The sequence below is a fragment of the Cajanus cajan genome, chromosome 1 (assembly GCF_000230855.2).
Source record: "Cajanus cajan strain Asha chromosome 1, NIPB_CcT2T_4, whole genome shotgun sequence".
Classification (NCBI taxonomy): domain Eukaryota; kingdom Viridiplantae; phylum Streptophyta; class Magnoliopsida; order Fabales; family Fabaceae; genus Cajanus; species Cajanus cajan.
The window spans coordinates 61456722-61528810 of NC_138517.1; the positions used below are offsets into that span (position 1 = coordinate 61456722).

At 38.4% G+C, this 72089-nt stretch overlaps 1 protein-coding gene and 1 long non-coding RNA gene across 6 annotated transcripts; one reads left to right on the forward strand and one right to left on the reverse strand.

Moving 5' to 3' along the window:
- Positions 1 to 18976: 18976 nt before the first annotated feature.
- On the reverse strand, positions 18977 to 26535 carry LOC145950282 (uncharacterized). Of its 5 annotated transcripts, none has more exons than XR_014428347.1 (3): positions 25421 to 25825; positions 25175 to 25336; positions 18977 to 19494 (listed from the first exon to the last, which is right to left on the reverse strand). It is a non-coding gene; the product is annotated as an uncharacterized LOC145950282 (long non-coding RNA). The 5 variants fall into 5 exon arrangements; XR_014428346.1 differs by lacking the exon at positions 18977 to 19494 and adding an exon at positions 19568 to 19705; XR_014428345.1 differs by lacking the exon at positions 18977 to 19494 and adding an exon at positions 19570 to 19708.
- Positions 19516 to 23141, forward strand: LOC145950278 (uncharacterized). Its single transcript, XM_083061361.1, has 9 exons — positions 19516 to 19735; positions 20047 to 20251; positions 20901 to 20991; positions 21069 to 21214; positions 21381 to 21624; positions 21703 to 21807; positions 21908 to 22090; positions 22260 to 22464; positions 22654 to 23141. The coding sequence occupies exons 1-9, from the start codon at positions 19516 to 19518 to the stop codon at positions 23139 to 23141; spliced, it is 1887 nt and encodes a 628-aa protein (XP_082917487.1).
- Positions 26536 to 72089: the final 45554 nt, after the last annotated feature.

Here is a 72089-nt window from a genome sequence, read left to right on the forward strand (position 1 = left end):
TATGACTTGGAGTTGGCAGCTGTTATTTTTGCCTTGAAGATATGGAGACATTATCTGTATGGTGCTCGGTTCAGCGTCTTCAGTGATCATAAGAGTCTGAAGTACCTATTTGATCAGAAGGATCTGAACATGAGGCAGAGGCGGTAGATGGAGTTTTTGAAGGATTATCACTTCCAATTGATGTATCATCCTGGGAAGGCCAATGTTGTGGCAGATGCGCTGAGTAGGAAATCCATCCACATGTCTGGTATGATGGTGAAAGAGCTGGAGCTGGTGGAGAAGTTCAGAGATTTGAATCTCTGTGTGGAGTTAGCTCAGGATCACATTAGTTGTGGGATGATTACCATAACTAGTGAGTTCTTGAGGCAGGTTGGACTTAAGCAGTTGCAAGATGTTGAGCTGGTGAAGCTTCTTGGTTTGTTGGGAACTGAGAAGGCTGTTGGTTTTGAGCTGGGCGAAGATGGAATCTTGAGGTTCAAGGGCAGAATTTGCCTACCTCAGGATGCTGAGCTGAAGAGAGTTGTGTTGGAGGAAGGCCACAAGAGCAGACTTAGCATACATCCTGGTATGACTAAGATGTTCCAAGACCTCAAGAAGACTTTCTGGTGGTCTGGTATGAAGAGGGAGATAGCTAAATATGTGGCGGCCTGTCTGACCTGTCAGAAGGCGAAGGTGGAGCATCATAAGCCGAGTGGGTTGATGCAGATGGAGATTCCGGAATGGAAGTGGGATAGTATCACTATGGACTTCATCGTCGGGTTGCCTAGGTCGGCTAGGAATAGTGATGTTATCTGGGTGATAGTTGATCGGTTGACCAAGTGTGCACATTTCTTGCCTGTCAACATCAAGTGGTCCTTGGAGAAGCTGACACAGTTGTATGTGAGGGAAATAGTACGGTTGCACGGGGTGCCTTCTAGTATTATTTCAGACAGAGATCCGAGGTTCACTTCCAGATTTTGGCAGAGTCTACATCAAGCCTTAGGCACGAAGCTAAAGCTTAGTTTTGCTTATCATCCGCAGACGGATGGTCAGTCAGAGAGGACAATCCAGTCCTTGGAAGATTTGTTGAGGGCTTGTGTGTTAGACCAGTTGGGAAGCTGGGAGGAGGTCCTACCGTTGGTTGAGTTCACGTACAATAATAACTTTCATGCTAGTATTGGGATGGCGCCGTTTGAAGCCTTGTATGGCAGAAGATGTAGGACTCCTCTATGCTGGTATCAAGTTGTGGGACCGGAGCTGATCCTACAGACTACTGAAAAGGTGAAGCTGATTCAGGAGAGGATGAAGACTGCTCAAAGTAGGCAGAAATCGTATGCTGATAAAAGGCAAAAGCCTTTGGAGTTTACTGGAGGGGAGCATGTGTTTTTGAAGGTGACCCCGACTTCTGGTGTTGGTAGAGCGCTGAATGCAAGGAAGTTGACACCGAGGTTTGTTGGTCCCTATCAGATCATACAACGTGTGGGTCTGGTTGCTTATCGGTTGGCCTTGCCACCGTCTCTTTCAAACCTACACGATGTATTTCATGTATCCCAGCTGAGGAAGTATGTTCATGACCCTGGTCATGTGGTGGAGTTGGATGATGTGCGGGTGAAGGAGAACTTGACTTTTGAGAAGTTGCCGATAGCTGTGGTTGATCATAAGCTGAAGGAGTTGAGGAGCAAGTCTATTGCTCTGGTGAAGGTGTTGTGGGATGCAGCTACGGGTGAGGCTACTTGGGAGGTGGAGCAGTAGTGCAGGGAGCGGTATCCGTGTTTATTCCCAAGTAAGTCTGTTTTCAGGGACGAAAACTCTTGTTGTTGGGGAGGTTGTGAGACCCCCTTTCCTTCTTTTCTCTCGCCGACTCTCTTTCACTCTCTTCTCTCACTCACTTTTCTGTCCACCTTATTCTCCCCACTTTTTCACTCTCATTTTGCCTAATTCTCTCCTTGTCTTTGGTCTTTTCGGGAACCATTAGGTGGAGGTGCTGAGTAGTAGTGTTGGAAGCTAGCTGAGCCGTGCGGAGATTCTCTTCAAGTCTCTTCTTCTCCATTTTCTTCTTCTCGGAGCCTGGAATTTCTCTTCACTGAGGTAAGGGAAGCTAGAAAACTTGAGATTTTGTTTTGCATGTTAGGTTGTTGAGTAAATAGAGGCTTGATTCTGGAAAATTGTAAATGGGGGGATGAATCCGAAGTGATTCTCATGTTGAACATTGGGGTTTTTGGTTTCTTGATGGAAGGTTGAACATTGATGATTTTTCTTGAGTTTTGGATGCATGCTTGATGAGGTTCCACCTAGTGAATCCTCATGAACACCTTCAAGTTCTCCTTGGATCCTTGGAAGAATGTCAAGGGCGGAAGCTCCAAGAAGAACCAATGTGACCTAGGAGTGCCTCTAGCTAAATCCGGAGAAGATTAGAGAATCCTAACTCTACAAAGAGAGGAGCTCAAGTAAGGTAGAGATTAGGAGAGGTGACTTTCGGAGGGAGTTTTCTAGAGAGAAGAAACTCATTCAATTATTTCCAAAAGTAACTACAAACTCTCGGCCATCTAAAATATATAGGGAAAATTAGGTTAAAGGATTACTTGGGTTAGCCTAAGGTTAAGTAAAACCATGGTATGGTTACTTAACCTTAGGCGCCCAAAATTTGAATTCAAATTCAAATTTTGGGAGCCAAGTCCGGAACCGCCCATGTGCTTGTCATTTGGCATGTGATTAGCTTCTCATTTAAATTGCATTTAGGTCACACCATGTGCATGTGTGCACATGGCCGAAATGCTAGTCAAATGCAAAGCTAATTACATGCTAATGACAACGAACATGCAACCTTAATTAACCCTAAATTCTAAAGACCTTTAAATGCACATCCTATGCTACAAGGTCGGAAATACAAGGCCAAACAAAATACAAGGCACTAAGGCTCAAATCCTATACTACTCTAAGCTACTTGGGCTTGAACTAAAGCCCAACAAAATAAAGTGATGGGCCTTTCTTGGGCTTGGGCCCACTCTTCATGCATCCTTCTTGCCATTGCCCTAGTAGTTGGGCCCTTAGCCCATGGGCCTCCTCCATCACTAGGACCCAAAGAGGAAAGGATTTCATCTTTGTGGTTGTGGACCTGTAGACCCCTAAAATTGTCCGGGTCGGAAATAAAGCTTGAAGACTCTTGAGGACTGAAGGAAAGTCAGCCAGAAGGACTCATGGAAGGCCCTAGGAGGATTCTCTGTAGGTCTAGAGGTCTTGTAATAGCTCAAAATAAGGAAGTGGAGGGAATGAAGCCCAATACGGCCTCCCAAAAGTTCAGTACGGCCGTATTGAACATTTTGAACTACAATACGGCCGCACTGAACTCAATACGGCCGTATTGAGGTTTCTTGAACTTCAATACGGCCGCACTGAACTCAATACGGCTGTATTGAGGTTTCTTGAACTTCAATACGGCCGTACTGAATTCAATACGGCCATATTGTAGTTCAAAAACTCAATACGGGCCGTATTGACTCCAGGGCCCGTATTGCGCCCGTTCCCTATAAATAAGACGTCATTTGGACGTCATTCTACACTTTTACACTGAGTTTTAACCCTCTTCTTGAGTATTCTGGGTTTTTTTGAGCAGTGCTCTGCCTAGAAATCACTCGGAGAGTTGATCCGACAAAGTTCTCGAGTTCTGAGCTTTTTGCTTGAGTCTCGAACTGAGTCGAAGGGAAATCCTCCGGATTTCCATAGTTAAAATTTTCTAGGAGGGACGAGCGGGCTTGTAGAGCGAGGGAACGCCAAAAAGCTTCCCAGTTTTACTTGAATATAAAAGCACGCTTCAAAGGTTTCTTCTTAAGACCTTCCTTTTACTGCTTTCTGTGTGTATATTTAACTGTCATCATGTAGATAGTTAAGTTATAATTGTTTAGAATAAATAGGGGTAATTTAGTAATTTCGCACTATTATTTTTAGAAATAATCTGTCATAGGGAACCCGAAAGGGGCGCTGTGGGGTGCTAACACCTTCCCCACGCGTAACCGACTCCCTTACCCGACTCTGGTTGTCATGGCCGAAGTCGATTTTTGAATCGATTGCCTTAAACTTCTTTTTCCAATGTTTTGAGTAAAACATTGGTGGCGACTCCATGAACCCTTCCTTTTTATGAAAACCGCTAATCCATGGAGGGTCCCGCTTGGGATTAACATGGATTGGTGAGCCTTTTAATAAAATTGCTCGTTTGACAAGGTCTCAGTTTGAGAATAAGTCATTCTAGCAATCCATATTTTTAAACAAATAAAAGAGTCCAACCATCCTTCGCGAATGCCGAAAGCCCGTTTCGGGCCGGTGGCGACAGATGGCGACTCCACTGGGGAAGCCTCGAGAGTCAGTCCCATTTAGTGACAGATTATTTTTAACAAATAATAGTTAAAATTACTTCATTACCCCTTGTTTGTATGATAACATGCTTTATTTATATGGCTTTAATAACTGTTGTATGTTTAGTTTCTGCAATTGTTTGAAATATAAATTGCACACAAACCTTTGCACACAACAGTTCCCTCTATACCCGGGGGCATGAGTGGTAAGCCATAGGGAGTGGATGTTAGTACGGCCGGTTGTCGAATGGGTCTATAGGTGCCCGTAGACCGTTGTCGGAAAGCATCACTCAAGGTGATAACCATGAACTCGAGTCCGATAGTGCGTTGGAGCTTTCCATCGACTTACGACGAGAGGAATTGGGTCCCTATAATGGGGGCACCTTGGGGGCCTTGGACTGGTGAGAACAGTTAGAACCACCTTGAATATGCACCTTTCTGCAGGATACCCCTACCTCGTGATTCGCTCGTGACTGTTCGTGGATGAGTGAATTGTTTGTGCATTTTTATGTGACATTGTATGAGCATACATTGCACCTTTTAAACATACAACATTCCTTTTTAAATAATAATAATAAATAGAAATAAAGATCTTCTAGTACATGGTGTTAACATCTACCTTCATTGCATTCATATAGGTAGTTTCCCTTTTCACCCAAAAAATACAAAAAAGATACAAAATATCCAAAAGAAAAAATATGTATTTATCCAAACCAAGCAATATCATGCATCATCTTAGGAAAATCCCAAAACATGATAATGCTTAGTTGAATAAACACTATGCATGCATATTCATCTCCATCATCTCATATCATGCATTGTATTGTAGAATATGGAGAGGTCTAAGGAGATGCATGGGCAGTTGAAGAAAGTAGACTTCTTGTTATACCGTGCTGAGAGGTTGGATCACCTCTGTACTTTGATGCCAAGAGAGGCTCGCGTCAAGTTTGAGAAATCATATGGACGAGTCCTCGACTTGATGAAGATCTGTGTGGATCCAGCATTTCTGAGAGCACTGGTTCACTTCTGGAGTATCGATTTGCACTGCTTCGAGTTCCCCCAGTTTGACCTAGTTCCTACTCTCGAGGAGTACGAACTCATGCTACGATGGCCCAAATCAGCCGGGGTCTATATCTTTCATGACAACCATGTGGCCGTGGAGAGAGTTGCCACTCAGGTCAAATTACCATCACGATCAGCTGCCTTAGTGGGGAACGGCAGTATTAAAGGTTGGAAGCTTGCTATGATTGAGGACCACCTTTCTTCCTTGGCTGGTGAGGGAGATTGGTTAGCTTTCAACAAGACTCTAGCGTTAGCTGTGTTTGGGATGATCCTATTCCCCTTTCACGCTAACACAGTGGACCATGCTGCGATGGACGCTTTCTTCGCTTGGGACGTACACATGAAGAGTCCCGTGCCTGCTATTCTTGCCGACACCTTGCTCTCTGTTCATCTGTCTCAACAGAAGCAAGGAAAAATCATCCGATGCTGCACCTCCTTGCTATATGTGTGGAGCATCACTCATTTCTATGCCTCTAGTCATATGGGGACCTTGCCCGACCCTTTGAGGAGTTTTTCGAAAATTCCCGTACGCCGCCGATATGCTTCTGAGTGGAAGGAAGAGATGGAACAGTGGAGTATCGAGCACTTCACGTGGGTTTGCCCTTGGTTCCGTCCAAGCCATGTATTGATGAGATGCGGTAGTTATCCAAGCATACCATTGATGGGCCTCAGAGGTTGCATAGCCTACTCACCTAGATTGGTTATGAGGCAACTGATGAGGACTCAGACCATTCCTACTATAGAGGAGCTTGGAGGGTTGTGTTTCTCCTTCGATTCCGAGCATCAGAAGGACATGCACGCTGTCATGAGAGCGTGGGAGAGACCAACCTATGAGGGAGATCTCGAGCTTGGAAAGCCTCGGGTATCCGTCTCCATTGATTATGAGGAATGGAGGAGCGAGAGGGGGGTGCCTCAACCATCCACTTCTTGTGCAACCTCAGCAACAAGGAAGGTGTTGCAAGAGCAAGTCGACGCCTTGACCAAGAAACTGGAAATCATGGGAGCTCAGATGAGAGTTCTTGAAGAGAAAAATGAAGAATCCAGTTTTACTATTGATGGTCTTCAAAGGCAATGCAAGAAGAAAGACCACGAGATAGAGCGGCTCAAGGATGAGTGTGCTAACCTCAATGAGGAGGCTACTCGGGCACCCAAAATGCCAAAGGTTGAACCGAGTAGTCAACTCCAAGAAGTCAACATGAAGATAGCACACCTTGAGGCCGAGTATTCAAGGCAGGCACAGTTGATCAAGGATATGCAAGACGATCTGCTTTTGACTCGATCCGATGCGCAACAATGGCGGGAAGTTGTTCAACGACAAGCCGCAAACCTTTCCGACTTCCGCAAAAAGGAAAGGGAAGGATTGGCACAAATGGCCAAACTCCAAGAGGAGAAGGATCGGGCCGAAGATGAGCTTAATGAGCTGCAGGCCATGATCAACTATCATATACAAAAAGCGAAAGATGCTCAGAAAATCAGTGATAATATGAGCCAAGCGGTCCATACTCAGATTGAAGCAATGGGCCGCCATGTGGAGGAAGCCGAAGATGAATGGCAAAGACATATGAACCCGCCTGTGGGTTTTTACCGGCTTTTCTCTTTTTGTAAAAAGTTGCTTCAAAGCATTGTATAAAAGTTGTACACTTTCTTCAATTAATAAAAATTGTATTTTTGAGATTTATTGCCTTTGCATCTCATTAGTCATTCATTTGCATACATCTCTCCAAGTAATTTAATAATAAACATTAATAAAAAGAAAGAATTAATCGATGCGTATAATCAAAGAGTGGATCACACGCCATTTGTTATCAAATGCAAACCAACAACTGCGCCAAGCGAGCACACGACAACTTCGTTGTTGGTAATCAAGACGAACAAAGGGGAAGGTCCGACACCGTTAAGGATCACTACTCCAAGGCCTTTTCCCTATGAATCAAATAAGGCTGTGCCATGGATATATGACATCCATTTTTCTGCCAACAGCGATTTCTCTAACATCGCTGGACTTGGGGGCATGACTAGGAGTGGCAGGATCTACACTCCCAATGATCTTCATGATAAAAGCTCCCAAGAATAAAGGAAAGGAAAATAAAGAATCCGAGGAGGAAAATCTAGAGACCGCCTTCCAAGCATTGGAAAGTGCCAATGTTGAAACGTTTCCCCGAGAAATGAAGACGGTAGCCTACATGCTCACCAAAAATGAATACTTGCCGGGACAAGGACTTGGCAAAGATTCCCAAGGACTCCAGAGCTACCCATTATCAAAGATAATCCGGGGAAACAAGGGTTAGGATACAACCCTAATAAAGATCAAAGGACGAAGAGGAACCAAGATCCTTCTCGACGTTCTTTAAGCCAGATCTTTAGGAAGGCCGGTTCACAAGCGTCAAGGCCGGTCGTCGTCATCAAATGTTCTTCTCCTTCCGATAGGGATGTATAGACCCGATGACTATTAGAGATTACTCCTCAGGGACAGCCCGACCCCCGAGCCTCGATAGGGCACATGTTTCCATTATGATTATAATAAAATCATTCTTTATTATTTCTTACTGCTTCTCTTCTTGCTTACAATAAATCTCTAAACCACATTATTTTTAACCCTGTTTGAATAAGCATGAATGAGGTTAAAATCATCTTAACAATAAACCCGCATCATTTTTATGTGGAAGTGTGTGTGACAACTTGGAGCACCTTCCCTTGGCCTCGACAAGTGCCATCATGGATAAAAAGAAATCTTTTAAAATAAAAGAAAGCTCGGCAGGAAACCCAAAAAGGGGGCTGCGCAAAAATAAGAGCAAAAGACCCGCTAGGAATCCCACGAAAGGGTGACCTAGGCAAAAGTTAGGGTTGCAAAAATGAACAAAAACAAAAGTCCGCTAAGACGCCACAAAAGGGTGTTTTAGGCAAAAATAAGGACAATCAAAAAACGAAAATAAATCCATGATGGTACCATGAACTGAATTCAAAAAGAAAGGTTCAAGGGAAGCTATCTAAGTTGTCAAATCACAACGTCAATAACAAGATTTGATTAACTTCATAAATGCTTAAACAAACAAGCCTAGACACAATAAGCCTATCTTGGCCAGCCATTCTTACAAAAACCATTTTTCAAAATGAAAATAAAAACCCCTCTAAAACACAAACTTTCAAAAAATATATACCTTTCCTTTCTTTTCTCTCTTGTCCCAAGCGATTTTAGGATAATCTAGTGGAAACATGGAGATATAGTGGTCAATAGGAGGGTTGACATGTCTTCTAAAGGAAGGGAAGAATCACTGGGTTGATGACGCCCATCTTGATATAACACGCATCATTCCTCGGTTATGTAAATCGGCAGCGCACAGCCCGTCTGGAGGAATGGCAAAACTCAAACAGAGAAACGCATCGGTTAATTCTTTTGAAAAATGAATCAAATAGAATTAGGTGCATCATACCGCATACATGCATACAGATGATAGGTGTACTGGAAGATCACTTATTCTCTGTTTATTGAAAAAACAAAACAAACAAACAAAAAAACAAAAAATATAAACTTTAGAAAAAAAACAATGCGCCTGTATCATGTTCAGTACACCCGTACTAAAATCAGGGTTATGAACAAATTTTCAACTCAATACGGGCGTACCGAAATGAATACGGCAGCATTAGCCATAACGTCCACGCCAATACGGGCATATTGAATTCAATACGGCCCGTATTGGTCCATTCTCATTCATCACAACATCTTCATTCCTCTGCATACTTCATCTGTGAGTGTGTTTGAGATCCCTCCAACAGAAAAAGCCGAAAAATCGACAAAAAAGGCAAAAATACAGAAAAAGCCAAAAATCAACAAAAAAGGAAAAATACAGAAAACCCAACAAACTCGTACAGAATAACTGAGCCTGGAGAGGCTTGCCGAAATAATACTCTCTCAGAATAATTGAGCCTGGAGAGGCTCGCCGAAATAATACTCTCTCATAATAATTGAGCCTGGAGAGGCTTGCTGAAATAATACTCCCCAATTGTACAGAATAAATGAGCCTGGAGAGGCTCACAGAAATAATACTCCCCAGAGAAACCTCAGCTTAAGCTCATGGAACAAATCCCCAGCGAGAGCTATCAAAGCAAGATCGTCAAAATCCCCAATGGAAGCGCGATCATCCAAGCAAAATATTCAGTCAAAGGACTTGAAACTTCCTCAGTGGAAGATAGCTCTCTGACTCAAGCGCTGAGTGAGGCTAAGCCTGTAGAGGCTTCCTAAATAATACTCTGGGATACATAAGATCCCCAAATCCCCAGTCGCCTACTCAAGAGGCACCCCTACAAAAGGAGAAAAATAAAAAAAATCAATAACCATTCCCCAAGCGGAATCCGGCACTCAGCCGAACACCAAACATCAAGATAATTCGCCTACTCAGAGGCACTCCTTCAAAAAGAGGAAAAATTGAAAGATCAATAATCATTCCCCAAGCGGAATTCGGCATTCAGCCAATCATTGAACGTCAAGATGATCCGCCTAACAGAAGAGGCTAATCAACATCCAGAATCCCCAGCGGATAACAGCCTACACAGAGGCAGCAAAAATCAGAAAATCCAAAAGAGATACCCGAATAAGGATAACCGGGATACTCCACCAACGTCAAAGGACGTCAGCCAAACATAAGGCATCGCTCAATTCAAGAAGAGCATCTGTGTCTACACCCCAAGGAGTCAGAAATTCCCCATGGGTACCAACTATGCAAATGCAAGTTGGGGCACAAGAACCTATGAATGACTGCACATCCCCTAGACGGATCCCTGCGTTATCCAGCCCTCAGTGGCACAAAATCAGAAAAACCATCGAAGCAGCATAGTGGACTGTGGAGACAAAAAATCATCTCAGATCCCTGGAGAGGGTAAACTCGCATTGCCGAAGTGATCAGAAGACACGGACGCAGACCTTGGAGAGGGCAAACTCAGTTGCCTAGGTCGTCAGAGACAACCGAAGCAAAGTCTGGAGAGACGGTACTCAGAGTCTGGAGAGACGGTACTCAGAGTCTGGAGAGACGGTACTCAGAGTCTGGAGAGACGGTACTCAGAGTCTGGAGAGACGGTACTCAAAGTCTGGAGAGACGGTACTCAAAGTCTGGAGAGACGGTACTCAAAGTCTGGAGAGACGGTACTCAAAGTCTGGAGAGACGGTACTCAAAGTCTGGAGAGACGGTACTCAAAGTCTGGAGAGACGGTACTCAAAGTCTGGAGAAACGGTACTCAAAGTCTGGAGAGACGGTACTCAAAGTCTGGAGAGACGGTACTCAAAGTCTGGAGAGACGGTACTCAAAGTCTGGAGAGACAGTACTCAAAGTCTGGAGAGACGGTACTCAAAGTCTGGAGAGACGGTACTCAAGGTCTGGAGAGACGGTACTCAAGGTCTGGAGAGACGGTACTCAAGGTCTGGAGAGACAGTACTCAACCATCAGCGTCGTCAGAGGCACGTTGGTGTTCAACTTCCGGCTCGGGCGTCGAGTGAAGTTGACCCTGGAGAGGGTAAACTTAGCTACCGAGGTTGTCAGAAGCGCCGAGGTATGCAACAACCTGGAGAGGCTACTCAACAATTTTCCACCGGAAGACGCTACAAGTCAGAAGGTTGGCACATCACCCGGACAATTGGGTCAACTCCTTTACTTGTCAGCCGGTACACCAAAAGGCCGTCCGACTAAGTAAAGGGGGGGCAGCTGTAGACCCCTAAAATTGTCCGGGTCGGAAATAAAGCTTGAAGACTCTTGAGGACTAAAGGAAAGTCAGCCAGAAGGACTCATGGAAGGCCCTAGGAGGATTCTCTGTAGGTCTAGAGGTCTTGTAATAGCTCAAAATAAGGAAGTGGAGGGAATGAAGCCCAATACGGCCTCCCAAAAGTTCAGTACGGCCGTATTGAACATTTTGAACTACAATACGGCCGCACTGAACTCAATACGGCCGTATTGAGGTTTCTTGAACTTCAATACGGCCGCACTGAACTCAATACGGCTGTATTGAGGTTTCTTGAACTTCAATACGGCCGTACTGAATTCAATACAGCCGTATTGTAGTTCAAAAGCTCAATACGGGCCGTATTGACTCCAGGGCCCGTATTGCGCCCGTTCCCTATAAATAAGACGTCATTTGGACGTCATTCTACACTTTTACACTGAGTTTTAACCCTCTTCTTGAGTATTCTGGGTTTTTTTGAGCAGTGCTCTGCCTAGAAATCACTCGGAGAGTTGATCCGACAAAGTTCTTGAGTTCTGAGCTTTTTGCTTGAGTCTCGAACTGAGTCGAAGGGAAATCCTCCGGATTTCCATAGTTAAAATTTTCTAGGAGGGAGCGAGCGGGCTTGTAGAGCGAGGGAACGCCAAAAAGCTTCCCAGTTTTACTTGAATATAAAAGCACGCTTCAAAGGTTTCTTCTTAAGACCTTCCTTTTACTGCTTTCTGTGTGTATATTTAACTGTCATCATGTAGATAGTTAAGTTATAATTGTTTAGAATAAATAGGGGTAATTTAGTAATTTCGCACTATTATTTTTAGAAATAATCTGTCATAGGGAACCCGAAAGGGGCGCTGTGGGGTGCTAACACCTTCCCCACGCGTAACCGACTCCCTTACCCGACTCTGGTTGTCATGGCCGAAGTCGATTTTTGAATCGATTGCCTTAAACTTCTTTTTCCAATGTTTTGAGTAAAACATTGGTGGCGACTCCATGAACCCTTCCTTTTTATGAAAACCGCTAATCCATGGAGGGTCCCGCTTGGGATTAACATGGATTGGTGAGCCTTTTAATAAAATTGCTCGTTTGACAAGGTCTCAGTTTGAGAATAAGTCATTCTAGCAATCCATATTTTTAAACAAATAAAAGAGTCCAACCATCCTTCGCGAATGCCGAAAGCCCGTTTCGGGCCGGTGGCGACAGGACCGTTTTAGGAAAATGGCACATTTTATTCCATGCCACAAGGTGGATGATGCAAGTCACATTGCTAAATTATTCTTTCAAGAAATTATGAGACTACATGGGTTACCCAAGACTATAGTCTCCGATAGAGATGTTAAGTTCCTTAGCCATTTTTGGAAAACTCTTTGGGCAAGGCTAGGAACTAAACTTCTATTTTCTACCACATGTCATCCCCAAACTGATGGGCAAACTAAGGTAGTCAATAGGTCTCTAGGGACTATGTTGAGGGCAATCCTCAAAAGCAATAAAAAGTCATGGGATGACTATCTCCCTCATGTGGAGTTTGCCTATAATAGAGTGGTTCACAAGACCACTAACATGTCTCCTTTTGAGATTGTCTATGGTTTCAATCCTCTTACTCCTATAGATCTCTTGCCCTTACTAGATGTTGCTTCCTTTATTCATAAAGAAGGCACCTCTAGGGCTGAGTTTGTTAAAAAATTACATGAGAGGGTTAGAGATCATATTCGATCCCAAACTGAAAAATATCAAAAATATAATAATAAGGGTAGGAAGGAAGTTGTCTTCAAGGAAGGTGACTGGGTTTGGCTACACCTTAGGAAGGATAGGTTTCCTTCCAAAAGAAAGTCAAAACTTAGTCCTAGAGGAGATGGACCCTTTCAAATCCTTAAGAAAATCAATAATAATGCCTATGTCCTAGATCTCCCTTCTGATTATGGTGTTAGTCCTAGTTTTAATGTTTCTGATCTATCTCTCTTTACAAGTTTGGCTACCCAAGAGGAGGATGCTTTGGATTTGAGGACAAATCCTCTTCAAGAGGGAGAGGATGATGGAGGAAGCCCATGGGCCAAGGGCCTAACTACTAGGGCTATGGCAAAGAGGATACATGAGGAGTGGGCCCAAGCCCAAGGAAAGCCCATCTCTTTGTTTAGTTGGGCTTTGTCTCAAGCCCAAGTAGATTAGGGTTAGTGTAGGATTGGGCCTGAGTGCCTTGTATTTCTTTTTGGGCCTTGTATTTCCGGCCATTAGAATAGGAATTTCATTTCATGGCCATTTAGATTTAGGGTTAATTTAGGTTAACATGTACACTTTCATTTTAATGTCATTATTATGTCATTTGAAGGTGCATTTCGGCCATGTGCACACATGCTCATGGTGTGACCGAAATGCAACTCAAATGGATACTAAATCACATCCAAATGAGTGCACATGGAGGGGGTGGCCGGTTGGCACCAAAATTTGAATTTTAGAATTCAAATTTTGGCGCCTAGAGTTAAGTAAACCATACCATGGTTCTACTTAACTCTAGGTAAACCCAACTTAAACCCTTAACCTAATTTCTCCTATAAATCTTCCTATGGCCGAGTATTGTAAACACTTTGGATATATTTGATGAGTTTTCTCTCTTTGAACTCACCTTCTCCGAAGTCATTACTCTTAGAATCTACCCTACTTGAGAGTTTCTCTTTGTAGAGCTAGGACCCCTCACTCTTCTTCAAACTTAGCTTTATGCAAGCCTAGGTCACATTGAAGCTTCATTGGAGTCTTGTGCCTTGAAGTTCTTCCAAGGATTTCCGAGAAGCTTGAAGGTTCATGAGAATTCCAAGTGGAATCCCATCAAGAATACTTGGGGAACCAGAAGTGGTTTAAGAATACTAGCGTTGGTGAGTGAAGCTAACGGGCCAGGAGTGGTCGAGAATACTTGGAGAACCAGAAGTGGTTTAAGAATACTAGCGTTAGTGAGTGAAGCTAACGGCCCAGGAGTGGTCGAGAATACTTGGGGAACCAGAATTGGTTTAAGAATACTAGCGTTGGTGAGTGAAGCTAACGGGCTAGGAGTGGTCGAGAATACTCAAGGCCAGGAGTGGCCGAGAATACTCAAGGCCAGGAGTGGCCGAGAATACTCAGGTCCAGGAGTGGACGAAAATACTCAATGTTCTTCATTTTGATATCTAGTGGAACTCTTCAATTGAAGGAGACTAGATGTAGCTCAGTTGAGCGAACTAGTATAAAATGATTGCATTACTTTTCCTGCTTAACTAGGAATAAATCTTCCTTACTGAGTGAATCCTTGTGAAAAAGTTCGTCCAATATTTACATACAGTTAAAACCAATTTTCAGATGAAGACGCAAGTTCGTTTAATAGATATATTACACTAAAAAGATTTATCTACTGCTTGTCCTTAAACGAAACTATCTTGAAAAGGAAAATGTAAGAACTTCAATATTTATCATTACGAAACATTTTCCTTAGTAGATGATAAACCCTTCAGACGCATTCATCTTAGGTTAAACAAAATCTGCCTAATAGTCTGACATTTAAAAGTGCATTGGACGAAGAACATTACTCTTGCGAAAATGATTTGAAAAATTCTTTCGTACACGCGCACACAAATATTCAACCACCCATTCTATGCGTTTTTCCACTAACTTCAATTGAAACTTCAATCCAATCAGTCAATTACTTTTAATATTCTCAAAGGACATTTATCTAACATCAATTTATATTAAATTAATCAATTGCATCAAACACCCAATCATTCAAACCCTAATCCTAGAAGGGATGACAAATAAGGATGAAAATAGGTCAGACCTTAAACAAGGGATCTATTGCTTGACCTCATTAAATCCTGGTTTGACCTGATGAAATTGTACTTACTCTAGTATATGATTTTAAGGTAGTTGTTGTGTCTTACAGTGTACGGTCCTTACATATTATATTGTAAAATGTGACACCCTCTACCCCACATACATAATACACAATAAATATAAAGTACATTCCTGAGTAAATAAAACTTTCTTAAAAATAAGGTTTCAAAACACATAGATAGAGAGTTCACATTCATATTTCGCAAATCGTAGTCCATTGTGGAAATGATAACAAAATAAAACATCAATATTTCCAAAACACAATAACAGTAATGAAACTCCAATGCTAAACCTAGCTAAGTCCCGATGTCACATATCCTATCAGAGCATGCCCAACTGAAGCCTAAGCCTCATCATCAACATCCTTATGCTGATGATCACCTGCAACACAATTTAAACTCATACAAAGAATAACAAGGGAGTGAGAAATATCTCACTCGGTTCCAGGAGCAGAAATAAAGGTTAGATAGTACACACACACACAACAAACATAAGTCACATGTAAACAATACACATACACAATCAATATCACATGCACACTCAGTTATCATGCAATGATGTCATGGACTCGACTCATAAATGCATGCATGTGGCGCCATATAGAAGTTTCACATTTCTCATCATTTCATCACATAGCTTGTTACATCACTGGTATGCGGCCTAAGCGGCACACTTGGAATATGTCATTTCATCACATAGCTTGTTACATCACTAGTGACCCTAAGGTACACCTTTTTAGCTTGTTACATCACTGGTATGCGGCCTAAGCGGCACACTTGGAATATGTCATTTCATCACATAGCTTGTTACATCACTAGTGACCCTAAGGTACACCTTTTTAGCTTGTTACATCACTGGTATGCGACCTAAGCGGCACACCTGGAATAGATCATATATGCACATGATGCATGTCACACATTCACTATTTCATTAACTCAACATTTCACATGTCATGGAATTTCATGTCTCATATCATCACATTTCACATTCTCAATCATAGCTTATCTCATTTCATCACATTTCACATTCTCATAATCATAGCTTATCTCATTTCATCACGTTTCACATTCTCATTCACATCATGTCTCATGTCATTTGTTCATATTTTACATAGTCATATTCATAATTGTTCCTCATAGGGTTTCGTACAGGTACCCACAGAGCACTCTAATTCATATCAAAACATATCTAATTTTGAAATCAAATACATATTTACACTCTACATCACACAAGGAACACAACAGAATAATCAGAAGGAAAAACAAAAAACATTCATATTTGGCCTGTTTCTCATAGGGTTTTCTCGGGAACCCATAGAGCACTCTAATTCATATCAAAACTTGTTTACTTTTAAAATTAATCATATATTCATACATCACATCCAACAAGGAACACAATAGAACAATCAGAAGACAAAACAGAAAACATTCATATTTTGTCTGTTCCTAGAAGCATGCATCAAGCAAGGGATTGGGGGCCAATCATACTACCCAACAATTATTCCCACACCCCCGAGCGAGGTTTCTCACTCCCCTTTACCTGGATAAGCAAAAGACAAAGCTAGAGTGGAATCTGGTTGATCTCCTTCTCTTGGTTCTCCTTGGTCTCCAGAGAGTGTGTCCAGAAACAGTGCTAGAGTGCTCTATTTATGGATTTCAGGAGTGGCCAGAACGGGCCGTTTCAGATTCGAAACGACCGGTTTTGGATCCTTTCATCATGTGGAAAATTCACATCTGAAACGGCCCGTTCTCAAACCAGAATAGCCCGTTCTGGAGATAAGTTTTAACTCACAACGTTCATATTTGGAATGACCCGTTCCCAACTAGGGTTATAGGCTATTTTGGTGGTTTGGAACGGCACGTTCCAGATTGGGAACGGCTCGTTCTAGGTTACCAAAAATAGGTTTTTTTTAGTAGTTTGGAACTACTCGTTCTGGGCTACTAAGTCACCCTTAATAAATTTTATGAAAATTACTAAATCACCCTTAATAAAAAGTATGAAAATCGGGGTGTTACATAAAATATATTAAATAATTAAAACAAATATTTAACAACCCTTACTACTAAAATAAAAATATCAAAATTATTAATAAAATACTTATATTATATTTTATAAAAAATGGGGTGTTACATGCCTAAATATATATTTTATGTTTCTAAAATTTATAAAATTCTATATACAAGTAAAATTTAATTTGAATATATATATTCTATTTAAAATTTGTATAAATAAATAATTTTAAATATATAAGTTATATTTTAGGTTTATGATAAATAATTTATATTGCAGTATAATTTTTAATTATTGATAATTTATTTTAAAAATATTAAAATATGATTCATAAATAAATTAGAAAAGATAAAAACGGAATTAGATAAAAAATTAATAAAAATTCTTCAAAATCCTCTAGTTGAGAAAAAAAATGATAAAAATACACTTGTACAAGATAAAAGTTTGTGCTTAATATATAAGGATTGATTTTAGCATATGTAATGCAAATGATAAATATTTATTTTATATAGTTATAATTTATAATAAATAAATATTTTTGCAATGTTAAATTATATTATAATTAAAATTTGAAATAAATAAATATTTTAAATTTATAAAATATAATTTAAATTTTTAATAAATAACTTATATTATAAGGCAATGTTATTTTAATTATTCATAATTTTTAAGAATAAAAAATAACAATATTATTTTAACTATTATTAATTTTAAAATGTTAAAATTTAATTTAAAATAAAAATATAAAACTTAAATTAAAAAACATAAAACGATAGAAAAAAATATCTAAAAATGATTGATAAAAATAAGCTAAAATTATTATCTATGATAATATAACCTTTTCTAATATTTTTGTATTGTTTACAGAAAATATATATTTTAAAGTATTCAACATATTTTTTTAAGAAAAAGATAAAATTATATTTCTGTATATTTGATTTTAATTCATGTTGAAACAAATCTTCATCCTTGAATAAAAGTTTGAAATTTTACTTTTCTCTCTCTCTCTATATATATATATATTTAAAATATAACTAATATCACTCTTATATATTAACATGAATAGATATCTTGCACTTTTAGGAGTTATTTTAGAACTTTTGTACTTTAATTTCTTATGATTTAATTAATTTATGAATTAAATAAATCTTTTGGTCATTTTTATATTAGAAATAAACGTACAAGAGTATTTTTAAGAGTTACGTTTTTACCAAAATTGTTTAACATTTTGTTAACATTTTATCTAATTCAACTTTTTTATTTATCATATTTATTTATAAATTAAATTTTAATATTTTAAAAATAATTTATCAATAATAAAAAATAATTTTGTTTCACAATATAAATTATCTTTTATAAATATAAAATATAATTTATATGTTTATTTATTAAAATTTTGAATATAATTTATATATTTATTTGTATAACTTATTATATATTTTAATTATTATAAATATATTACTTATAAAATATGCACACTAAAATAAATTATCGGATGTGAAATATACTAGCTAAAATATTAATTAAAATAATATTTACTGATGACGGATAAGTAGTCATGATAAAAAAAAAAAGTTTTATGATAATTAAGTTCGTTAGGAAAAGTGAAGAAACTTGATTAGAATAAGATTATTTTCTTTAAATATTAAATAATCAGATAAGATTATTTTCTTTAAGAGATAAATTATTAGATAAGATTTTTTTAAAATTAAATTGAATTTAATAATTTTTTAAGGGATAAAAAATACACAATATTAAGAAAACAATGTTATTTATTTATTTATTTTTATTTTGGCGTGAATATACATAAATCATATTGCAATATGTAATTTGTCCAAAATTGGCCACTCAAGTTGGTGATTACATTGAGAAAACATATATCAAAAGAGGTAAAATGCTCCCTTAAATAAAGTCTATGTATTTTAACATATTAGTCTCTAGCACTCGAGAGATAAAAAAATAATAATAAAAAAAAAAGATTAGTTATTAGTTACAGTTATGAAACTGAATCATATCTTTAAATAAATTTTATTTCAGATTTCGAAGTGATCAATCATTTCAACAAAACACCCACAATAATCAAACTGGAATTAAAAAAAGTTAAAAGATAAGATAAAATATACTTTTATCTCTTTATCCATGATTTCAAACGATACTGAAGTGGTAACATCCTGTTGAGTTTTCCCCTCTATATATTCATACACCCGTAGCACATGAAGGAGCACATACGCATTCTCTCTCTCATATCTCAGTAACATAGGTGAGAGTCTCATTCCTCTTATGTTCTAGAACCTTGGTGTAGTATGTATCTCTTTTCAGTTTTCACTGTCACTTGCATGTGGATCCATCTTCTTTTATTATTATAATTATTTTTTTCTTCTTCTGTTAAACAACATGAATGAATTTGACAATGTTGTTTTTTGTTGTTTGTTTACTGTTATTTTTGCCTTTTCTGATGTTGCTAAATGCTAATGATTGATTGTACTTGTATTTGTTGACAATATTGTACTGACTCTGTTTCTGATCTCTCATTGTGAAGCTGCATTGAGGAGAAGAAAAAATGGTCAAAATATGCATCCTTTTGGTGGGGCTTACGCTCCTGCAATGTTGGGTAGCCATGGCAGAATCAGAGCACTTCAAATATAAAGATCCAAAACAGCCACTCAATGTTCGAATCAAGGATCTTATGGACAGGATGACACTTGAGGAGAAAATTGGACAAATGGTGCAGATTGAGCGTTCGGTTGCTTCTGCTGAAGTCATGAAAAAGTATTATATTGGTAAGGTTTCTTTTTTGTTTTGTTTTTTGAATAATTATAATGACCATAATATAATTTAAGTCTCAGATTATGTATAAACTAGTTTAGATATAAACTTAGAAGTGTTTCTCCAGAAAAATACTTTTATTTTTTGTAAAAAAAAATGTTTGTAACCTATATCCAACCAGATTCTATATTATATTCAACCCCACTAGACTACACTTACTCTAGTGATTCATTGTGTGTTTTTCTCAACAGATAGTGGGTGATTGGAATTTATGCAAGTTTTTATTTATTTATTTCAAGTAATTTACTTTTTCATTTTTTCATAGGGAGTGTGCTAAGTGGGGGTGGCAGTGTTCCAAAGGCAAAGGCTTCAGCAGAGGATTGGGTTCACATGGTGAATGATTTCCAGAAGGGTGCTTTATCAACTAGATTGGGAATTCCAATGATATATGGGATTGATGCTGTTCATGGCCATAATAATGTCTATAATGCAACAATTTTTCCTCACAACGTTGGACTAGGAGCTACCAGGTAAATTACCTGTCTCATTATATAATTCATAATTGATATGACAATTTTAGTTTCAACAATCATCACTTACGAAATGACCGATTGACAAAATCGTTGGTTTGAGATAGAACCAGAAATTGACATGATTTTTATTTTGTCACGTTGTTAACCACATCGATATTGATTTTTAAATTGCCCAAACCAAATAAACAATGCTTACCTGAATTAACAATTATACGTGGTTGAAAACAACAATAAAAGTAGAATGACTCGTGCCCAAAACGTTATTATTGTCGTGATCAAATATTTATTTCATGGTTATATTCTCATCCACACACTTCAAGTGAATCATATAAGCAATTATTAGTTGTGTTTTTCTGCGTTTTAATATGTTAAGTTGAGAATCCAAACACATAATTTATTGTCAGAAAGTCATAATAATAGCAATTTGTACATGTCATGTGAATTCTTTGGTCGTATATTTTTGCTCTTTTGTTATTCTTTTCTCCACTCTTTTTTTACCCTGTGATGCTGTGACATATTTTAAACTCGCGCTTACAAAAGGTGATTGAATAAAAGTTGGTTACAACTTACAAAGTTAATTATAGTTAAAGCAAATAAATTATAATATGCTTCTGTATCTTAATGAAGTTTAACTCTGATCAAACAGGGACCCTAAACTAGTGAGGAAGATTGGAGAAGCAACAGCTCTTGAAGTTAGAGCAACTGGAATTCAGTATGCCTTTGCACCTTGCATAGCTGTAAGCGAGAACATCCTAATTGATAATTGTACCATATATTTTTTTACCTCAGTCTTACCTTATTATATGTTGAATAGGTTTGTAGAGATCCAAGATGGGGTAGATGTTATGAAAGTTATAGTGAAGATCATAAGGTAGTTCAAGCCATGACTGAGATCATTCCAGGACTGCAAGGTGAAATCCCTGCAAACTCCAGAAAGGGTGTTCCATATGTAGCTGGAAAGTAAGAACTCACACTATTGCCTTAGTCTTGTATCCTTATTTTATAATTTGAGAATTGATCATATAAAATATTGACCTTTTCAGAGCTCCTTTGATTTTATTCTTGATGTCAATTTTGTATTCCTGAGGAATGACAATGATCAATTTATGTTATTGAAATTGCACAGGAAGAAAGTTGTAGCTTGCGCAAAGCACTTTATTGGTGATGGTGGAACCACAAAGGGAATCGATGAGAACAACACAGTGATAAGCAGACATGGATTGCTAAGCATTCACATGCCAGCCTACTATAACTCAATCATCAAGGGTGTTGCATCGGTCATGGTCTCTTATTCAAGCTGGAATGGAGAAAAGATGCATGCTAATCATAATCTTGTCACTGACTTTCTCAAGAACACACTACGCTTCAGGGTAACAACACTGAACTCATCAGGGCACCATTGAATTCAAAATTATGAACGAGTCCTGAAATCCTTTGGTTTCTTGCAGGGTTTTGTCATATCAGATTGGGAGGGAATTGATAGGATTACTTACCCTCCTCATGCTAACTACTCATATTCCATTTATGCTGGAGTCACTGCTGGAATTGACATGGTAAAATATTTCGATTGCGTTGATTATGTATGATATCGCCTTAATTGATATTCCACATAACATGTGTCATCTTCTAATACTTGCTCTGGTAATGCTACAGGTAATGATTCCTTATAACTTTACAGAATTCATAGATGGCCTAACCACACAGGTGAAAAAGAATATCATACCCATGAGCCGAATTGATGATGCAGTAAAGAGGATTTTGAGGGTAAAATTCGTTATGGGACTTTTTGAGAATCCTTTGGCTGATAATAGTCTAGCCAACCAGATTGGGAATCAGGTTAGTCAATCACAAAATGTGTAAAAATTGGCCCGTTTGTTTAATCATTTTCTCCTAAAGACACACTTTTTTAATAAAATAATCAGTTTTCTGCCTTTTTTAAGAAACAATTTCTATCTATATATCCACCATGTTCTGATATAACTGTGTTGTCAATGTAACTCTACAGAAGCATAGAAATTTGGCTAGGGAAGCTGTGAGGAAATCATTGGTTCTATTGAAGAATGGTGAAAATGCAGATGAGCCACTACTCCCTCTTCCTAAAAAGGCTAAAAAAATTCTAGTTGCTGGAAGCCATGCTGATAATCTAGGATATCAATGTGGTGGCTGGACCATTGAATGGCAAGGACTTAGTGGCAACAACATTACCAAAGGTACAAACTTATTTGAGCTTACAAAGTTTGTCTATCAGTAGAAGCAACAAATAGTTGCTTTAACATAAATTTTGATATGATTTTTGTCTAAACGTGGATCATGAATGTAAAATCAAACATATGCTAAATTTGTATTAAAATAGACTCTAGGCTAAAATGCAATATTGACAAGACCTATATGATCTGCAGGTACAACAATTCTTAGTGCTATCAAGAACACAGTTGACAAAGACACCGAGGTGGTCTACAAGGAGAACCCAAGTTTAGAGTATGTAAAGTCCAACAACTTTTCCTATGCCATTGTGGCAGTTGGAGAGACACCATATGCTGAAACAAATGGTGATAGCATGAATTTGACAATCTCTGGAAAAGGGGCAGACACCATAAACAATGTGTGTGGAGGAGTCAAATGTGTGACTGTGATCATCTCTGGTCGTCCTGTGGTTATACAGCCATATGTTGATGTGATTGAAGCACTTGTTGCTGCATGGCTTCCAGGTTCTGAGGGACATGGTGTCACTGATGTGTTGTTTGGTGATTATGGTTTCAGTGGCAAGCTTCCAAGGACATGGTTCAAAACCGTTGATCAGTTGCCAATGAATGTTGGAGATTCTCACTATGATCCCCTTTACCCATTTGGATTTGGCCTTGAAACCAAACCCCACAAAGCCAATTAGGAACTGAAAATAGTGGCTTTTTTTTCCTTAATCTTGCTCTCGAGCTCCCAAGTAGTATAACAGTTTGGACAGAAAGAGAATGATAGGGATCTAGAAATTTGTACATGTATTAATTTATATTATCTATAACATGATGCATTTACTTTTCAATGACTCATTGCTTAATAGTTTCATACTTAAACGTGTTTGACTTGAAGTGATTTAGGGATGGGAAGACTTCTAGTTTCCTATAAAATGTGTAAGTGAAGAAAAAACACATTGTAAAGTCTTATGGGAATAATCGATAATCTTAAAAGCAGTTTGACAGTGAATGATTTTGACAAATGAAAAGTTATGTTAAGTGTGACCCTGTGAAGTGTCATAGAGTGCAACTGTAACCCCCTTCTAGATTATAAATATTAATCCCATTTAATTAATAAGGTTAATAAGCTTTTCTATAATTATGAATAGAAAAGATACTAAAATACACAAATAATTATTCTAAATAAAGTTCTATTATATAATAGTAATATTACAAAGGTTTTAATATAAAATTACTAAAAAATACAAAATATTTCTAATATATCCATCATAACTTATAAAAATGATGAATTATATATAATATAAAATTACTAAAGTTGATTATTAGATATTTTATTAACTTTGTAACATTATGAATTACATATATCGATTAATTATATATACAAGTACCTTCCTATATTTTTACTCACCGATGGGACAAAGTTAATAGCTCATTAGCAATGATACCTTGATATTTATCCATTTACATTGCTACTTTTCCAAATAAAATAAAATTTTGTTTGCCCACGTGTCTAATAGCTCATTGAAATTTACGGTGTTAGAACATTAAACATTAGCAATGTATATTTTGTGAAAGTGATCAAGAAAGGAAGATTTATAATCATGGAATAATAGAGTCTATTACAATGGGTCTCCAAGTACATGAAGTAAAGCAAAAGTGCAACAAGATATTGAAAAGCGAAGAACAAATGGAACAATGAAAAGCTAAAAGCATCCCGAACAGAAGATAAACAACATATAGAAAAGAATGTATGTGTATAGTATATGACTAAAACATGACAGAAAATAAGGAGCCAATCAGAGGAAGCAAGAATCAAAATCCATAGTAGAGATGAGAGTGTCAAACTCCAAGTGAAGCAGGGGAGGTTCAGTTTCAGGGGGTGGTGGTTGAAGGTGGTGGAGAGAAGAAGGGGATGGAAGGAAAAGTGGCTGGAATGGTTGGGATTGATGGAAAGTTTGGCAGTGAAGTGGCTGGAAGTGGTGGCAGAGTGACCTGTGGGACACTTGGAATGTTAGGAATGGATGGTAATGGGATAGTAGGCAAAGGTGGAACATTTCCCTGAGGCAATGTTGGAACTGTAGGCAAAGGTGGCAATGTTGTTTGCAACAGTTGGCGTACTGCTAATGCCATGTCCATGCTTGAGAAGGAAATAGCAATGAAAAAGGCCAAGATCATGCAACTGTGGTGAGAGGCCATACCTGGTTATGTTATAACTTTGATTTCAATTAGGCAGCTGTAGATATCCTGAAGAGGAAGTGTGCATGTTCCAAAAGACTAGTGGCTTGCCTTTTATAGACATCACATACATGACATGAGACCCTTCTGCCATTTCTTGTTCTTGTTAGCTTACCTTCCTTAGATTAAATACCTATAATGGTATTGAACTACTGTGTTTTTGTTGGTAGTGGTTGGTTGGTTGGTTAGTGGCAACAGAACAAATTCAAAAGTAGGATATCAAACCCTTCTCTCTCTTTGAATAATTCCACATATATTAATTTATTACTTATTATGGTTTACTATGTGTTTGGTAATCCAACACTTCACCATTCATGTAGTAAATATCAATCACTTCAAAACAAGTACCAACTAAAGTAACAAAAGCAATATTGCATAAAAATTCAACAACATTTACAGTGCAGCATGACAATTCAATCTCGAAACCACAAGCTTAAAGTTCCAAGTCCAAATAAGTAAACAGACTCAAGAAAAAGAGAGAATCTGGATGAGATACCTATAAATTCGCCATGGCCTCCAGTTCACAGTCCAGAGGATGAAGATTGAAGAACGAAGCCAAGCCTAAGACCGTGAAGAGGATCCTGCAAATGACGCACGCGAGGAGAAGCACACGGTCCATGCCTCTTCGTCCTCCTCCTCACAAACAACGCGCTTGCACCTGATTACAAGCATAAAAAGAAACGGTGATGATCGCAATGATGCATGGAAATGCCGAAGCGGAACCGACGGTAGCTTCGCTTACCTCACTGTTGCGAATTGAAATGACAGCTGCATAGTGGTGAATTCAGCGGAAATGAGTCATGGCTGAAGCAGCTAGGGTTTTGGAGAGGGGGCTCAGGCTCAGCCAAAGCTACTGTTCGTAGTGATCAAGCCTTTAGGGACTGTGTGAGAGATACTCGCCTTCTTGATATGGGTTTTCAGGGTAATCCATTCACATGGCAGAGAGGAAACATGATGGTGAGGTCGGATAGAGCACTATCAAATATGACGGGGCGTCTCCTTTTTCCTGATGTAGAAGTCATTTAGCTCCACCCTTTCAAGTCCAACCATTCTCCTCTATTACTTCGTTTTTCCCTACATTTGGTGTCCTAGAACGAGCCTTCCTTTTATATTTGAGGCTGCATGGCTAACTCACAAAGACTTTCTTAACCTTATTAATAGTGAATGGTTTAAGTCTATCTCTTGGAATTATAGATTAATTAATATGCAAAAATCCTTGATCGTCTAGAATAAGAACACGTTTGGAAATGTTCCTATCGGAAATACTCTTGTTATTTCTGCTAGCTAATCTTTTAAGTCTTGTAAATTGGCCAAATTCTGTCTTCGATTGGTGGGGGCAGTACCTGTAACGGCACTCCATGTTCAAGTCAGTACTCGGTACAGAACAATAAATACTATAGTTTTAAATAATCATACTTGTCTTTTATGTCCTATCAGTCTCCTATTTATAGTGACATATTTGGACCTGATAAACTTTCTTAATTGACCTGGATAATTAGTAAATTAAATCTTAATTCCTGATGACATGGATGTTTATTATTTAATTTGCTATTAACGTGTCGTTGCCATTTGATGAGTTCCAAATGGGTGTGTTGCGAGTTCTTAACGTGGCCCCAACCCAACTTCACCCAAATGGTTGGGCCGTAATGCAAGCGTTTCGGGTTCTTTGTAAATATCACTATATAAAGCCTACTGTGGGTCTCTTTCTTCATTTTTTCTACACCCTCCATCAAATAAGAACATGAAGTGGGTGTCTCCATGCGTCGAACAAAATTGAAAAATCTTCTTTGCATCATATGGGGATGTTGAAATAAGAAGACAAATGGGTATTCAAAGGGGATGTTCCTCCGACGCCTGAACCTGCAACAGATGAAGATGGTGTTCCATCTCATGATGAAGACCAGCCACAACAAGTGGAAATTGAACCTGAACGGGAACAAGAACCGGAGCCTAAAGCATTTTCTCCGTTTGAGCAAATTATGATTAACAAGCTTGATGTGGTAATGGAGATGTCTAGGAAGCACGAGTCGTATTATTCGGACATTCTTGATCGGTTTGATAACCTTGATCATGAGATTAACCGAATTAAGGCTCAGCTTGGGATGCAAGTGGACTCGGAGTGATTCTAGGAGCTTTAGTGTTCTGTTCTGTTTTTAAAAGTTTAGTTTAAATTTCTAATTTTGAATTTTAATTGGGTTGTAATTGTTTTAATTCCTGAACGAATTTGGTTATCTTGGTTTATCTTGTTTTGAACAATTTAAATTCTGATGCAATATAAATTTCATTGTGATTATATTGTGTTTTGGATAATTTGGTTGCAATATTCTGGTGTGTATGTTGTTATGTGCAAATAGTAATGCATATTTGCTATGTTTGCTGTGATGCTTAGTTGATGTATCTTGTGGCTGAGATATTGTGTTTGAAAGAAAAATCCCTGATACAAATTCTGATGTTACTTTGGATTAATTGGAACAATGCCTATAGTTGGTTTTGTGGCATTAATTTTGAGCAAATGGTTCTTGTGCATAATTCAATACATGTGAAATCTGGACATATGAATGTATCTGGTTGTTTTTGATGATGTCCAAAGGGGGAGAAAGGTTTTGAGTTTGTTTTGCAGGACATAAAATGTGAAAATACTGGTTTGCAAAACAAAATGGCTTGTATAGTTTGTCATCATCAAAAAGGGGGAGATTGTTGAGATTCATAGAGTGGTGAATCAACTCAAACCTGGAGAATAAAGGTTTTGATGATAACAAAGTATGGATTCTGAGAATCAAAGCTGACCAAGGACATCAACAAGTCAAAAACAAAGTCAAGAAGAAAATATGGCTACTATGATGTGCAATAGGGATAACTCATAAGTTGTATTGTTTTTAGCCTATTTTGCATGTATGTGCTTTGTGCATAAGTCAATCTTTATCTAATTTGACTAAGAGTGAGTATGATGATGAGTTAGATACTTGAAAAGTTATTTTGAGATATAAAACAGAGTTTTTGAAAACTGACTCAAAATAATCGATTATCATTAAATATAATCGATTATTCCAGTAACAGGTGAAAAGGATGCCTTGCTGTAATAATCGATTATTTGTGAAATAATCAATTATCCCAGGAATCACTCTCTGGAATAATCGATTATCCTGCAAAATAATCGATTATTCCGTTCTTGGTTGATTTCCAGAAATCATGAAGAACAAAATAATCGATTATCTTTTAAAATAATCGATTATCTGATTCTGAAAATGTTATAAATAGTTTTCATACTTTGAAACTTCAGAACAGAGAATGAGTTAACAATCAAAAAGAGAAAAACGTTTTTGTGAAGTCTTTGTGACCTTCTTGGAGTGTTTTCTTTGTGAAACCAAGAAGTAAAACATTTGTGAAATGCTTTGAAAAAGATCATCATCATCATCACATTCTTGGAAGAGAAAGATTTACATTTGCTTCTGAATTCACAGTTTGATTTGTTCAGCTTCTAGGTGAATTCGTTCCTTTAATTCTTTTTGAATAATTGTAAATCTTGAGTAGGTGTCTCAAGTGGTAAGGAATTCTTGTAGTGGATTTCTACAAGAAGTCCTTTCTTGGGGTCAAGAAAGTGGTTATCTTAAATGTAGGAGTATATGCATGTGTGGTATGCTTGTAAAACTTCTTCATTGAGATAGTGGAACAAATCTTGATAGGTTATGATTGAGGACTGGATGTAGGTCACATGTGGAGTGGCTGAACCAGGATAAAAGACTGTGCAATCTTTTCTTACCCTTATCTTTTACTTTGAGTAATATCTTGGTTGTGTGTTAAAGGGAATAATCTTGATTAACATGTGTGTATGCACAACATTGCTTTAAACTAAATAAAGGTGTTGCATATTGATTATTCTTAACTTTGAACTTTATCAAAGATTAATCAAGAAAGCATATAGGACTCATTCTCATTAGCAAGTCTTTCAAGGAACTTTTTTGAAAATTCATATTAGAAAAGTTTAACTTGAAATAAAGATCCTAAGAACTCTGAAAATTTTTAAAGTGTCATAGAATCTAATTCACCCCGCTTTTGGATTGAGTCATTCTTTTCTAACAGTTCCATCATATCGTTTTAGAGCCAAAATTTTCCAATTATCAGGCAACTGCACACTGGTGACCTCGGGGATGAATGGCGTCTTCCCTTGTCGTCTTTGCTGATCGAGCGTTATTGTCGTCACTCCAGCAGGTTGGTTGGGGATTCTTGTTTCCTTATACCATCTTGAGGATTCCCCTTGGTCGTGTGTAGGCCCGGTATTTGGGATGCTTTGCGATGGATGCCATGAGCGATTGTCGCTTCTAAGCTCCGCTTTCTCTTTACTCAAAACAGATAGTTCGCGAGCATCCCTTTCTCGAAGTCTCCTCAACTCCAACATCTCGGCCTTCAACTGTTCTATGGCTGATGACGGGTCGGCCAGTTGTGAACGGTCCTTGTATGATTCCTCCATTGCTTCTTCAGTTTGATTTGTCTATTTTCTGGGTTCTCGGGGCATCCCGAGGTTATCGACGGTTGTTTTTTCTTGTTGACTTTTGGTTGCTCCCATCTCATTTCAAGGTCGAAAACTGTTTCGGTTTCGGCCCCATAGTGGGCGCTAAAATGTTCCTATCGAAAACACTCTTGTCATTCCTGCTAGCTAATCTTCCAAGTCCTGTGTATTGGCCAAATCCTATCTTTGATTGGTGGGGAGGGTACCTGCAAAGGCACTCCGATGCTCAAGTTAGTACTCGGTATAGAGCAATAAATACTGTAGTATTAAATAATCATACTTGTCTTTCATGTCCCATCAATCTCCTATTTATAGTGATATATTTGGGCTTGATGGGATTTCTTGATTGTGACCTGGATAATTAGTAAATTAAATCTTAATTCCTGATGACGTGGGCATTTATTATTTAATTTGCTATTAATGTGGGTCAGATTAATCATGAAGATAACACATTTTTTATTGGCCGAGTACGTGCTCGGCTTGTGCCATTCCCGAATACGTATTCGGTTGACATCCTACCCGAAATATCTTCTCTTAGGTTCTAGGATTTAAGTGTATGCTCGGGTCACGCCAAGGCCGAATGGGCATTCGGTTTGCATCATAGCCGAATGGTTTATGTGTTGTTTCATCAATCAATTTCTTCCCAGCTTTCTTGTCTTCACATGTAGGGATTATTTGATTTATCCCCTAGTCAAAGGAGTTGTCCCGTTCCTAATACAGGAAACATCTACTCAACCAAAACTAGAAATTCAACCCTTTTTCTAAAGAATCTTCAACATTATCTTTGGAAAGAGTATGAAGAGGTATATGCAGTAGAAGAACTCCTCTAGTTCCAAAAGTCCCGATGTAAATGGCTTCCGATGTAAATGGCTTCAATATAGAGACAAAAACATGCACTTTTTCCCTTAGGAGAGAGAAAAATAGGGTTGAAAGTCTAAAGAATGACCAAGGAGAATGGATATCAATGAAGGAGGAATTGGAAAATACAGATACTAATTACTACAAGAAGCTTTTTAATAATACTAAGCCAAATGTTCCTGTCCTCCTCACCAAATGTTTTCTAGAATTAAGTACTAAGAATTCTACAAAGTTCAGTAACCGCATTTTGAAAGAGGAGGTTTATAATGCTATTAGATATATGGGAAATTTCAAAGCGCCTAGCCTTGATGACCTGCCATGATCAATAGTTTATAAAATATTTAGGTTATTTTTATTTAATATATTAATAAATAGTTTAATATATTTCATAATATAATATGTAACGACCCGTCATGATCCCTACACTATAAAGCACAACAACTACCTTAAAATCATATATTAGAGTAAGTACAATTTCATTAAGTCAAATTAGGCTTTAAAGAGGTCAAGCCGTAGATCCCTTTTTAAGGCATAACCTATTCTCATCCCTATATGTCATCCCTTCTATGGATAAGGTTTGAGTGTCTGGGTGTTTGATGCAATTGATTAATTTAATATAAATTGATGTTAGATAAATGTCCTTTGAGAATATTAAAAATAATTGACTAATTGGATTGAAGTTTTAAGTATTAAGACAAATTAAAGAGGGTTATGGAACCATAATTTGCAAGGTTTGCGATTCTATGAGGTGAAAACTTTGCAATGGCATTGGACGCACATTTAAGGCATCTAGCATGGTGAATGTGGTTCTCCACGCTATGGATGGAGAGGGTCATGCCAATCACATGAGCCACAAGGAGGTCTCTAACCTCTCGACATTAGGCGAGAAGTGTCTAGGAATGGCAACGGGGCGGGGCGGGTACGAGTTTCATGATACCCGTCCCCGTCCCCGCGAGCCAAACCCAATCCCGTCCCCGTACCCGTACCCGTACCCGTCGGGTATGTGATTTTCATCCCCATCCCCGTCCCCGTCGGGTATCGGGTATACCCGTACCCATACCCTTACCCATCAATTTTTTATTTTTTATTTTTTGTAAAGAAAAATAATATATATATATTTTTTATTATATTATAATTATAATTATGTTATTTCTCTATCTTATATTATAATAAATAATCACACATAAAAAATATCAAAATTCTTTAATATAATTAAATTGAAAGTGGGTATTAAATTAAAAATGGGAACGGGGACGGGTATGGGTACGGGGCGGGTAAGTACATACCCGTACCCATACCCATACCCAATTTAATATATCAGGTTTTACCCGTACCCGTACCTGGTCAAACCGGGTATTTCCCGTCAAAATCGGGACAGGTTTGGGTATTACTCGCGGGTACGGGTATATTTGCCATCCCTAAAAGTGTCTAATGAGATGCCACTTATGTGACACCCATTCTACCCCAACACATATAATATAAAAATATAAAGAAATAGTTCCCCAACTCGGGTAAAATGGTTCACAATTAAAATACTTCTAATATCCAAATAATTTCAAACAAATATTTATAAAATATAAGTTGATAAAATTAACTAATAAAGAAATATAAAATCCAAGTATAATAAAATGAATAATCTAAAACCTTTTGCCTAGATGCCATACTATCAGAGCAATCTCATGACTCAACTATTGACACCTTGAATGCCACCCATGTACATATCTTCCTCATCTAAAAACAACCACAAACGTACAGTAAGAAAATAAAATATTTATATAGAAAGCATATCACAAAATTCCACAAAATAATCTCAAAGCAATATAATCCATAAACACAAATTTCGTATGTAACGTTACCTATGGAATTTTTCGTAGGTAACGTTACCTACAAAATTTTCCGTAGATAATGTTACCTTCTCTTTTAAAATATTATTTTTATAAATTAAATTTTAACATTTTAAATAAATTATTAATTAACTTAATATATTTATTAAATCTAATAAAATTTTAAAAATGTATTTATTCTTGTTTTATTTTCTAATTATCAACCATTAATAAAATACTAATTTAAAATATTATCTAATTATATCATAATATTTTCATATCTAATTTTGAAGTTAGCAAAAAAGCACATAGAATGGGGGGGGATTGAATATGTGTGTGTGTGAACAAAGGTATTTAAAAAACGTTTTCGCTATAGTAGCTTTCTTCATCCAGTGCACTTTTTATTATCAGACGGTTATGCAGATTTGCTTAATAGAGTATTACTACGTCTGAAAAATGTATCGTCTGCTGTAGGAAAATATAATAGTAGTGATTAAGATTGCTTGTATTTTTCCTTTTTAAGATAGTTTCGTTTAAGGATAAGCAGCCGATGAAACTTCCAGTGTAACAAGTTTATCAAGCAGACTTATAGTCTTCGTCTAATAATAGTTTTAAGAAGAAGTAAACTTGGAACGAAGTTTTTCACAAAGATTTAATCAGTAATGAAACTTTGCGTCTAAGTAAATAAAGGGTGCAATCAATTTATACTGGTTCGCTCATCTGAGCTACGTCTAGTCTCCTTCAATAGAAGGGTTCCACTATATATATGAAATTAAGCACAATGAGTATTGTCGTCCACTCCTGGACTTGAGTATTCTCGACCACTCCTGGCCTGAGTATTCTTAACCACTCTTGGCTTGAGTATTCTCGACCACTCCTGGCCCGCCAGCTTCACTCACCAACGCTAGTATTCTTACACCACTTCTGGTCCAAGTATTCTCGACCACTCCTAGCCCGTCGGCTTTACTCACCAACGCTAGTATTCTCAAACCACTTCTGGTTCCCCAAGTATTCTTGACCACTCCTGGCCCGCCGGCTTCACTCACCAACGCTAGAATTTTCTTATCAGTCTCTTTTGGCTAGTAGTGAGTATTCTTTGACAAGCCCCTCCGGGTTTTACAAGTATTCTTTCCCTAGCCTCTTCAGGCTTTACTACATTCGCTGAGTAGGTTGGGTTTGAGTGTTTACATAACTCTCACAGAGAGGATTGGGAATTTCTACACTCACTAAGGTTTGCTACCTTAGTCTTATAGAGACTTGTGTTTGAGTGTTTGGGTTACTCTCATGGAGAGGATACATAGGTGTACAACACTCACTAAGGTTTAGTCCATCACTGACATTTCGAACACCTTAGTATATAGAGATAAAAATACAATATAACATTGTACATATGACTATGTATGCTCATCTCTGGTCTCTGTCTTATGGGCTTGATATCACTCTTTTTCTTTCACTCCACGAGCCCAGGGCAAGGCATATAATCATTCTTTCGTTGCTTCTTGCTTCACCACTTCTTGTTTGATGATATTACATATTTATAGGCCTGTGAAATTTTCCCGTTGCATATGTCCGTTGAAGTATATATAGTCGTTCACGACTAGTTTTATTTCTTCATTTAATGCATTTCTTTTTGCATTAAATGTTGCTTCCCGTTTATAGACAATGCGTATATTTTTCTCTGTCCTATTGCAGCAATGTTTGATTTTGTTTGAGACCAAGAAATTATTTGTATTTTTCTGGTCTTGTAGAAATATAGTCGTTGTCCTCTTCTGAAAAAGTAATGTACTTTTTCTAACACATGCATGCTCTGCTTTTGTGTACTTTTCTTTGTTTCTTCATATGCATTTTACATTGAGCGCTCTGGGATATTTATAGAGGATACCTTCACTTATTTCTTGAGACGTTATTCTTTGTTTGCTTGCGTCCCAGTCTTCGTCTTCATTTGATGGTCCTATGCACTTCAGGATTGACTTGTACTTCAGCATCTGGGTTTAGTGTTTTGACTTTTCTTTGGTCTGATTAATAATGTGAATGACCAAATGTTGTTTCCTTCTAGAGTGTCTCTCAGTCTGTGTTGACTTTCATCTGATGTATGATTGACTTCCTTCTGGCCTTAGACACATCCCTCGTCTGATTTGTGCTTTAGAGTAGCTCCTCTTGACATGTCTTTGTCTGATTATTTTGTGATCATCTTGATTATTCCTCATAGTCTTCGTCTGATAGCTTGGTGTCTCATTCTGGTGGTAGTCTTCTTCCATCCACGAGCAGGCTTCGTCATTATACTTGATTACCTATCATCTGATTCTTTCATTTGATTTGTATAATCTTCATGAATTGTGACATTTAATGCTTTTGACTTAGCATTTAATGTTTGCTTGCTGAATCTGCACTTCTCGAGATCTTTTGTACTTTCTTGGTACTATTGTTGCAGAGGTGTTGTCTTTTCCCGGTTGGTAGGTGTACTTGCTCTAACACACACTGTTTTGATTTATGGATAAGCGCTCGTCCATTTGTATTATCTTCCTTCTTATACTTTAATGACTTCATATGTTCTTCTAAGAGTGTGGACGTTAGGTAGTTTGTCTCGTTGTGTCTTCAGACGCAATCCAGCTTTCGTGATCTTCGTATGTGTATTCGAGTCTCCGTCTAATTTGCTATTATAGATACATGACTCTATCTAGGGTGTTTTAACTTAGTTTTGCCCATCATCCATGGTCATGTATCGTCTAAGTCTCCATTATCTCCCTTCTCGTGCTGGTCTTGATTCTCTTTGATTGTTTGTTCTTCTTGTCTAACATCTTGTCAGCTCTTGCCCTGTTCTTTACTCCTTTGTGTAGGTGTCTTCATTTGATGCATTTCCCTTTGTTTGCTCAGCCTTTATCTGATGCTTGACTCATATCTCGTGATTCTTGATTCTGGTGTGGATGTATGTTTTCCATTCTTCAGTTTGCCTGTACTTATATTAGAAACACTAACACACTTGTTAGTAATAACAATAAGTATTATATTTGTCTCATTCAAAATCTTGTTGGGAAGTTCTATCATCTTCATCTGACTTAACAAATTTAACGTTACCTACAAAATTTTCCGTAGATAACGTTACCTTCTCTTTTAAATTATTATTTTTATAAATTAAATTTTAATATTTTAAATAAATTATTAATTAACTTAATATATTTATTCATCTTAAATCTAAGATATAAAATTCTTTATTCTTATTTTATTTTCTAATTATCAACCATTAATAAAATACTAATTTAAAATCTTATCTAATTATATCAAAATATTTTCATATCAAATTTAACGTTACCTACGAAATTTTCCTTGGGTAACGTTATCTACGGGATTTTCCGTAGGTAATATTTTGTAGATAACTAAAAATTATCTACAGAAAAAATTCTGCAGGTAATATTCCGTAGATAACTAAACATTATCAACGGAAAAAATTCCGTAGGTAATATTCCATAAATAACTAAAAATTATCTACAGAAAAAATTCCGTAGGTAATATTCCGTAGATAATAACAGTTTTTCTTGTAGTGAATCTCATGACTCAACTATTGACACCTTGAATGCCACCTATGTACACATCTTCCTCATCTAAAAACAACCACAAACGTACACTAAGAAAATAAAATATTTATATAGAAAGCATATCACGAAATTCCACAAAATAATCTCAAAGTAATATAATCCATAAACACACAAATTCCATCATCTCATCACAATCCACATATGTACATATAAACAAATTTCACATATACACCATGTCACACATCCAACACCAGATCATGTACACGCCCCTACTGATGCATCACACATTCACATCGTGTCACCCACATTACTATGCTAGTGCATTCCACTACCGGCAGTGATATCACTCATACAATTGTACTTGACACATCACACGTCTAGTATTGTATCACGCATACGACCATGCCCCCAACAACACATAAATAGCATCGTATCACATGCATGCCCTTATTGATAGAAGAAGTAGGAGAAGTGAAGATTGAACTCCTCCTAAGCTCCTCCTAGGCACTGATCCTCTTCAATGGAGATGACACCGAATTGATGAACACTTTAGAAGGATGATTCTTGGATGGGATGAAGGCTCAAGCCTTGGATGGAAGCATCCAAGCTCAAGAATCAATGGAGAGCTCACTTCAAAGAGAAGGAATAAGGTGAATTTCCTAGGGTTTTGAGGTGAACTCTTGGTGACTTTGAAGGGAGAAACTCGGCACTAAAGGCTCTCAAATTTCATATATGATTCAAAGTAGTACAAAATGGGAAAGGAGGGAACATATAAAGCATCCGAAATTGGCTCACACTTGGCGCCAATGTGAAAAGCCTCACATGTGGCGCAAAGTTTTGAATTCAAATTTGAATTTGAATTCAAAACTTAACTCACATGTTAGGTCCGGTCACTTGAGAGCTAAATGTACATTTAGGTTAGATTTAAGTGGCATTTAGGGTTGAATTTGTGTCACACTTGTTCAGCCAAGGTGGCGCAAACAATGTGACTCCAAATTCAACTTAAATGCAAGTTAAATTTAACCTAATGTTGCCTATTCCTTTGATTTAATAATTCCTCCTTAAATCCTAAACTAATGACCTAAATACAATGGTCAATGAAATACAATGGAAAGGAAAAATTAAGAGAATGAAAATGAGCCTAATATTGGGTATCAAAAGCCCAAAGCCTAAGAAGCCCAATTATAAGCCCAAAAGCATAAACCCTAATCTATGGTCAAAATACAAGACCAAAATCAAAGTAACTTCCTATAATAAGAAATGCAATAAAACATGGTGTTTATTCAAGTAAGGTCCAAGTGAGAAGCACCCTAGGCCCACCAAGCCCATTAGGCCCACTAAGCTCTGAAGCAGACAAGTCTTCAAGTAATCTCCTGGCCATAGCTCTAGTGGTTGGGCCTTTAGCCCATGCTCTTCCATCACTTATAGTCTAGTGTCACACATATGACTATGCCTAATCATCACATAATAGTTCACATTTCAATTCCACATCACATGTACAATATAGATAAATCCACACAAAACAATGGTTCACATACCCCTCACAATTCACCATGAATTCACATCACATGATCATACATATATGAACTAAATCTACAACATAATATCTAAGTTACCGGACAAACAAACAGAAGGGGTGTAACATCCCGAATTTTCTATTGGTAAATAGTTAATTATTATTTATTTTATATTTGTGGAAATTATGTTCTTATAGTTATTTTAATGGGTTTTATAGAATGTTTTAAAGGTTTTTAATAATTATTAGTATTTTGATAATGAATATTTATGAAAATTCTTTTTGTAATATTTTGATTTTTAGTAACCCAGAATGAGCCGTTCTCAAACTGGAACGGGCCGTTCTAGACTACTAAAATGGCATAAAAAGACTAGGTTGGAACGGGCCGTTCCAACACACGATTTTATGAGTAATATGCAATCCTAGAACAGGCCGTTCTGGTTTGAGAACGAGCTGTTCTGGATATGAAATTTGCGTAGGACGAATGAGTCCAGAACGGGCCATTCCGGATTCAAAACAGGTTGTTCTGGCCACACCTGATGCCTATAAATAGAATGTTCTAGCACTCTAAAAATGCATTTTTTTCACTTTTGACCTTTTTTCTTCTATACTCTCTGAAGACCAAGGGGAACTCAGAGGATGAGATTAGCAAGGTCTTGTTATGGTTTCAGCTCCTGCTTATCGAGGTAAAGGGGGAGTGAGAAATCTCATTTTGGGTGTGGGAATATATGTTGGGTAGTGGGATTGGCCCCCAATCCTATGTTTGTTATATGCTTATTTATGAGAGATTTTTCCCAATTACATATGTTTCTTCTATTTACTCTGTTTATATGTAAATATAAATGTGTAATTTGAGATCTTTATGGGTTCCCGTAGGAAATCCTAAGGGACATTGGTAATTATAAGAGGCAAATTTTAAATGTTTTCTGTTTTACCTTCTGAGTTTTCTGTTGTATTCCTTGATGTTTGCTGAGTGTAAATATGAGTCTAATTTTGAAAATAAACAAGTTTTGATATGAATTAGAGTGCTCTGTGAGTTCCTGTGGGAACCCTATGCGAAACAGACATATTTTTAATATTTTCTGTTTTACCTTCCGATTGTTCTGTTGTATTCCTTGTTGTATGCGATGTATGAATATGTATTTAATTTCGCAAATAAATGAGTTTTGATATGAATTAAAGTGCTCTATGAAAATGGTGAATATGATGTGATAATGTGATAATGTTAATGTGATGATGTGAATATGATGATGAGAACATGATGATGAAATGTGTTGATGATAAGTGATGATGTGATGTGTTGATGACATGATGATAATGAGACATGATAATGTGATATGGGAATTAGACATGATAATGTGATATGGGAATGAGACATGAAAATGTGATATGAGAAAAGCATGGAGTCTTGATTGACATGCATCATATGCATAAATGTTTTTAAGGGTACGATATAGAATACACCGCCAGAGAAGGCCCCCTAGTGTAAAAGCTTTGGGGGTTAGTCCTTGGGGATAACTCGGTTTGTAAGTCCTAGTCTCGCCCATTATGTGCATGGGATGTATCTTGTGCGGCTTAGCTATCCCGAAGAGACTCTAGTAGTATGTCCTTCTAGTGAGAGTGCGCAGAGGGTGTGACCCAACATGTACTCCTAGACCACTCTTCGTGTATTGCTAACGACAATACGCCATGTGATATGGTACTAGCGCCACATGCATGATAAAATGTAGTCCGTGTCTATACATGTGCATTTTAATATTATATGAAAAATTGATATGTCTTGGATGATTGAAATGTGATATTATTATTAATTTATCTATGTTATATATGTTTTGTTTGTGTTTGACTATCTGGTGTATATTTCTACACTGTGAGCCAGAGTGAGGTGTTTCTCACTCCCTTTTCTCGTGTTATTTTTCTTTGACTGTTATACAAGTGATCATCATCGTGAGGCTGAGGATGTTGGTGATGAAGCTTAGGCTTCTATGTTGGGCTTTGCTCTAATAGGACATGTGACATTGGGGCATAGATATGATTAGTTTAAGATGTTCTTATTAAATTATTTTGGAAAAATCAGTTGTATTTCTTTGTAATTTTACCGGCATGTTATTTGATTTAAGTTTATGAATGTGAGCTCTTTACCCTTACGTGGTTGGAAATTTGGTTTTTAATGAGTAAAAACTTTATTTTTACTGTATATGTATGTTAGGGTAGAGGGTGTCACATTAAGTGGTATCAGAGCAGGCCGATCCAATCGGTCGTGAGTTATGTACTTATCATGATTCTGTTGTGTACTCTGTCCGTGTTTTGTTTGTTGTGTACTTTGATGATGCTTTGCTTGATAATGATGATGATGATGTTCTCCTTGTGTTGATATTATTGAGTTTTATACTGTTAGATTATATTGTAATTAGAGGAATGATAGATAGTGTTAGCTAATATCTTTATGACTACTCTTCTTCATTCTTATGAGTGCTTAATTGTTTGATACTTCTTGCTTACGTAAGAAGTAGTGAATGAGTGGTATTGCTTGTGTTGCAAGCATATGTGCGAGTAGTAGTAGACGAGATATTGTGCTAATTAACTAGAAACTATTGGAACCTTGGATGTGGGTGAGAAATTGATTTGTCGAGTGTATTGAGAGTTTATGATTGATGGAGTTTCTGGAATCTATAGTTGTAGCGATTGAATCCTAATATTGTATGTTGAGAATTGGAGTTGAGTGTTCTTAAGGAAAAGTTGAAATGTCAGTGATTTCCTTGAGTTTTGGTGCTTGGATGTTAACCTTTTATGGTTTAGGTAGCATGTGAGTTTTATTTTCAAAGTCTGTTGTGCTAAATATGTGAGTTGTTTTGGTTTAGGATTGTAGTGGGAAGCTTGAATATGAAATTGAGGTGTGAGTTTGGAAGGGTTAAGGTATTTTTGTGGTCTTAGATATATTGATACACTATTGCTGTCTGGTGTAGGGGATATTTTCACTGCAGTTTCGTTGTGCCAGTATGAGTACCGTATTGACAGATTTAGATTTTATGGTCTTCAAAAAAGTTGTAGCTTTGGATGTTATCTTTCCAATGGCACTGGAATCATGTAAAACGGAGATCTAGAACTCCAGTTATGGTTGTTTTAGTGAACAAAGGTCTAGCTGTAAGCACTGAATATATCTGCTGCGGTTTTTGAAATGTTTAGCTAAGAAGATGATCTTTTTAGAATCTCACGTATTCATAAGAGTTGTATCTTATTCTCTTAGCTTTCTTTTGAAATAGGTTTGAGATCATTTGGATGAGTATAACTCTCTAGGTATCATTTTCTTTGACAGTTGTTGAAGGGATATGTATGGTGTCATGATATTTTTGAGCTGTTAGGCAATGCTAGGATAAAAAATGATTTTTTTCATGATGTTCTGAGATATTGTCATGCGGATTGAGAGGTTGTTTAAGGTTGTATGATGTTATGTGGTAAAGTTGGTTCATGTACATGCTATATGGAGTAAATGGTGATTGATTCGTACATGCTTAGGAATGATATATATCAATTGTTTGAAGTAGGTATTCTAATATGATTTGATATGCATGTATGTTAATATGAGGATAGATGACCTTATGGATCAATTAGCGGACGTTTAGTAAGGTTGACCTCAAGGTGTGATATCATCAAATTAGAGTTGAGAGTGAGGATTTATCCTAGACATTTTTAGGCTAAATTATCTAAGTATGATTTTTGATTGTATAAGGCAAGTTTTCTAGGTTTTGTAATTTCTAGAAGAGGTATAACATAAGTATATCTAAGATAGAAGTTGTGCTTAAGTGGGTGATACCTAAGTCAATTAGTGAGGTTAAGAGTTTTCTTAGATTAGCTTATTATTAGAGGAGAGTTATTGAGGAAATTCCTAAGATAACATTACCTTAAGGAAATGTTGGCTAGTGCTAATATTACTGGATTTTAGTAAGCCTTTTATGGTATATAGTAGTGCTTCTAAGATAGGTTTGGGCGGAGTGTTGATGCAAGAAGCAATGGTAGTAGCTTATGCTTCTAGGAAATTGAGAATCATGAGAGAAATTATCTTACCCATGACTTTAAGTTAGCAATTGTAATATTTACACTAAAATTTAAAGACACTACCTATATGATTCTAAGCTTGAGGTATTTAGTGATCGTTAGAGCCTTAAATATATTTTGACCAAAAGAGATAGTTGGAATTTCTTAAGGACTAGGATTTTAATCTTAGTTGTTATCTAGGTAAAGCCAATGTGGTGATCGATGCTTTGAGTAGGAAACTTTTATATTTTCCTTTCCTTATGATTAGAGAGATGGATCTTTTAGTTCAAATTAGGGATTTAAGCTTGACTTATGTGGTTACCCTTAGTAGTGTGAGACTAAGTATGACTCGAGTAACTAGTGAATTATCAAAGGAGAATCGGGGGAGCACAATTAGTTGATTCATTTTAGTGACAAGATATGAGGCTATAGGACAAGATAATGGAGAGAAGTATGCCTTGGGTATAGATGAAGTGGTAAGACTTTGAGACTGAGTATGTGTACCTAGTGAACTTATGCTTAGGTGTTTGATCTTTGGAAAGGATCATAGAGGTAAAACTAATGATATGGAAAACACTTTGAGTAGGATGCTCATTCACCTATCATCTTTGATGATTTAAGGGTTGGATTTGATTGAAGAGTTAGAAACTTAAGCGTGATGTGTGAGCTCACCCTTAGGAGCATTGAATTAAGTATGTTGAAAGTGACTAGAATTAATGGATGAGATTAGAGAAGCCTAGAAGTTAGATCCTTTCTTAGTGAACCAAGTGGAGAGGATTGGTAGGGGTATAGATAACCCTTTACGAGTGGAAGTTAATGGTGTTTTGGGGTTCAATGATAGGATCTATGTGCCTAGTAATCTTGAATTCAGAAAGATGATCTTAGAGGGAGGACATAAAAGTACTCTTAGCATTCATTTAAGAGCTACTAAGATGTATCAGAGTAATGCAACGGAAGCGTGGTGGCCTAAGGTGAAGAGAGGAGTAGAGGAATTTTTGTACTCATGTGTAGTATGCTAGAAGTCTAAGGTGGAACACTAGAAGTCTTTAGGATTTTTACAGTTTTTAGAAGTCCTAGTTTAGAAGTGAGATTTTATATCTATGGACTTAGTTGTAGTTTTGCTTGGCATGCTTAAGAAATTTGATCTTATTAGGTTAGTGGATAGACTCACCAAGGTGGCTCACCTTACCCTTGTTGATATTAGATCTTCTTTAGAGAGATTGATAGAGAAGTACTTTAAGGAGGTAGTAAGGTTACACGAGATTTTCTACTAGTGTAGTTCCTGATGGGAAATGTTTAGGAAAGTGTTACATGAGAATTAGAAAGCAAGATGCGAGGAGTCTACCCACTTCTGTTGCAGGAAAATTTCGGGGACGAAATTTCAAAAAGGAGGGAAGAATTGTAACATCCCGAATTTTCTATTGGTAAATAGTTAATTATTATTTATTTTATTTTTGTGGAGATTATGTTCTTATAGTTATTTTAATGGGTTTTATAGAATTTCTTAAAGGTTTTTAATAATTATTAGTATTTTGATAATGAATATTTGTGAAAATTATTTTTGTAATATTTTGATTTTTAGTAGCCCAGAACGGCCCGTTCTCAAACTGGAACAACCCGTTCAAGACTACTAAAATGGCCTAAAAAGACTAGGTTGGAATGGGTCATTCCAACACACGATTTTATGAGTAATATGAGATCCCAGAATGGGTCGTTCTGGATATGAAATTTGCGTAGGACAAACGAGTCCAGAACGGGCCGTTTCGGATTCGAAACGGGCCGTTCTGGCCACACCTGATGCCTATAAATAGAACGTTCTGGCACTCCAAAAATGAATTTTTTTCACTTTTGACCTTTTTTCTTCTATACTCTCTGAAGACCAAGGGGAACTCAGAGGAGGAGATTAGCAAGGTCTTGTTTTGGTTTCAGCTCCTGCTTATCAAGGTAAAGGGGGGAGTGAGAAATCTCACTTTGGGTGTGGGAATATATGTTGGGTAGTGGGATTGGCCCCCAATCCTATGTTTGTTATATGCATATTTATGAGGGGTTTTTCCCAATTATATATTTTTCTTCTATTTTCTCTGTTTATATGTAAATATAAATGTGTAATTTGAGATCTCTATGGGTTCTCGTGGGAAACCCTAAGGGAATGCATTGGTAATTGTAAGAGGCAAATTTTAAATGTTTTCTATTTTGCCTTCTGAGTTTTCTGTTGTGTTCCTTGATGTTTGCTGAGCGTAAATATGTGTCTAATTTTGAAAATAAACAAGTTTTGATATGAATTATAGTGCTCTATGGGTTCCTGTGGGAACCCTATGAGAAACAAGCATATTTTTAATATTTTCTGTTTTACCTTCTGATTGTTTTGTTGTATTCCTTGTTGTATGAAATGTATGAATATGTATTTAATTTTGCAAATAGATGAGTTTTGATATGAATTAAAATGCTTTGTGAAAATGGTGAATATGATGTGATAATGTGATAATGTGAATGTGATGATGTGAATATGATGATGAGAACATGATGATGAAATGTGATGATGATATGTGATGATGATATGTGATGATGTGATGTGTTGATGACATGATGATAATGAGACATGATAATGTGATATGAGAATAAGACATGAAAATGTGATATGAGAAAAGCATGGAGTCTTGATTGACATGCATCATATGCATAAACGTTTTTAAGGGTACGATATGGAATACACCGCTAGAGAAGGCCCCCTAGTGTAAAAGCTTTGGGGATTAGTCCTTGGGCATAACTCATCTAATGAGAAAATTACTTTGAACACTTAGAAATGGTGTAAGGTTGGCTCAGAAAAAGATTTTTCGTTTGAGGGTTTATGGACTGCTTGAAGAAAAAAATTTCTTATGAGTAAAATATTTCTTTAGATAATGAGTTGAACAAGTGTGTTTTTTGTAATACCCATTTTTTTTATTATTATTAATTATCAATGGCATTTTCGTAAATTTTATAAAGGTATAGGGGTATTCTTGTAATTTTATTACTGATGACATTTTCGCAATTTTAAAAAAATTTAAGGGGTGTTTTGGTAACTTGGAACGGGCCGTTCCAAAAGCAAAACGGGCCGTTCCAAGCTTAAAAATTATACTAATTTTTTTTAGTGAGAACGGGCCCAGAACGGGCCGTTCCAACTAGGAGAACGGGCCGTTCTGACTTTGGAACGGGCCATTCTGGAGGGAGAACGGGTCGTTCCGGAAGGAGAACGGGCCGTTCTGGATGAGTCTCGGAACGGGCCGTTCTGATTTTAGAACGGGCCGTTCTGCTTTTTGGGAACGGCCGTTCCGATTTTGGAACGGGCCGTTCCAGTTTAAAAATTTGCGTACATTTGAAAGATTCGGAACGGGCCGTTCCGAATTCAATACGGGCCGTTCCGGGTGACTCTGGTTGCCTATAAATAGGGGCCAGGGGGGTGAAAAAAAATATACTGAGAAAAGAGAATCCTAGAGAGAGAAAGAGGAGAGAGAGAGAAAGAAAAAGAGGGGAGGAGAAAAGAAAAGAGGAGAGAGAAAGAGGAATCCAGTAGAGGAGGTTCTGCTAGGGGAGAGAAAAGAGGAGAGAAGAGGAGATTCTGCCCGAGTTTCGGCCCTTGCTTAAGGAGAGAGGTGGAGGTTCTGCCCGAGTTTCAGTTCAGGTTTATCCAAGTAAGGGTAGTGCTTATAAAATTAATCTAGTATATATGAGCATGATAGGAATAGTATAATTTTAATATGCTATTTTATGTGGAGATTTTCATTTCATATAGTATAATTTGGATCAATTGATGGTTGTTTTGGATATTTATATTATTATTATATTGACAAATTGGCATGGTTATGGTTATGTTTAATTATGGAATATGCTATGTATGTGGTTTGGAAAAGTAAATAGGACTTAAAGGAGTAAGGTTATGGTATGGATTAGATCTCTTGGTGAGATCAGGATATAATCTTTGGAAAAATATGAAATTTGGGAATCCCATGGTGAGGATTCCAATGTGGAACTTTTCCAAAGGTTATATGATAAACCACTTCAGATGTTAGGTGGATTCTGAAGTACTCCTCTAAGTATTCTATTTGCTACCGGTATGGGGGCAAGGCCGAGTCATACCGATGGATGAAGTGGCCATGATCACCAGGGTTACGTGACGACATAATCCAACTGTATATTTTCCATGAGAGGTTAGGTGTGGGACATGGGTTGCTGACATGTTTCACCGTATCAACACTTGGTTTGGATGGTGTTGAGGCCAACATTTGGTTTGGATGTGTTGGTTACATCATGGATTATACAGTGGTGTGACTTTGTTTTGGATATGGAATCTGTATACATATGGTATGGATTGTATACATTGGTTATGGATTATTTTATTATCATAAAATATGTATATATTGGCATGGACGTGTATACATTATATTTTGGGTTGGTCTATATTTAGAATGGAAAATGACTTGTTGGTCTGGATAAATACTGTGGATAAATATTTGTTTAATGATATTTTATTATGATATACTATGGTTGGTTTTATATGTGCTAACCCTTGTGTTTCCATGTGGTTTGGACTGTGATGATCTCACTATGTGGGGGAGCAGATCAGGTGTGAGGCCTTGGGATAGCAAGGAGTCTTTTGGGGTAGCTGCTTTGAGAAGTGGCTAGACGTAGAGCTTGACCAGCACCTAGGGTGTCTAACTTATATTTCATGATGTTACTATTGGATTACTGTATAATTTTACCAAGAATGACTCTGATATAATTATGTTTGATATTATGAAATAATTTTTTTTCACTCTATCGTAGCTGGCTTTTGCTCTATTTTCTTTATTTTATATTATTTTATTTTGGCTGGTTATTAATGTGACGACCTAGGGTGGGTCGTTACAATTTTGGTATCAGAGCTGGTTGAGTCTCTTTAGGGTTTGTGGGAAATGGTCTTATTATGTTTCTGTTGAGTGGAAATAGATTTTTTTTTTTTTGAAAGGAATTTCTTATGTGTTTTAGTGTAAACTCATGGGTTCCTTGATCTTTTATCTTTATTAGGATGGTTGGTAGGGGAAACCATTCTCATCCTTCTTCAGGTGTAGATGAGCGGCAGATTGCTCAGGCTATGGAGCTAATTGCTGCTGCTATTGGACAACAGAATACTTTGTTGGCTCAGATGGAGACCAACCGGGCTGCAGCTGAAGTAGCTAGGACTGAAGTATCTGATGAATATAGGGGCTTGTCAGAGTTCAGAAAAGGGAATCCTCCTCAATTTACAGGTGTTAATGGACCTGAAATTGCTGATCAATGGATTGAAGAGATGGAGAAAATCTTTATGGTGATGCATTGTCCTGAGGAAAGGAAGCTAGTTTATGCTGTTTATATGTTGGTGGGTGAGGCTAGTTTCTGGTGGAAAGGTGCTCAAGCTATGATGGAAGCTAGAGGGGAGGTGATAAATTGGGAAAATTTCAAAAAGGTATTCCTAGAGAAATATTTTCCAGATAGCGCCAGATATGCTAAGGAAGCTGAATTTTTGAGATTGCAACAAGGAAATATGTCAGTACAAGAGTATGTGGTCAAGTTTGAACACTTGGCTAGGTATTATTCTCAAGCTATCACTGAAGCCTGGAGATGCAGGAAGTTTAGTGAGGGTCTAAGATTTGAGCTGAAAAAGACTATTGTCCCTATGGGGATTGTGGAATTCCCAGTTCTAGTTGAAAAGGCAAAAACAGTTAAGAGATTTGAAGGAGGAAATAGAGTGGCAAAGGGTCTAGAGGGATCATCTGGATTTGGGAGGGGGAAACATCCTCAAAAGAGACCATCTCAGTTTCAAATTGGAAATGCTAATAAGAAACCGATGGGGACTACTACCACAAGAGATGTTCAGAGTATTAGATGTTATATCTGTGGAGGCCCACATATGATGAAGGACTGTTCTACAAAGAACTATACGTGTTTTAAATGTGGCAAGGTGGGTCACATGGCTAAAGATTGCATTGTCAAAAATATTCCAGCTAGAGAGAACCAGAAAGTGGATCGGCCTACTGCAGCAGGTTGTGTCTTTGCTTTAACAGGTGCTGAAGCTGAAACGACATCTGAGCTGGTAAAAGGAAAGGGCAAAGCTGATGGTAATGATATTTCTATTTTATTTGATTCTGGTGCTTCACATTCTTTTATTTCTTATGAATGCGTGGCAAGGTTAAATTTAGTTGTGAGTTCTTTGTGTGTGGATCTAGTTGTTTCTACCCCAGCTTCAGGGTCTGTTTTGACTTCTGAGGTTTGTTTGAGATGTCCAGTGGAGGTGGAAGGGCGTTGTTATAAAGTGAATTTATTTTGTTTACCTCTATCCGATTTGGATGTGATTTTAGGGATGGATTGGCTTTCTGCCAATAGGATTTTGATAGATTGTTCAGAGAAGAAATTAATCTTTCCTACTGATGAACAGGAGAGATTTATTTCTAATAGACAGGTAGATGGATTGTTGAAGGATGGAGCTCTTGGGTTTATGATCTTATCTTTTATTAGTGTAGAGAATGAAAAGTTGTTGAATAGTATTGATGTTGTTAGAGAATTTCCAGAGGTTTTTCCGGATGATGTTCCGGGATTACCACCAAAGCGAGAGTTAGAGTTTAGTATTGATCTTATACCAGGGGCGGGACCAGTGTCCATTTCTCCTTATAGAATGGCACCAGCGGAGTTATCTGAATTGAAGAAGCAGGTTGAAGAACTTTTGGAGAAGCAGATGATCAGACCTAGTGTATCTCCGTGGGGAGCACTAGTGTTATTGGTAAAGAAGAAGGATGGTGGTGTGAGGTTATGTGTGGATTACAGGCAGTTAAATAAATTGACAATCAAGAATAAATATCCATTGCCAAGAATAGATGATTTGATGGATCAGTTAAGGGGAGCTACTATTTTCTCCAAGATTGATTTGAGATCTGGATATCACCAAATTCGGGTAAAGGAAGAGGACATACCAAAGACTGCTTTCAGGACTCGGTATGGCCATTATGAGTATGTTGTCATGCCTTTTGGAGTGACGAATGCTCCAGCTATTTTCATGGATTATATGAACAGGATTTTCAGACCCTTTCTGGATAAGTTTGTGGTGGTGTTCATTGATGATATTCTGGTTTATTCTAAATCTATGGAAGAACATAGAGAACATCTGAGGATAGTTTTGCAGGTATTGAAGGAGAAACAATTATTTGCAAAGTTGTCAAAATGTGAGTTTTGGTTATCTGAAGTTAAGTTCTTGGGTCATGTGATTTCTGCACAAGGAATTGCAGTTGATCCTACTAAGGTGGAAGCGATTTTGAGGTGGGAGCGTCCAAAATCAGTTACTGAAATTAGAGGTTTTGTGGGATTGGCTGGCTATTATAGAAGATTCATAGAAGGATTTTCTAAAATAGTTATGCCTTTGACACAGCTGACCAGGAAGGATCATCCTTTTATATGGACGGAGGAGTGTGAAAGGAGTTTTCAAGAGTTAAAGGAAAAGTTGACTTCGTCTCCAGTGTTGATTCTGCCAGATCCTAATAAATCTTTTGAGGTTTATTGTGATGCATCTCATCAAGGTTTAGGATGTGTTCTTATGCAAGATAGACAGGTTGTGGCTTATGCATCTAGGCAGTTAAAGACTCATGAACGAAATTATCCTACGCATGATCTAGAGTTGGCTGCGGTGGTTTTTGCTTTGAAGATTTGGAGACATTATCTCTATGGAGCAAAGTTTGATGTGTTTAGTGATCATAAGAGTTTGAAATATTTGTTTGATCAGAAAGAGTTAAATATGAGGCAAAGGAGGTGGATTGAGTTTTTGAAAGATTATGACTTTCAGTTAATGTACCATCCAGGTAAAGCAAATGTGGTGGCAGATGCTTTGAGTAGAAAATCTCTTCATATGTCTTACCTGATGGTTAAAGAGATGGAGTTAGTAGAGAAATTCAGGGATATGAATCTTAATGTTGTGATTGCCTCAGATTTTATTAGTTGTGGTATGACTACCATTACTAGTGATTTCTTGGAGATGGTGAAACAAAAACAAGTTCAGGATATGAGATTGAATAAGGTTAGAGAGTTGTTGGGTTCTGAGAAAGCTGAAGGATTTGAACAAGATATGGATGGAATCTTGAGGTACAAGGGTAGAATTTGTATTCCACAAGATAAAGAGTTGAAGAAGTTGATACTTGAGGAAGGTCATAAAAGTAAATTGAGTGTACATCCGGGTATGACAAAAATGTATCAAGATTTGAAGAAAATGTTCTGGTGGAATGGTATGAAGAGGGAGATAGCTGAGTATGTTGCATCTTGCATTGTGTGTCAAAAAGCTAAAGTAGAACATCAAAAACCAGGAGGTTTGTTACAAATGATGGAAGTGCCAGAATGGAAATGGGATAGTATAACCATGGATTTTGTTGTTGGATTACCAAGATCTGCTAAGAATTGTGATTCTATTTGGGTGATCGTGGATAGATTAACTAAGTGTGCTCATTTCCTTCCAATGAATATAAAGTGGTCCTTGGAAAAGTTAACTCAATTGTATATTAAGGAGATTGTTAGATTACATGGTGTACCCTCCAGTATCATCTCTGATAGGGATCCTCGTTTTACATCCCGATTTTGGCAAAGTTTGCATCAAGCGTTAGGGACTAAGTTGAGGCTCAGTTCTGCTTATCACCCACAAACTGATGGGCAGTCTGAGAGGACTATCCAATCTTTGGAGGACTTGTTGAGAGCTTGTATTTTGGATCATCTAGGGAATTGGGAAGAGATGTTGCCTTTGGTCGAGCTCACTTATAATAACAGTTTTCATGCAAGTATAGGAATGGCACCATTTGAGGCTCTGTATGGGAGGAAATGTCGAACACCTTTGTGTTGGTTTAAAGAGGGAGAATCAGTGATGGTGGGGCCAGAGATCATCTTACAGACTACTGAAAAGGTGAAACAAATTCAGGAAAGAATGAGAGCTGCTCAGAGTCGGCAAAAGTCTTATGCAGACAAAAGGAGGAAACTTTTGGAGTTTTCAGAAGGAGAACATGTGTTTTTGAAAGTAACTCCTACCACAGGTGTGGGAAAAGCTATCAAAGCTAAGAAGTTGAATCCTAAGTTTATTGGGCCGTATCAAATTCTCAAGAGGATTGGACCAGTGGCATATCAGATTGCATTACCTCCATTCCTTTCTAATCTGCATGATGTGTTCCATGTTTCACAACTGAGGAAATATATTCACGATCCAAATCATGTATTGGAATCAGAGGCAGTACAAGTTAAGGAGAATTTAACTTTTGAGAAACAGCCAGTTTCAGTGGCAGATAAGAAAGTTAAACAGTTGCGAGGTAAATCTATCAATTTGGTGAAAGTTATTTGGGATGAGATTACTAATGAAGCTACTTGGGAGTTGGAGGAAAGGATGAAGGATCAATACCCATATCTCTTTTAGAGTAAGTGAATTTTCGAGGACGAAAATTTTTGTTGTTGGAGAGAATTGTAATACCCATTTTTTTTATTATTATTAATTATCAATGGCATTTTCGTAAATTTTATAAAGGTATAGGGGTATTCTTGTAATTTTATTACTGATGACATTTTCGCAATTTTAAAAAAATTTAAGGGGTGTTTTGGTAACTTGGAACGGGCCGTTCCAAAAGCAAAACGGGCCGTTCCAAGCTTAAAAATTATACTAATTTTTTTTAGTGAGAACGGGCCCAGAACGGGCCGTTCCAACTAGGAGAACGGGCCGTTCTGACTTTGGAACGGGCCATTCTGGAGGGAGAACGGGTCGTTCCGGAAGGAGAACGGGCCGTTCTGGATGAGTCTCGGAACGGGCCGTTCTGATTTTAGAACGGGCCGTTCTGCTTTTTGGGAACGGCCGTTCCGATTTTGGAACGGGCCGTTCCAGTTTAAAAATTTGCGTACATTTGAAAGATTCGGAACGGGCCGTTCCGAATTCAATACGGGCCGTTCCGGGTGACTCTGGTTGCCTATAAATAGGGGCCAGGGGGGTGAAAAAAAATATACTGAGAAAAGAGAATCCTAGAGAGAGAAAGAGGAGAGAGAGAGAAAGAAAAAGAGGGGAGGAGAAAAGAAAAGAGGAGAGAGAAAGAGGAATCCAGTAGAGGAGGTTCTGCTAGGGGAGAGAAAAGAGGAGAGAAGAGGAGATTCTGCCCGAGTTTCGGCCCTTGCTTAAGGAGAGAGGTGGAGGTTCTGCCCGAGTTTCAGTTCAGGTTTATCCAAGTAAGGGTAGTGCTTATAAAATTAATCTAGTATATATGAGCATGATAGGAATAGTATAATTTTAATATGCTATTTTATGTGGAGATTTTCATTTCATATAGTATAATTTGGATCAATTGATGGTTGTTTTGGATATTTATATTTTTATTATATTGACAAATTGGCATGGTTATGGTTATGTTTAATTATGGAATATGCTATGTATGTGGTTTGGAAAAGTAAATAGGACTTAAAGGAGTAAGGTTATGGTATGGATTAGATCTCTTGGTGAGATCAGGATATAATCTTTGGAAAAATATGAAATTTGGGAATCCCATGGTGAGGATTCCAATGTGGAACTTTTCCAAAGGTTATATGATAAACCACTTCAGATGTTAGGTGGATTCTGAAGTACTCCTCTAAGTATTCTATTTGCTACCGGTATGGGGGCAAGGCCGAGTCATACCGATGGATGAAGTGGCCATGATCACCAGGGTTACGTGACGACGTAATCCAACTGTATATTTTCCATGAGAGGTTAGGTGTGGGACATGGGTTGCTGACATGTTTCACCGTATCAACACTTGGTTTGGATGGTGTTGAGGCCAACATTTGGTTTGGATGTGTTGGTTACATCATGGATTATACAGTGGTGTGACTTTGTTTTGGATATGGAATCTGTATACATATGGTATGGATTGTATACATTGGTTATGGATTATTTTATTATCATAAAATATGTATATATTGGCATGGACGTGTATACATTATATTTTGGGTTGGTCTATATTTAGAATGGAAAATGACTTGTTGGTCTGGATAAATACTGTGGATAAATATTTGTTTAATGATATTTTATTATGATATACTATGGTTGGTTTTATATGTGCTAACCCTTGTGTTTCCATGTGGTTTGGACTGTGATGATCTCACTATGTGGGGGAGCAGATCAGGTGTGAGGCCTTGGGATAGCAAGGAGTCTTTTGGGGTAGCTGCTTTGAGAAGTGGCTAGACGTAGAGCTTGACCAGCACCTAGGGTGTCTAACTTATATTTCATGATGTTACTATTGGATTACTGTATAATTTTACCAAGAATGACTCTGATATAATTATGTTTGATATTATGAAATAATTTTTTTTCACTCTATCGTAGCTGGCTTTTGCTCTATTTTCTTTATTTTATATTATTTTATTTTGGCTGGTTATTAATGTGACGACCTAGGGTGGGTCGTTACATTTTTGGTCTGAAACTAGTTGCTGTAAAAAAGATTTAATAGTGGAGAAAATGTTCAATATGATATATATGAACTAAACAAAAAAAATTACGTCTGAAGAAAAGGTAAGAAGTGCAAAGAGTTTTATATTGGTTCGTTCGACCTGAGCTACGTCCAGTCTCCTTCAACTGAAGGGTTCAACTAATCACAACGGATTACATGTATTCTCAACCACTTCTGGTTCGTCAACTTCACTTGTCGACGCTAGTATTCTTAAACCACTTCTTGTTCTCCAAGTATTCTTTCAAATAGCCTCTCCAAGCTTTACAATAGATGAATGGTTTGAGTGTGTGTATAACTTTCACAAAGAGGATATGATGGTTTCTACACTCACTAAGGTATACAACCTTAGTTTTACAGTGATCTGTTTCTGAGTATGTATACTACTCTCACAGAGAGGATAGAATAGTTTGAATACTCACTAAGATAAGTTATTGTAGACCCCTAAAATTGTCCGGGTCGGAAATAAAACTCGAAGACCCTCAAAGATCGAAGGAAAGTCAGCCAGAAGGACTCCTAGAAGACCATAGGATGGCTATCTGTAGATTTAGAGGTCTTAGAGTAGCTTAAAATAAGGAAGTGGAGGGAATGAAGCCCAATACGGCCGTACTACACTTAATACGGCCGTATTGAAGCTTCAACACGGCCGCAGTGAACTCAATACGGCGTATTGAAGTTTCTGAAACTTCAATACGGCCGTACTGAAATCAATACGGCCGTATTGAAGCTTCAATACATCCGCAGTGAACTCAATACGGGCGCATTGAAATTTCTGAATTTCAATACGGCCGTATTGAACTTCAATACGACCGTATTGAAGTTCAAAAATTTCAATACGGCCGTATTGATTCTGTAGACCGTATTGCGCCTATTCCCTATAAATATGATGTCAATTGGACGTCATTCCACACTTTTTCACTGAGTTTTGACTCCCTCCTTGAGTATTCTGGGGTTTTTGAGCAGTGTTCTGCCCTAGAAATCTCTCTAGGAGTCGATCCGACGAAGTTCTGGAATTCCGAGCACTTAGCTTGGAGATTCGAACCTAGTCGAAGGGAAATCCTCCGGATTTCCATAGTCAAAAGTTTTTAGGAAGGAGCGAGCGAGCTTGTAGAGCGAGGGAACGCCAAAAAGCTTCCCAGTTTTACTCAATATATAAAAGCACGCTTCAAGAGGTTTCTTCTTAAATCCTCCCTTTTACTGCTTTCTGTGTGCATATTTAAACTGTCATCATGTAGATAGTTAATTTATAATCGCTTATAATAAATAGGGGTAATTTAGTAATTTTACGCTATTATTTTAGAAATAATCTGTCATAGGGAACCCGAAAGGGGCGCTGTGGGGTGCTAACACCTTCCCCACGCGTAACCGACTCCCTTACCCAACTCTGGTTGTAATGGCCAAAGTTGATTTATAAAATCAATTGCCTTATCCCTTTTTCCAATGTTTTGAGTAAAACATTGGTGGCGACTCCACGAACCCTCCTTTTGCGAAAACCACTAATCCATGGAGGGTCCCGCTTGGGATTAATATGGATTGGTGAGACATTTAATAAATAAATTGGATAAGATCGACAAGGTCTCAGTTTGAGAACAAGTCGTTCTAATAATCCAATACATTTTCAAAACTAAAATAAAAGCGAGCTCGACCGTCTTCGCGACCGCCGAGGCCCGTTTGGGCCGGTGGCGACAGATGGCGACTCTGCTGGGGAAGCTTCGAGAGTCAGTCCCATTTAGTGACAGATTATTTTTAACAAATAATAGTTAAAAATTACTTTATTACCCCTTGTTTGTATAAACATGCTTTATTTATATGGCTTTAATAACTGTTGTATGTTTAAATTCCGCAATTGTTTGAAATACAAACTGTACACAAACCTTTGCACACAACAGTTCCCTCTATACCCGGGGGCATGAGTGATTAACCATAGGGAGTGGATGTTAGTACGGCCGGTTGTCGAATGGGTCTATAGGTGCCCGTAGACCGTTGTCGGAAAACATCACTCAAGGTGATAACCATGAACTTGAGTCCGACGGTGCGTTGGAGCTTTCCATCGACCCACGACGAGAGGAATTGGGTCCCTATAATGGGGGCACCTTGGGGGCCTTGGACTGGTGAGAACAGTTAGAACCACCTTGAATATGCACCATTTCTGCAGGATACCCCTACCTCGTGATTCGCTCGTGACTGTTCGTGGATGAGTGAATTGTGTGTGCATTTTTTATGTGACATTGTATGAGCATATATTTGCACCTTTTAAACATACAACATTCTTGTTTACAATAAAAAAATAAGAATAAATAGAAATAAAGATTTTCTAGTACATGGTGTTAACATCTGCCTCCATTGCATTCATATAGGTAGTTTCCCTTTTCACCCAAAATATACAAAAAATACAAAATACTCAAAAAGAAAAAAATGATATTTACCCAAAACCAAGCGATATCATGCATCATCTTAGGGACATCCCGAAAACATGATAATGCTTAGTTCAATAAACACTATGCATGCATATTCATCGCCATCATCTCATATCATGCATTGTATTGTAGATTATGGAGAGGTCTAGGGAGGTGCAAAGGCCATTAAAGAAAGTGGACTTCCTATTATACCGTGCTGAGAGGTTGGATCACCTCTGTACCTTGATGTCAAGAGAGGCTCGCGTCGAGTTTGAGAAATCTTATGGGCGAGTTCTCGATTTGATGAGGATTTGTGTGGATCCAGCTTTTCTGAGGGCATTGGTTCACTTCTGGAGTCCCGATCTGCACTGTTTTGAGTTCCCCCAGTTTGACCTGGTTCCTACTCTAGAGGAGTACGAGCTCATGTTACGGTGGCCTAAATCAGCTGGAGTCTACCTTTTTCAGGGGAACCATGTGGCCATAGAAAGAGTAGCCACTCAGGTCAAACTACCACTACGATCAGCTGCCTTAGTAGGGAACGGCAGTATCAAGGGTTGGAAGCTTGCTATGATCGAAGACCACCTTTCTTCCTTGGCTGGTGAGGGAGATTGGTTAGCTTTCAACAAGACTCTTGCGTTAGCCGTGTTTGGGATGATCCTATTCCCCTTTCACGCTAACACAGTGGACCATGCTGCGATGGACGCTTTCTTTGCTTGGGACGTGCATATGAAGAGTCCCGTGCCCGCTATTCTTGCCGACACCTTGCTATCTGTTCATCTATCTCAACAAAAGCAAGGGAAGATCATCCGATGCTGCACCTCCTTGTTATATGTGTGGGGCATCACACATTTCTACGCCTCTAGTCACATGGGGACTTTGCCCGATCCGTTGAGAAGCTTCTCAAAGATCCCCGTCTGCCGCCGATATGCTTCCGAGTGGAAGGATGAGATGGAACAGTGGAGTATCGAGCACTTCACGTGGGTTTGCCCTTGGTTCCGTCCGAGCCATGTATTGACGAGATGCGGCAGTTATTCGAGCATACCGTTGATGGGCCTCAGAGGTTGCATAACCTACTCACCTAAATTGGTTATGAGGCAACTAATGAGGACCCAAATCGTTCCTACCATAGAGGAGCTGGGAGGGTTGTGTTTCTCTTTCGATCCCGAGCATCAGAGAGATATGCACGCTGTTATAAGAGCGTGGGAGAGACCAACCTATGAGGGAGATCTCGAGCTTGAAAAGCCTCGAGTGTCCGTTTCCATTGACTACGAGAAATGGAGGAATGAGAGGGGGGTGTCACAACCATCCACCTCTTGTGCAACCACGACTACAAGGAGGGTGTTGCAAGAACAGGTCGACGCCTTGACCAAGAAACTGGAAATCATGGGAGCTCAGATGAGAGTTCTTGAAGAGAAAAACGAAGAATCCAGTTTCACCATTGATGGTCTTCAAAGGCAATGCAAGAAGAAGGACCATGAGATAGAACGGCTCAAGGATGAGTGTGCTAACCTCAACGAGGAGACTACTCGGGCATCCAAAATGCCAAAGGTTGAACCGAGTAGTCAACTCCAAGAAGTCAATATGAAGATAGCACGCCTTGAAGCCGAGCATGCAAAGCAGGCACAGTTGATCAAGGACATGCAAGATGATTTGTTTCTGACTCGATCCGACGCACAGCAATGGCGGGAAGTCGCTCAACGACAAGCCGCAAACCTTTCCGATTTCCGCAGAAAGGAAAGGGAAGGATTGGCACAAATGGCCAAACTCCAAGAGGAGAAGGATCGAGCCGAAGACGAGCTTAATGAGCTACAGGCCATGATCAACTACTATACTCAGAAAGCGAAGGAGGCTCAGAAAATCAGTGACGATATGAGCCAAGCGGTCCATACGCAGATTAAAGCAATGGGTCGTCATGTCGAGGAAGCCGAAGATGAATGGCAAAGAAATATGAACCCGCCTGTGGGTTTTTACCGGCTTTTCTCTTATTGTAAAAAATTGCTTCAAAGCATTGTATAAAAGTTGTACACTTTCTTTAATGAATAAAATCGTATTTTTGAGATTTATTGCCTTTGCATCTCATTAGTCATTCATTTTGCATTTATCTCTCCTAGTAATTAATAATAAAGATTAATAAAAAGAAAGAATTAATCGATGCGTATGTTCAGAATGGATCGCACGCCATTTGTGATAAAATGCAAACCAACAACTGCGCAAAGCGAACACACGACGACGCCGTTGTTGGTAATCAAGACAGAAAAAGGGGAAGGTCCCACACCGTTAAGGATTATCGCTCCAAGACCTTTTCCTTACGAATCGAATAAGGCTGTGCCATGGATATACGACATCCATACTTCTGCCGACAGTGATATCTCCAATGTCGCTGGACTTGGGGGCATGACTAGGAGTGGTAGGATCTACACTCCCGAAGATCTTCATGATAAAGCTCCCAAGAATAAAGAAAAAGGAAAAGATAAAACCGAGGAAAAAGAATCCGAGAAGGAGACTGATGAGCTGTTAAAATTCATCAGACAGAGCGAGTACTCCATTGTGGATCAACTTCACAAGACACCAGCAAAGATCACTTTGTTGTCGTTGATCCTAAGCTCCGAACCGCATCGGCAAGCTCTGTTTAAGGTCTTGAACGAAGCATATGTGTCGCATACCATCTCCCAAGACAAGTTTGAGGGAATTGTTAGCCACATCACGGCTAATGATCACCTCACTTTCACCGATGAAGAGATCCCCGCCGAGGGATCTAATCACAACAAGCCCCTGCACATCTCTGTAAAGTGCAAGGAGTATCACATCGCGAAAGTCTTGGTGGATAACGGATCTTCTTTGAATGTGATGCCCAAAAGAACTCTTGATCAAGTGGCAATCAAGGGAGTCCAAATGCGCCCAAGCAACATGATCGTTCGAGCTTTCGACGGTTCTAAAAGAGAAGTGGTGGGAGAGATCAATCTTCCAATCCAAATTGGACCCACCATCTTCAACGTCGAATTTCAAGTGATGGATATTACTCCTGCATACAGCTGTCTCCTCGGCCGACCTTGGATTCATGATGCGAAAGCTGTACCCTCTACGCTCCACCAGAAAGTCAAGTTCATAGTGGATGACAAACTGGTGACTGTACAAGCTGAAGATGACATACTCATCAGCAAGCCATCCAACATACCTTATGTGGATGCAGCAGAGGAAGCTTTGGAAACCGCCTTCCAAGCATTGGAAATTGCCAATGTTGAAACGTTTCCTCGAGAAATGAAGAAGGTAGCTCATATGCTCACAAAGAACGGATACTTGCCAGGACAAGGATTGGGCAAGTACTCCCAAGGAATCCCGGAGCTACCCATTATCAAGGACAATCCGGGGAAACAAGGGTTAGGATACAACCCTGTTAAAGATCAAAGAACGAAGAGGAATCAAGATCCTTCTCGACGTTCTTTAAGCCAGATCTTTAGGAAGGCTGGTTCACAAACGTCAAGGCCAGCTGTCGTCATCAAGTGTCCTTTTCCTTCTAATAGGGATGTGTAAATTCAGTGACTATTAGAGATCACTCCTCGGGGACAGCCCGACTCCCGAGCCTCGATAGGGCACATGTTTCCATTATGATTATAATAAAATCATTCTTCATTATTTCTTTATTGCTTCTTTTCTTGCTCGAAATAAAAATCTAAACCACGTTATTTAACCCTGTTTGAATAAACATGAATGAGGTTAAAATCATCTTGATAATAATAAACCCGCATCATTTCTATGTGGAAATGTGCATAACGACTTGGAGCACCTTTTCTTGGCCTCAATAAGTGTCGTCATGGATAAAAGAAATCCATTCAGGACAAAAATCCTAAAAAACAAAAAGCTCGGCAGGAAACCCAAAAAGGGGGCTGCACAAAAATAAGAGCAAAAGACCCGCTAGGAATCCCACAAAAGGGTGACCTAGGCAAAAATTAGGGTTACAAAATAATGAACAAAAACAAAAGCCCGCTAAGACATCACAAATGGGTGTTTTAGGCAAAAGTTAGGGCCGTCAAAAAAAAAAAATAAAAATAAATCCATGATGGTACCATCAATTGAATTCAACAAGGGGCTCAAGAAAAGCTATCCAAGTTGTCAAAGCACAATCATTAATAACAAAGATGTGCTTAACTTCATAAGTGTTTAATCGAACAAACCTAAACACAATAAGCCTACCATTGGCCAGCCATTCTTACAAAATCCATTTTTCAAAAAATAAAACAATCCCCTCTAAAACACACTTTTGAAAATATATCTTTTCCTTCTTTTCTCTCTTGTCCCAACGATTTTTGAATAATCTAGTGGAAACATGGAGATATAGTGGTCAATAGGAGGGTTGACACATCTTCTAAAGGAAGGGAAGGATCATTTGGTTGATGACACCAAATCCCAAAATCAAATACGCATCATTCCTCGGTTACAGAAATCGGCAAAGCACAGTCTGTCTGGAGGAATGGCAAGATCCAAACAAAGAACGCATCGATTAATTCTTTTGAAAAACTGAATCAAATAGAATTAGGTGCATCTCATTTGCATACATGCATACAGATGATAGGTGTACTAGAAGATCACTTATTCTCTGTTTATATTTAAAAAAAAAAAAAAAAAAAATCAAAAATCAGAAAAATCCAATACGCCCGTATTGGTATTAATACGGTCGTATTGGAGTTAACGTTAAGTACAACGTTTCAACTCCAATACGGGCGTATTAAAATCCAGTACGCCTGTACTGAACCCCAATACGGTCGTATTGAATCCAATACGGTCCATATTGATTGTAAACTTTGTACATCAACGGAAAGGCCAATACGGCCGTATTGAATCCAATACGGGCCGTATTGGCGGAATTTTGCCTATAAATAAAGACTTCCCCTCCCTCATTTTGCATACCTTTCTTCATTCTCCACATTCCTTGCTTGTGAGTGCATTCCTACAAAGATTATCGGAAATGGCAGAATCTTCTCGCAAAAGGCAGAGAGCCCCGGCCAGACGTGTAATGACAGATCGACACCGGGACCGGCTACAGCTTATAGAGACGTTCACCATCGAGCCGTCAAGAGTGCTCGACTTTGAGCTTCTCCAAGCAGTGGGCTTGGAGAATGATGTCAGGAACTACTTCGACGCCATAGGATGGGGATTTGTCCTTAATCCACCATCCCAGCTATATTTGACGGCCACGAAGGAATTCTTGGCTACAGTCGGCGTCACGGAGTCGACTAACAGCTATGGGGAGGATGTTTGCGCGGTGGATTTCTGGATGAATGAAGGATACCGCTCGCTGACGTTGGACGAGTTCAACGTCCAGGCAGGGTTTTTCAGCCGCACTGATCAGCTGGCATTCCGAGATGCCATATGCGAGTGGCCTGATCAGTGGACTCCGGTTGAGATGTGGAGTTTGCTCACTGGCCGACGGGATTATCATTCAGGGGTGAAGGGCTCCCGGCTCCCGACTGCTCTTAGGATCTGTCACAAGATCCTCACCAGTACTATTCATGGCAGGTCCAAGAGTCCAGAGTCGATTACACGGCCGGATCTGCTGGCCTTATATTGCATGGCCACCGGCCGGAAGGCCAATCCTGGATATTTCTTCCTCGAGCACGTGAAGAAGCTTGGGGTACGAGAGGGAGGAGAGTCCAGACAGGGGTACATCTTGGTTGCCCCACTCCTCTCACAGCTGGTGGAGACATGGGGATGTCCCGATGGTGCAGAGCCAGGGGCATTGGCGCCGAAGCTGATTGGTGCCTCCACCCTGATTAACATGAAGATCATCGCTAGATCGCCAGGAGGGGGGTTTGTGCGAGTAGATGGCCTCGAGACCTTCGACGACCTCCTCAACAACCTCGACTTTGAGGGAGGCGACGCCCCGCAGCCAGAGGCTAGCACATCACGGTCGGACAGGGGATACTTTGACGCCCGCTTCGACACACTGCAGCAGAGCATTGACACGCGATTCGATGCTTTTCAGCAGAGCATCGACACGCGATTCGATGCTTTTCAGCATAGTGTCGGTACATGGCAGCAGAGTACCGATACTCGACTAGACAGCTTGGTGCAGGGTTTTGACAACCTCTCAGTCTGGCTTCATAGCCACTACCCCACTCCTCCTCAGGATCCGCCGGCCGATGAGTGAAGACCGGATTGCTTCCTTTAATTTTTATGTATTTAGTTTGTTTGGGCTGTGTCCCATCTTTTGATTTCTTTTGATTTCTCTCGTACAAACTTATTTTCTATTTAATGAAAATTTCCACTGTTTGATTTTAAATTCTCTAGCAATTTAAAATTCTGTACAGCAAAAGCCAAAAACATAAAAAAGGCAAAATACAGAAAAAGCCAAAAACATAAAAAAGGCAAAATACAGAAAAAGCCAAATCAGAAGAAAAGGCAAAATAGAAAAAGCCGAAAATGAAAAAGGCAAGGATATAGAAAATCCAACAAAAAGATTGCACAGAATAACCGAGCCTGGAGAGGCTTGCCGAAACAATACTCATCAGTTTGTACAGAATAACTGAGCCTGGAGAGGCTTGCCGAAACAATACTCCTCAGTAAACAGAATAAATGAGCCTGGAGAGGCTCGCAGAAATAATACTCCCCAGAGAAACCTCAACTCAAGCTCACGGAACAAATCCCCAGCAAGAGCTATCAAAGCAAAATCGTCAAAATCCCCAATGGAAGTACGATCTCCCAAGCAGAATATCCAAGTCAAAGGACTTAAACTTCCTCAGTGAAGATAGCTCTCCAACTCAAGTGTTGAGTGAGGCTAAGCCTGTAGAGGCTTCATAAATAATACTCTGGGATACATAAGATCCCTCATTCCCCAATCGCCTACTCAGAGGCATCCCTACAAAAAGAGAAAAAATCAAAAATATCAATAAGTATTCCCCAAGCGGAATCTGGCACTCAGCCGAACACTGAACTTCAAATCCCCAGTCGCCTACTCAAGAGGCACCCCTTCAAAAGGAGAAAAAATCAAAAAGATCAATAACCATTCCCCAAGAGGAATTCGGCATTCAGCCAATCATCAAACATCAAGATAATTCGCCTATTCAGAGGCACTCTTTCAAAAAAGAGAAAAAATCGAAAAGATCAATAATCATTCCCCAAGCGGAATCCGGCTCTCAGCCTATCATTGAACATCAAGATGATCTGCCTAACAGAAGAGGCCAATCACAACCAATGACAAAATCCCCTGGCGGATAACAGACTACACAGAGGCAACAAAATCCAAAAATTAAAAAGAGATACCCGAATAAGGATAAACCGGGATACTCCACCAACGTCAAAGGACGTCAGCCAAACATAAGGCATCGCTCAACTCAGAGAGAAAGAGCATCTGTGTCTATACCCCAAGGAGTCAGAAAGTCCCCAAGGGTACCAACAATGCAATGCAAGTTGGGGCACAGGAACCTGTGAATGACTGCACATCCCCTAGACGGATCCCTGCGTTATCCAGCCCTCAGTGGCACAAAAATCAAAAACAATCGTCGAAGCAGCATCGTGGACTGTGGAGACAAAATCAACATCCAGAATCCCCAGCGGATAACAGCCTACACAGAGGCAGCAAAAAATCAGAAAATCAAAAAGAGTTACCCGAACAAGGATAACCGGGATACTCCACCAACGTCGAAAGGACGTCAGCCAATCATAAGGCACCGCTCACATCAGAAAGAGCATCTTTGTGTCTGCACCCCTAAGGAATCAGAAATTCCCCAGTGGGCACCAACTACGCAATGGAAAGTTGGGACACAAGAACCTATGAGTAACTGCACATCCCCTAGACGGATCCCTGCGTTATCCAGCCCTCAGTGGCACAAAAATCAAAAAAACAACCGTCGAAGCAGCATCGTGGACTGTGGAGACAAAAATCATCACAAATTCCTGGAAAGGAGATATTCACGCTACCCCGTCATCACAAACACGGAGGTATGCAGCTTCCGGCTCGAGCAATGAGCGAAGCTATCTCTGGAAAGGAGGTACACACTGCTCACCGTCGTCACAAAGGTACTTAGCTTCCGGCTCGAACAAAGAGTGAAGCTAAGCCTGGAGAGGCGGTACTCACAGCTTCCAGCTTGGGCAGCAAGCAAAGCAAAGCCTGGAGAGGCGAAACTCACACTGCTCACCGTCGTCACAAAGGTGCTTAGTTTCCGGCTCGAACAAAGAGCGAGACTAAGCCTGGAGAGGCGAAACTCACACTGCTACCGTTGTCACAAGGGTACTTAGCTTCCGGCTCGAACAAAGAGCGAAGCTAAGCCTGGAGAGGCGGTACTCACAGCTTCCAGCTTGGGCAGCAAGCAAAGCAAAACCTGGAGAGGCTACTCGACAATTTTCCGCCGGAAGACGCTACAAGTCAGAAGGTCGGCGCATCACCCGGACAATTGGGTCAACTCCTTTACTTGTCAGCCGGTACACCAAAAGGCCGTCCGACTAAGTAAAGGGGGAGCAGCTGTAGACCCCTAAAATTGTCCGGGTCAGAAATAAAACTCGAAGACCCTCAAAGATCGAAGGAAAGTCAGCCAGAAGGACTCCTAGAAGACCATAGGATGGCTATCTGTAGATTTAGAGGTCTTAGAGTAGCTTCAAATAAGGAAGTGGAGGGAATGAAGCCCAATACGGCCGTACTAAACTTAATACGGCCGTATTGAAGCTTCAACACGGCCGCAGTGAACTCAATACGGCGTATTGAAGTTTCTGAAACTTCAATACGGCCGTACTGAAATCAATACGGCCGTATTGAAGCTTCAATACATCCGCAGTGAACTCAATACGGGCGCATTGAAATTTCTGAATTTCAATACGGCCGTATTGAACTTCAATACGACCGTATTGAAGTTCAAAAATTTCAATACGGCCGTATTGATTCTGTAGACCGTATTGCGCCTATTCCCTATAAATATGACGTCAATTGGACGTCATTCCACACTTTTTCACTGAGTTTTGACTCCTTCCTTGAGTATTATGGGGTTTTTGAGCAGTGTTCTGCCCTAGAAATCTCTCTAGGAGTCGATCCGACGAAGTTCTGGAATTCCGAGCACTTAGCTTGGAGATTCGAACCTAGTCGAAGGGAAATCCTCCGGATTTCCATAGTCAAAAGTTTTTAGGAAGGAGCGAGCGAGCTTGTAGAGCGAGGGAACGCCAAAAAGCTTCCCAGTTTTACTCAATATATAAAAGCACGCTTCAAGAGGTTTCTTCTTAAATCCTTCCTTTTACTGCTTTCTGTGTGCATATTTAAACTGTCATCATGTAGATAGTTAATTTATAATCGCTTATAATAAATAGGGGTAATTTAGTAATTTTACGCTATTATTTTAGAAATAATCTGTCATAGGGAACCCGAAAGGGGCGCTGTGGGGTGCTAACACCTTCCCCACGCGTAACCGACTCCCTTACCCAACTCTGGTTGTAATGGCCAAAGTTGATTTATAAAATCAATTGCCTTATCCCTTTTTCCAATGTTTTGAGTAAAACATTGGTGGCGACTCCACGAACCCTCCTTTTGCGAAAACCACTAATCCATGGAGGGTCCCGCTTGGGATTAATATGGATTGGTGAGACATTTAATAAATAAATTGGATAAGATCGACAAGGTCTCAGTTTGAGAACAAGTCGTTCTAATAATCCAATACATTTTCAAAACTAAAATAAAAGCGAGCTCGACCGTCTTCGCGACCGCCGAGGCCCGTTTGGGCCGGTGGCGACAATTATCTTAGATCTACATAGATATAAAAGACTATACAAGAAGAGATGTAAATATGCTTTGACATTTGCTTTTGCTTATTGCTTGTTTCTTCTCTTCTCTTCTTTTTCTTCTCTTGTTTGGTCTTGATATTTATAGCCTTGTGATAAATTTTCCCGTTGTTTGAATTTGAATGTGTCCGTTGATGCGGAGCTTCCCGTTGGTGCAGATAACAGTTCGTTCATGAATATGTAGATCTTTCATTTAATCCATTTGATCCTGCATTAAATGTTTGCTTACTGAATCTATGTTACGTGAAGTCTTTTTCACAAATTGTTCACTTTTATGTCTGACTTCAATCCTAACCTAGGTATTTCTTTTCTCTTTCCGTCAGTGTAGCTACAGAGGCGTTGTCTTTTTCTGAAAAGTAGGTGTACTTGCTCTGACACGCGCAACTTTGACTTGTGGATTCGCGCTCGTCCATTTTTCTTCTTTCTTTTCACACTTTTGGTGACTTCGTGTGCTCTTCTGTGAGTGTAGACGATATATGATATTCCTTATTGTGAATAGTGGACTCTAGACACTTTTCAATATTCTTTGTCTATGTCTGGAATTTGAGTCTCTGTCTAAGAGATAGACTTTGACTTTTCCTTTCATCTAGTTTGACCTTTCCTTTCGTCTGGTCAGTTGTGTAGATGAGAGACTTTTAATTTCGTCTGGAATGTTTCTTTGTCTTAGATTATCCATCATCTGATACTTTGACTTTTGTCTAGTTGACCATTAAGCTCTAACTTTGTCTTGTTCTTAACTTAGCCTTGTTTGATGCTTGTTTTGGCCTTTTGTCTGATACTTCAAGACTTCGATTGGTAATATTCCATGTCTTGTATTTCCCTCTGGCTTTTGTTAGGCTTAATCTTGATGCTTGATCAATTCATCTAATGTTTTGTATAGCTCAACCAGACTTCGTTTGGTTTAACCAAAGTATATGTAACGATACATACTTCGTTCTTCAGTTCTGCTTGATCTTATATTTATCTGAAACACTAACACACTTGTTAGAAAAAACGAAATGTGTTATATTTGACATGTTCAAGACCTTGTTGGGAATTTCTTCGTCTGACTTAACAATCTCCCCCTTTTTGATGATGACAAATATAATCTATTAATTTGTTTTAGATACAATATAACATACATACATGTTTATGCATATCAAACAGTTTACCAACTTCATGCATTTCATTTTAGAGCAATCATATCAAGCATTTAAGATTTTTTAGAGTTCTAAGGCTCTCCCCCTTAGTATATGCTCTCCCGCTCACTTGATTATCCCTTGTTTTAGACAAGTTTGATAGATTCTTTCTTACTTCTCCCCCTTTGTAATCATCAAAAAGAAATAGGGGTGTAGATAAAACAACATCTTATTGTTCATTTATCAGTTCCATTCTTGGCCCATCTCTCAACCAGATGTATCTATCTTCTTGAAGGGGCTTGGTAAAGATATTTGCTAGTTGTTCTTCTGTTTTAACATATACTAGTTCGAAGGTTCTTTTTTGCACATGATCTCTAATGAAGTGGTGTTTGATATCTATGTGTTTAGTCCTAGAATGCAAAATAAGATTTTTAGAAATTCTAATTACAGCAGTGTTATCACAAAATACAAGAATACTACTTTCATAAATGTCGTAGTCTTTCAGCTGATGTTTAATCCAAAGCAGTTGTGTGAGGCACTGTCCTACGGCGACATGCTCAACTTTGCAAGTTGATAAGGCAATCGTGCTTTGCCTTTTTCTAGTCCATGAAACTAAGCAGCGTCTGATAAAATGACATCCTTCGCTAGTACTTTTTCTCTCCCATTTGTCCCCTGCGTAATCTGCATCACAATATCCTAGTAGAGAAAAATTCTGGCTTCTATAGAAGCTGATTCCTAGGTTAGCTATTCCTTTAAGATATTTTAAAATACGTTTAACAACTTGTAAATGTACCTCCTTAGGTTTTACTTGAAATATAGCACAGACGCAGACGCTGAACATAATGTCTGGTCTGGATGTTGTTAGGTACAAAAGTGAGCCTACCATTCCTTGGTACATTGTGCTATCTACGTCTGGTGAATCTTCGTCCATACCAAGAGTAGAAGATGGATGCATTGAAGTCTTCATTGGCTTTGCATCTTCCATCTTATACTTTTTCAACAACTCTTTTGTATATTTTGTTTGATGAATTTTGATTCCTTCGTCTGACTGGATGATTTGAAGTCCTAGAAAGAACTCCAGTTCTCCAATCATGCTCATTTCAAATTCATCCTGCATAAGCTCAAAAATTTCTTGGCAGAGCTTTTCGTTAGTAGCACCAAATATTATGTCATCTACATAGATTTGAACAATTATGAAGTCATCTTTTAGTTCTTTTCTAAACAAGGTGTTATCAATTTTTTCTCTTATGAAATTGTTTCTTATTAAAAAAGAGCTTAGTTTATCATACCATGCTCGTGGTGCCTGTTTTAGTCCATACAGTGCTTTGTTTAATTTAAAAACATGTGATGATAGAAAATCGTTTTCAAAACCAAGGGGTTGACTTACATAAACTTCTTCTAAAATTGTTTCGTTCAGAAATGCGCTTTTAACGTCCATTTGATACAATTTCATACCAGTACATGCAGCAAAAGCAAGCAATATTCTAATTACCTCTATCCTAGCAACTGGTGCAAAAGTTTCAGTAAAGTTAATACCTTCTTGTTGTGAGTACCCTTTTGCAACTAACCTGGCTTTGTTTCTCACAACATTTCCTGATTTACCCAGTTTGTTTTTGTACACCCATTTTGTGCCAATTATCGTTCTATCCTTTGGTGCTTGAACGAGTTTCCAGACGTCATTTTTCTGGAATTGGGTAAGTTTTTCTTGCATGGCTTGAACCTAGCTTTCGTCTGATAAGGCTTCGTCTGTGGTTCTTGGTTCAACCTGGGAAAATAGTGCAATTTGTGCTTGCGTTTTGAATGAGCTTCTAGTCCTTACTGCATCCTTTACCTCACCAATGATCTACTCCTGTAGATGGTAAGAATTCATCTGCCAGTTTCGATTGACTGGTTCTCTTTCCTCTCTTTCATCCTGTTGATCTTCAATTTCTTCAGACTTAGGCTTCTTCGTTTAATCTTTATTTACCTGCATGTTCTCAAAGAAGTTTTCTAGCTCTAATATTTCTTTATCAGGCTTGTTTTCATCAAATTTCACGTGAATAGCTTCCTCAACAATTTTGGTCCTATTGTTGAAGACTCTGTAGGCTCTTGACCTTTCAAAGTATCCAAGTAGAATACCCTCATCAGTTTGAGTCAAACTTGCCTAAATTATCTTTGGTATTTAAAATGAAGCACTTGCATCCAAACGGATGAAAGTACGTAATGTTGGGTGCTCGTCCCTTCCACAATTCATAGGGAGTTTTCTTCAAAATAGGTCTAATATATATTCTATTTTGAATGTAGCAGGAAGTATTAATTGCTTCTGCCTAGAAGTGATTAGGTGTTGAAAAGTTATTTAATAAAGTTCTTTCCATTTCTTGTAAAGACCGATTCTTTCTTTCTACAACTCCATTTTGCTGTGGAGTTCTAGGTGTTGAAAAATTATGTTTAATGCCATTTTCTTCACAAAAATCTTGAAACTGTTTGTTTTCAAATTCTTCCCCATGATCACTTCTTATAGATGCAATTGATATTCCTTTTTCGTTTTGAACCCTTTTACAGAATACATAGAATACCTTGAAGGACTCATCCTTGTAGGTTATGAACAATACCCATGTCCATCTTGTGTAGTCATCAAGAATGACTAATCCATACCGTTTACCACTGACAGATGCAATCCTGGTGGGATCGAATAGATCTATGTGGAGCAGTTCAAGAGGTCTTGAGGTGGAAACATGATTTTTACTTTCAAATTAACTTTTAACTTGTTTCCTCTTTTGACATGCTTCACATAAACTATTCGTCTGGTACACAAGACTTGGTAGACCTCTTACGAGGTTATGCTTTTTCAGCTTTGAGATTAATCTCAAGCTTGCATGACCAAGCTTCTTGTGCCAGAGCCACTGGTTTTCGTATGAGACTAGACAATTAACATTTTGATGTTCTAGCTCATTAAGCATTATTGTATACAGGTTGTTGCATCTATTAGCCGTAAATAATACAGATAAATTAGTTTGACTAACAATACATTTATTTTTATTGAAGGATACTTCATAACCACTGTCACATGATTGGCTTATGCTCAGCAGGTTATGTGTTAATCCTTTAACATATAAAACATTATCAATGGAGATAGAGGAGTTGATACCTATTCTACCTATCCCCATGATTTGTCCTTTCTGTCCTCCGCCAAATGTGACTTCGCCTCCTTTCTTGGATTTGAGGTCTAGGAACATAGACCTTTCGCTCGTCATGTGTCACGAGCAACCACTATCCAGGTACCATGACTGGACATTTCTTTTCTTTGTTGAATAGATCTGCGACAGGTATTATTTCAGTCTTTGGTACCCAAATGGATTTAGGTCCATGAGTGTTAGCGTTTGAGGTTTTGGAAAAGCTCTTCTTGTGCACGTGATTGTGATCGAAGCCGTATCTGGTAAATTAAAAACAAGAAAATGTAGTACCAGGAGGCTTTCCTAGGTCGTCTCCCAAGGACCACTCTTTTCTGTCAAAGGTTCAAACACGAAGTGGGGGGGTTTGGTTCAGATTTATCAGTTTAAAACATAATAAAATGCAAAGTAGCACAACAAGTAAAATAGATTGACTCCTTGTTGAGATTGTAACTCTCTTATCCCTGGTTCTTAAGAGATTTCTCTATCAATTTCCTTGTTCCATCCGAGTTAACCAACTAAGCGAAGATTAACCTAAGACTACCCTACACAAATTAAGAAAACATGTACAACATTAAACCTCCCCACAGGATTAAGAAAACTGTGGCTTTAACGCAACAACCCAGATTCATTAAGCATGAATAGGTGTTGAAAACGTTTTAACACAAAGGTCCAATGAAGAAGAAAAAAACGTAATAGAGATGCATAATAGAAATAAAACCTCAAGCAAAAATTACAATCCGTTCAATGATCCAACCCCAAGGGTTTTAACCTTCCATCAAAACAGAAATGAAAATGCAAGGAAGAAGGAGAAAAAGAAGAAACTAGCAATCTGTATTCATTCAAACGAAAATGCAATCTCAAAATACAACCAGAGAAGCAAATTTAAATGGAGATATAAAACAGGAGAGAAAAATGTAAAGGAAGGGAAGAATGAACGTGAAAAACCTAAGGGAAGAAGAAGACTCCAAACATAAACGTGGTCACATCAAGTCTCTTCAGGTTGGTGGCTGCTAGGTCAGCCCTAACCTAGACCTAAGACCTAAAAATGCAAAAATGGGTCCCCTACCCATGTGTCTGGCCCAAAATTTCAAAAATGAGGTTAACAAAAATGTAAATATGTTGCTGATGTGGCATTGACATGGTAATGTGGTGCTGACGTGACACTTTATCTCTTAAAGTCCAAAAATAATATCCAAGCCCAAAAATGCTTCAAAATTAACCTGAAAATAATTAATAGACAAAAATTAGACCAAGTGAATTTGAATTAATTAAAATTCGAATTACTACCCCAATGAAGCCCAAATAGTAAAAATGTGCAATTAATAACCGATTAAGCCCAAATCAATAATTAAAACAAGTACAAAAAGATAAATAAATAAGGGAAAATAATGACTCATCAGGGAAGGAAGGACGTGATGGTCATTTGATTAATTAGTATTATTATTATTATCTTATTTTTATTATTTTAAGAAGGGATTTATCAAAAGTTAACGAGAGTCATTTCACGTATTCACTCTTCTGACTCATTTCTTTTCTATGCTCTCTAACGACCAAGGAGAACCAAGAGAAGGAAACCAACTAGATCCTGCCCGCACTTCATCTTCTACTCATCCAGGTAACAAGGGAGTGAGAAACCTCACTCGGGGGTGTGGGAATAACTATTGGGTAGCAAGATTGACCCCCAATCCCTTGCTTGATAGGAATAAGCACTTTATGAATTTTTTCTGTTTTGCTTTCTAATTATTCTGTTGCATTCCTTGTGTGATTCTGAGTGTGAATATGCATTCAATTTCAAGAATAGATAAGTTTTGATATGGATTAGAGTGCTCTATGGGTTCCTATGGGAAACTTTATGAGAAACAGGAAAATTTTGAATGTGAATCCTCAATTTCTTTCCTTTGTAATTTCTGCATTGGAGATATTATTTATGAGTTTATGAATATGAATCCTCTACGTAGGATATTTGAGATTCTGGTTTTATTTATGAAGGATTTTAATTATTCCTATTTATTGTGTAATTATGAATGTGGGGTAGAGGGTGTCACATTTAGTGGTATCAGAGCCAGATTGATTCAAACCAAACTTGTGTGTCATGTGCTTATCATGATTCTATTGTGTACTTTGACAGCGTTTTGCTTGTTGTGTACTTTGATGATGCTTTGGTCTGTGATGATGATGATGTTTTCTTTGTGTTGTTGATGATGTACTTAATTGGGTGTTTCTCTTCTTAGAAAAGGACTAGTAGACATGATATAGCTTAACTGATCCCATTATGATTACTTTCTTCATTCTCATGATTGCTTAATTGTTTTGATACTTCTTGCTTACGTAAGAAGTAGTGGTTAGGTGGTATTGATGAGTTAATTGAAGGTAGGCTTATTTGGCTAGAGGCTTATCAGAACAAAATGCCTTAATCATATCCAAACATGCATGTGAATCAAGAAGTATCAAACAGAGTCAAGACAAGGCAACTGTGCAAGCAATCAAGAGGCATAACACACAAGTAAGAATAGAGAGTGGCTCAAATCCTCACACAGGGTATATCTGTCACAATTAAAACAACCTCTCAAACCTCAAAATCATCTTTCCAAGCAGAGAAAAACAGGGATTTCAAACCATATAGTATCAAGAAACTCCTATCCGAGAATGAAGTAAGTGCCTACAAATAATCAAAACCCATAAATCACAGAGAAACATGCAAAGATGTACAGAACACCTAAACATAAAACCTAAAATAACAAATAAACCGTAAAAGCATGTAATCAAGCCAAAACAAAACCAAAACAGTTCCCCCCACACTTAAATCACACATTGTCCCAATGTGGCCCAAACAGAAGATCAGAGCAATCAGAACAATCAATAAATCTGGACAAGTGCAATAAAAGTAAAGAAGTAGAAGGGGAAAGAAAACTCCCTAAGTCATGGTGGGAGAGTAGCAGGGTCGAGCAGAGACATCTCCTTTTCAACTGCATTCAACAAGGATGGATTGCTGAGGAAAGGCTTCAGACGGTGCCCATTAACTTCGAAGCTCTTGTCTGTGGATTCACTTTTGACCTCAACTGTACCATAAGGAAAAAAATTAGTAACAACAAAAGGTCCAATCCACTTAGAACGTAACTTACCACCCATGAGTCCGAGCCGAGAATTGTACAAGAGAACTTTCTGGCCAACCACGAAGTCCTTCCTAGCTATCAAGCTGTCATGGAACTTCTTGGTTTTCTCCTTGTAGAACTTAGAGTTCTC

Coding starts and splice junctions, on each gene's coding strand:
- LOC145950278 (XM_083061361.1), top strand. CDS start 19,516: ATGGTCAAAATATGCATCCTTTTGGTGGGGCTTACGCTCCTGCAATGT. Junction 21,625..21,702: donor AGAACACACTACGCTTCAGG/GTAACAACACTG, acceptor GGTTTCTTGCAG/GGTTTTGTCATATCAGATTG. Junction 22,091..22,259: donor CCAACCAGATTGGGAATCAG/GTTAGTCAATCA, acceptor GTAACTCTACAG/AAGCATAGAAATTTGGCTAG.